Below are 72,089 nucleotides of genomic sequence, written 5' to 3'. Positions count from 1 at the left end.
TGCTCATGGTTTGATTTATGATGCTATCCCTGCATGCCATGGGTTACTGGTATTCTATTTCCTATTGGCAAAGAGCTCAGCACTGTACTCAAAGGGCACAAACAAGCCAAGTCTCCAAATCACATCCTTGCACATCCTCTGTATCCAGGGATCACTCTCCTTACCAATCCTATATCACTCAGAGTCCAAACAGAAGGAAATCCCACAGTAATTTGAACATAGAAAGTTTAATACAAATAATTGTTACTTGTTATAGCGGTGTAACTATAAAGGGGTAAAGAAAACTGAAAACTGCCCTAGGCTAAGCAAGAGTCTCACCTAAGGAAAGAGCAAACTTGGAAGAGGGGTGGTCCTCTCCAAGCCTGACATTCAGACCTTATTGGAGAAGGAATGGTTGCAGTTGATGGGTAAGGAAGAATTTCACTGGAATGCACAGGCCAGAGCTGGTTCAGGATCATTGGGCAAGCAGGAAATACTTGTCCAGGGTACAGATGGACCAAGACTGGTAGATGGATATGTGGATGGAGTTAAGGCATTGGCATCTTCCTTACCTGCAAGATGGTATGAGAGCTGTGCACACATTGTCTGTGTCACAAGGGCCATGAGAAACAACCTTCTAGGGTACGGGTTGGCTGAGACTGGGGAGCGTGCCCACAGAGGGAGCTGAGGCGTCAGGAGCCTGCTTATTGTCTGTGTGGCATGAAGTCTGGGGCACACAGTGTCCACCTTGGTAGAGTCTCAGCATGGAGATCACTAGACCAGGGCTAGTGTTTCAAATTCACCTCAGGTACAGAGTTGGGTAGAGCATGCTGGCTGTCCCCATCAAACATGCCACTGGAAGCTGTGCAGGAGAACGAAGAAGAGTCCTTGCCTCCTTCACTGTCTCTCTACTACCCTCTACTGACAAAGTTTATCATCATGCCCATTGCAAAGGAGGAATGCTTAAGGGGTAAAGCTCCATTATCACATAGCAGGTAACAAAGGCTGAATTTGAAGCTGAAAGGCAATAAATTAGTGAGTGGCCCAACTAGTTATATACGATTTGCTGAAAATAAGAATGATAATCATAATTGCTTAGTTCAAGAAAATACCTGAAACTTAACCCAGAGAAATTAAACCCAGAATCCCCCCAAATTTTCTAACAAGCTATTTGCAATATTCTAATTGTAAAAATTCAGCTGATGAAATAGGCAGATAAATTTCCTTTTTCTTTAAGAGAAAATTGTCTATGTTTCAAAATACTTGTAACAGCCTCCTAATTTTCATGTGGTGACATTGCGAAATCTGAATTTTTTTTTTATGACAGTATAAATCTGTTTATTTCACACAGAAAGCAAGATGGCCTGATTACAGACAATGAAGCCTTTGATTACAGGCTAATTATCAATGTGGTCTGGTCACTTGCCAACCCGTCACCCCAGGACACCTGCCTCTCAACTTCATGTTTATAGTGGTATACAATGTATTTCCCAAATGATGGGAAATGAAATTTCCATGACTAGCTGGTGAAGGAGATTTTTTCCTACTCTCTTAGCAAATCTCAATTACACAATACAGTGTTATCAACCATATTCACCATGTTGTACATTAGATACTCAGACCTTATTCATCTTATAACAGAAAATTTCTACCCTTTTAACAACCTCTCCCCATTTCTCTCACCCCCTAGCTCTGGCAACCACCATTCTAACTCTCTTTCTGAGTTCAAACTCTTTTTTTTTTAAGATTTCACATATACGTGGTATCATGCAGTATTTGTCTTTCTCTTTCTGGCTTAATTCATTTAGCATAATGCCTTACAGGTTCATCCATGTCATTGCAAATGGCAATCTTTCCTTCTTTTTTTTAAGGCTGAATTCCATTGTACATACACACCGCATTTTCTTTATCCATTATCCATTGACAAACACTTAGGTTGTTTCCATACCTGGTTATTGTGAATAAAGATGCAGTCAACATGGGAATACAGATATCTCTCTGAGATAATAATTTTGTTTCCTTCAGAGGTATACTCAGAAGTGGCATTGCTGGATCATATAGTAGTTCTATTTTTAATTTCTTGAGGAAACACCATACTTTTTCCCATAGTGGCTGTATCAGTTTACATTCCCAACAACAATATACAAGGCTTCCCTTTTCTCCATATTCTTGCCAACATTTATTATCTGTTGTATTTTTGATAATATACATCCTAACAGATGTGAGGTGGTATCTTCTTGTGGTTTTGAATCACATTTCCCTGGTAATTACTGATGTTGAACACATTTTTGGTTGGCTGTTTTTGTATCTTCTTTGGGAAAATGTCTATCCAGGTCCTTTGTCCATTTTCCAGTTGGGTTATATGGAGTTTTTTGCTTTTGAGTTGTACGAGCTCCTTATATATTTTTGATATTAACCCCTTATTGGGTATGTGGTTTGAAAACATTTTCACTCATTCTATAGATTGCCTTTTACTTTTGTTAATGGTTTTTTTTTTGCTGTACTTAAGCTTTTTAGTTTTATATAGCCCCACTTGTCTATTTTTGCTTTTGCTGCCTTTGCTTTTGGTGTCAAATCCAATAAATTTTTGCCAAGACCAATATCAAGGAGTTTACTCTTTATGTTTTCTTCTAGGACTTGTATGATTTCAGGCCTATGTTCAAAACTTTCATCCATTGTGAGTTGATTTTTGTGTATGGTGTAAGATAAGGATACAATTTCATTCTTTTGCATATGAATATCCAGTTTTCCTAGTGTCATTTATTGAAGAAACTATCCTTTCTCCATTGTGTATTCTTGATGTCTTTGTTAAAAATTGACCATATAGTGGCTGTACCAACTTACATTCCCACCAAACTTATAATAGCCAGGACATGGAAGCAACCTAAATGCCCATCAACATGAATGGATAAAGAAGATGTGGCACATATATACAATGGAATATTACTCAGCCATAAAAAGGAATGAAATGGAGCTATATGTAATGAGGTGGATAGACCTAGAGTCTGTCATATGCAGTGAAGTAAGCCAGAAAGAGAAAAACAAATACTGTATGCTAACTCATATATACAGAATCTAAAAAAAAAATGGTACTGATGAACCCAGTGACAGGGCAAGAATAAGGATGCAGATGCAGAGAATGGACTGGAGGACAAGGAGTTGGGGGTGGGGGTGGGGCGAAGGGGAAGCTGGGATGAAGTGAGAGAGTAGCATAGACATATTTACACTACCAATTGTAAAATAGATACCTAGTGGGAAGTTGCTGTATAACAAAGGGAGATCAACTTGCTGATGGGTGATGCCTTAGAGGGCCAGGACAGGGAGAGTGGGAGGGAGTCGTGGGAGGGAGGGGATATGGGGATATTTGTATAAATACAGCTGATTCATTTTGGTGTACCTCAAAAACTAGTACAAGAGTGTAAAGCAATTATATTCCAATAAAGGACTTAAAAAAATTGACCATATATGCATGGATTTATTACTGGGCTCTCTATTCTGTTTCTTTGATCTATGTGTCTGTTTTTATGCCAGTACCATACTGTTTTGCTTACCTTAGCTTTGTAATATAATTCGAGGGAAGGAAGTATGATGTCTACAGCATGGTTCTTTCTCAGGATTGCTTTGGCTATTTGGTTTTTTTGTGTGATTTTATACCAATTTTAGGATTACTTTTCCTATCTTTGAAATATTCCATTGGAATTTTGACAAGGATTGTATTCAATCTGTAGATTACTTTAGGTAGTATAGACATTTTAACAGTAGTAATTTTCTAATTTGTGAATGTGAATAGCATTCCATTTATTTATATCTTCTTCAATTTGTTTTACCAGTGTTTTATAGTTTCAGTGTACAGATCTTTCACCTCTGTAGTTAAATTTACTTCTAAGTATTTTATTATTTTTGATGCTATTGTAAATGGGATTGTTTTCTTAATTTCTCTTTCTGATAATTTGTCATTATTGTATAGATATGCAACTGATTTTTATATATTGATTTTGTATCCTGTACCTTTACTGAATTCATTTATCATTTCTAACAAATTTTGGTGGAGTCTTTAGGGTTTTCTATATATAATATCATGTCTTCAGCAAACAGAGATAGTTTGGCTTCTTCCTCTCTATTTCAAAATTCTTTTATTTCTTTTTCTTGTCTAATTGCTCTGGCTAGTACTTCTATCATTATACTGAATAAAAGTGATGTTTCAGATCATAAAGGAAAAGCTTTCAGCTTCTCATCATTGAATATGATGTTAGCTGTGGGCTTGTCATATGGCCTTTATTATATTACATTTCTTCTATACCCAATTTGTTGAGAGTTTGAATTATAAATGGATATTGGATTTTGTCAAATGCTTTTTGCATCTATTTAGATGATCCTATGAATTTTTTAGTCTTCATTTTGTTCATGTGATTCATCACATTTATTGATTTGCATATATTGAACCATTCTTGAATCTGAGGAATAAATCTCACTTAATCATAGTATATTTTCTTTTGAATCTATTGTTGAATTTGGTTTGCTAATACTTTGTTGAGAATTTTTGCATGTATCATCTATATTCATCAGGAATATTGGCCTGTAGTTTTCTTTTCTTCTAGTGTCCTTTGTCTGGCTTGTATCAGGGTAGTACTGACCTTGTAAAATGAGTTTGGAAGTGTTCTCTCTTTTGGAAGAGTGTGAGAAGACTGGTATTAATTCTTAATTAAATGTTTGGTTGAATTGGCCAGTGAACCCATCTGGTCCTGAACTTTTCTTTGTTTGGAGGTTTTAGATTACTAATATAATCTCCTCACTAATAATTGCTCTGTTCCTATTTTCTGTTTCTTCATGATTTAGTCTTTGTAGGTTGTATGATTCTAAGAATTTATCAGTTTCTTAAAGGTTATCTACTTTGTTATCATATAATTTTCATAGTAGTTTATTATGATCCTTAGTATTTCCATGGTATCAGTTGTAATGTTTCCTCTTTCATTTCCTCTTAGAACTGCTTCTGCTGCATTCTATAAGTTTTGGTGTTTTGTGTATCCATTTTTATTTGTCTCAAGATATTTTTTTTATTTCTCTTTGATTTCTTCCTTGACCTATTGATTGATCAGGAATATGTTGTTTAATCCTGACATTTGTGGATTTTCCAGTTTTCCTCTTGTAATTGATTTCTAGTTTTCTGGTGAGAAGAGATGCTTGATATGATTTCAGTCTTATTAAATTTTTAAGACTTGTTTTGTGGCTTAACATATGATCTATACCGAAAGATGTGTATTCTTAGAATGTGTGTAGTGCTGCTATTTTATAGAATTTAATATATATAATTGTATACAATAGCAGCACTATATATATGTGTGTGTATATGTATATATACATATATACACATATGTGTGTGTGTATATATATATATATATTCCTGTTAAGCCCATCTGGTACCTTTAGCCAGCAGCTTGTGAAGTATGCAGTCACATCCCTACCAGGGAAAGACTGGGAGATAAGTGCTTTTGCCTGCTCTCAATGCACTGAACCCTGGGACCATAGCTGTGGCAAGTGCTTATGTCACTTGGTATTGTGCTTATACAATCTTTAACAACTGCTTCTTGCTTTGTTATAGTCTTGTGGGACTTGCAGATGCAAGCCCCATTCACTCTCAGAGCTAGGTGATTTAGGTGCCTGTCGCTTGGGTGGTAGCCTTAAAAGTTGGTACACAAAAGAAATTATGGTCCAAATCCTGCACTCTTCAGGAAGAAGCTGGGAGTGGGGGGTTCCCTCCTTATTGTATGGCACTGTGCCAGTGGTGGGTTTTATGGTGAGAGTGTATCTCAGCATTTATTACCCTTTTTGATGTGGATATTTTCTATCACCTTTTGTGTAAGAGTCACTCAACTCATTTCTGGATTTCTCTCAGAGGGAATTGCTTCATATGGCTGTACTCAGTACATCCACAGAAAGAGGGAAATTCAGGAGCCTCCTATGTCACCATCTTGTCTGGATCCCCCAGGTTACCTCAAACACTTCAAAGGACTAGAAACCTAAGAAGCAATATGTGAGAAATTATTTCATCAGATGTAAAAATTAATATCAACATATTAGTTGTAAGGGCTATTACATATATTGTGTCCCTTAATCCTGATGACTCCCCAAAAACATAAGTATTATTACTCCCATTTTAGAGATAAGAAAACTGAGGTACAGGAAGGATAAGTGACTTGCCCAGGTTAGTAAGTGGCAGAACCCAGTTGAAAAGCCAGTTTACCTCCTTTGAGGCATAGACTTTTCCTACTTTGTTGCCTCTTAATAACAATTGAAACTTGTTAAAATACTTAACACCTAAATAAAATGTCTTCACAGCCTACATAGGGAAATTACATCAATTGACTATGTAACTGGAACAAATAAGACTTTGGTATGAGAGGAGTATATAATTATATGAGCAATTAACTTATTGCCTATTTTATTCAGTGTATTGTAACAGCCCTCCATTTCTTTCTTTTTCCTTTTCTCTCTTCCTTTTTATTTTACTGGCTCAGAAAGTCTAAGCACATAATGAACAAACTATAATTTCTCTCATAATATTTATGGCCTTCTTCCTTCCGTGTAGTTTGCTAATTATAACAGGGTCAGCTTCAATTTGCCATATGGAAACTTAATTGAAAATGAGTGGATAATCCAGACCACTAAAAGGTCAATCCTATAAGGAGAGAAAAATAGGTCAAGTTAATAATTTAGCATCATGTAAGATTTACTCCCTTTTTATTTTCTACACATTTATACTAGTCTTTCATAAGCACTAACTCTGGTTTTGAGAATTGCAAAGATCTTGCCTTTAAAGTGTTCTGTAAAGTAAACCTCTAAAGAACTCTGAGGCTATCTGCTTTTCTTCTAGAAAAGTGTTAATTAAATTTGATAGTATTATTAAAAATGATATTTGTTGAAACAGTGCATTGTCAAGCATAATTCCAACAATAAAAAGTATTAACTGAAATAGATATTTTCTTGAGTTTGCCCCCTTTTTCAACTGTAGAGCATTGGGCTAAGAAGAATCAAGTCCTGTGATTTACAATTTTTTAAAAAAATTTTTCCAACAGTAGACACCTTAAAAGCAGAAATTAGAGACCTGGAATAATGCCCTGCAGAAAAAATCCCTTACTCTCATCCCTTCTCACAGTCCCCAGAGAGCCCATACACACAAACCTCCACACAATCCTTGGGCCTCAAAAAACAGCTAGCCTAGCCCCTTTTCTTCTGATGAGGAAGTATGTCCAAAGATGTCAAAGCCTGAAATCACAGTTTTTTACAAGCAGAAGCAGGCACACAGTGTAGGTCTAATACCTAAACTGCCATTCTTTGGATTACATGCAGCGACCCCTTGAACCAGTTCCTCTTTAAATGCAGGAAAGGAAAATGTTTAGAGGCACATTTACTTCAGCATTTTCAAGTCACTCACTTTGAGGAGAAGTTGCAGAATCACCTTTCCTGCAGAATGAAACATGTTGATTAGATGCCCACCCGTTCAGGACCAAAACAGAGCTGTATAGTCTTCAAAATTTGCTCCCTCTCCTATAGCACTACTCTTCTCCATCCTACCTGCCACATACATAGGTATAATTTAGTAGAAGCTTCAAAGGAGTTGTTTTACTAAAGAGTCCTATTATTGTGAGTAGGAGATGTATCAACCAAATTTATAACTCATTTTAAAAGTTCAACTTTATTAAAAAATAATTTACTTATGAACTGCATCCATTTAAAGAATAACATTTGATGAGTTTTGACAATTACACTAGTGAAGCACCACCATTATCATGATACAAAACCTTTCTATCACCTCCAAAAGATTCCTCAGGCTCATTTATAAGTCATCTTTCCCTTAGCTCACAGCTCCAGGCAATACTTGGTTGACTCTTTGTCACTCTAGGTTAATTTGCATTTTCTAGATTTTCATATACTCTGAAGGCTTTTGTGTCTGACTTTACATCCATGTTGACAGGTTTTTCCTACTGAGTAGTATTCCATTGTATGAATATAATTATATATAATAATTATACAATTATAATTTGGGGCCATTATTACTAAAGCTTCGCTGAATCTCACATACAAGTATTTGTATAAACAAAAATTTCATTACTCTTCTGTAAATACCTAGGAGTGGAATGGCTGGGTTGTATGGTAGGTGTATACTTATTTTTTTTAAGAACTGTCAAAATTTTTTCCAAAGTGGTTTTCCATTTTAGACTCTATCAGTGGTATATGAGCATTTCAGCTGCTCCACATCTTCGCCAACACTTAGTAGTATCAGTCTTTTAAATTTTAATAAGTTTAATGAGTACATATTGGTATTGTATGGTCTTATTTCCTCAGTGGTTCATAATGCTGAGCATATTTTTATGTATTTGTTGGCCATTTGTACATCTTCTTTATTATGTGTCTGTTCAAATTATGAGTTCGTTGTCTTCTTATTAATGAGTTGTAAAAGTTCTTCATAAATTCAGGATACAACTTCTTTTTTTAGGTATCTGTTTTGTGAATATTTTCTCCTGTTGAGAGTTCTCACTGTCGACACCGTGGAACCACTAATGGTTCCTATAACCCATTTTTGAGGCATATTATAATGGCTGGCAAAGCAAAAGAAAAAATGTTAACAATGCATTATTCCATAATTTAATTTTAAAATATACATTATTCACTTATTAGCAGTGATTATCTTCTCCTCAGCCTAGGCTATAAACTGTGTACTTCACAGTTTGATTCTTCTTCTCTGAAAACAGTACATTATAGTTAATGCACAGGGATTTTCTTGACACTAATATCCTTGCTATTTTAATGTCTAGTTTAACACACAGAGACATGCACACACACATAAACACAAACACAAACACAGTGCAATTAAATGACCCCGAACCATAATTGTCTGTTAAGTATTTGTCTTCTTATGTAAATGGATCTTTTTCCAAAAGTGGAAATACCTGCTTAACAAGAGTCTTGCATTCATTCCCAGCCTGAGATGCTGAGCATCAAGGCTGAACTCAGAAGAGCTTTTACAATCAATTGATAAAGCTCTGAAAATGGAGTTTTCCACTGGTAATGCTGAGAGACCCTTGAGTACAGAACTAGGCTCTGTGGTGATAAACATCTGACATTTTCATTTGCAAGTATTCATGTTTCATTTTAGATAATGTTCCCCCTATTTACTTCTTCAGCAGTAATGCATCAAATATCCTACAGTGTAATCTTTCTCTCAGCACTTATCAATGAACTATGAAATAGTATTAAATAGAATTAATTAGAAGTTTTAATGAATCATGTCTGTCCTCATTTATTATACAATGTAATTTTCAAGGAGTGATTAATTACTAGTTACAGATGAGTGAATGGTTAATGTAGTTTGTTAACCTTACTAAGGAGTAACTGTACACAGCAAGCTGCTTCTCCTCTGTTTATTAGCATGTGGCTTGTACTACCATCAGTTTAAGTGAATGAAAAGGTTTTAGTGACTTTGCAATTAATATGCACTGTCAGCTAATAATTTACACCCTATTTTCTTTCCCATACATTATATGAACATTGTTGAGATTCAAAGGCAGAATTTAGCCACCCTTATTTTGAAGTGTTTCTGTGTAACTATTAATATGCCCACATCATGTCCATCTGAGCTGCATGATTCTTTTAAGTAGATCTTATTTAGTACAGGGTACCTTGTTTGAAATGACTGTTCCTGCATATTTCCTTGAAGAATATACCAATTTACCACATTATTATTGCCATTATCTAAAAAGTGGTAGCTGGCTGCCTTTCATTTTCAGTTTTCTTACATGCACATTTCGGAAGCTGAATAATGCCTAAGCTGACAAAAATATAGTAGCTAAATACAAAATACTTTCGTGGACAAGCAGTAATTGGGACTGGTATATGGGAATGCCATAAGGGTTTTTGCCTTCCCAACAGACACACTCATAAAAGACCATGTCATCCTTGGGGATGAGTCACCATCTTACAGCATTCTAGGCTCTTTTTTCTTTAAAGGACTCCTTGCTGTGGTCATATGGAGGTAGAAAACCCTGATGGCATGCCTCCCACAATACCTCCATTTGCTGGCTGAAGTGTAGGACTAATTTTTGCTGTGCAGAGCACACACTGGTATTTTCTGCTCTGAATCTAAGGAAGTTTGATAGCTCTTGGGAGGCCTAGCTAACCTCAGTACTTACTTACATCTTATATCTTGTGTGATATTTAACAACTTCCATTATTTTCTCATAGGCATTATCTTATTAAATCTAGGTAAAAATCTCATAAATGAGGAAACTGTGATTAAAAGATGTTAACTGACTTATCCAGCACCTGGATGAACATGAATGAACAAAACATTAATTAATTTAACAACCATTTACTGATCACTTGAGGTGCCTGCTACTCTTTTGTGACCTGGTTAAGACAAAGCTCTTTTCATCATGGACCTTATATACCAGTAGAGGAGACAAGAAATACATGAATTAAGATAGTGAAGTCCTGTGAAAAAAATTAAAAAAGAAAGAAGTTAGAGAGAAACAGGGCATGAGGAAGGTTATTTTAGAAAAGGCAGTCAGAGAAAGGCTCCTTGAAGAAATGTCATATCAGAACAAAACTGACTGATGAAAAAGTCAGTTATATGAAGAAAAATTTCAGGCAGAAAGAACAGCAAATCCAAAGGTCATGAGCCCTTTGGTATGTTTGAGGAAGATCAAGAGAGCAGTATGGCTGAAGACAAATGTAGCTAGGGAGAAATGAAGTTGGAGAGACAGACAGGTGAGAGATCTTCTAGTTAGTTCCTTTGAAGGTATTGGCAAAGATTTTGGATTTAAACTCAAGAGATAATGGGTGCTGAAAGGACTTTTCCAATTCAATTCTGCCCAGAACTTTTAGAACATGAGAAATGGAAGAGAGTGTTCTAGAACATCAGCTAGGATTTTAATCTCCATTTCTCATTATAAGGAAGAAAAGTAGAAAAATATAGTTTCCCGTAGAGCCTAGAATTTGGAGCTATTAATATAAAAGTATACTGGCAATGTCCTATCTTCCTTAGAGAACTCCACTTTCAGACAAGCAATGCTCTTTGAAGTCAGGGACTCTGTCTTACACACTTTTTTTTTTTTTTTTTTGCTATTATATAACTTTAATAAGATTTACATTTCCAAATTTTTAAAGGAGTAAGGGAATATTAATTCTTTGTGATTTTAATAGATGTTAGGGCAATAAGGACAGCCATGAAGAAACTGGGTTATAGACAAATAAGATTGGGCCAAGTTAAATGGAACAAAATAGTATACATATAATATACATATAATTTTATATATATATACTTTTTCAGATACTTTTCCATTATAGGTTATTACAAGATATTGAATATAGTTCCCTGTGCTATACAGTAGGTCCTTTTTGTTTACCTATTTTACACACAGTAATATGTATCTGTTAATCCCAAACTTCTAATTTATCCCTCCCCCCCTTTTTGGTAACCATAAGTTGCTTCCTATGTCTGTGTCTTACACACTTTATTCTGTTTGGCACACAAATCAATGTCTCATGTTTCCAATCAGTGCTCTCTGAAATGAACTGAATGGCCTGATACTTATTGCTTTGCCCAACCTATGTCTGAAAAATCCTGATAGAAGAGGCCATGGTATTTGAAATCGCTGTAACAGAACAGAAGGATCCAGAAAGCAGCCCCTCACTTAGCACTTGGCTTCACAGTATATGCTATTGATCCAGGCATCCAATTTGTCTGTAGTCAGGTATTGCTAATCCCTGAGGCAAGTGTATAATAATGCACTTATTTTGAAAACATTTTCTTTGCTTAAATCTACATTTTCTCACCTACCTCCCCAAGTAAAATTGTGATGATTCACAAATATTAATTCTCAAAGGAATGCTGTGGAAAAGCTATTCCCTCTACCACTCTCCACAGACTCTGCGAGGTGTTGAGTTCAGATGAAGGAGCGACACCATTTTATGTTACAGCAATAGGCTTTTACTCAGGAATCCCAATACTGTAAACTTTGAAGAGCCAAATTTTTTTATTGATCCACTTCAAAGTGCATGCCTTTATAATCACAAAAGCAAGTGTAGGAGAGGAAAAAACCTTTTTCCGCTACTCTCTTAGGTTCAGTGACTGGGGCCTGAAAGTTTTATTATCTGGATATGGTGATGGTTTTAAAGGTATATGTCTATTCCACTAATAGTAGCTTAGAAGGTAAATTTCAATGTAATAAGCACAATACATGAACACAGGCATATGAAACAAGGGTCTGGCTTTTGCAAAGTTCTATTATATAGTAACTGACATAACTAAAAGGGAAGAGGAGGATTTTTTAAATTATAAGATATTATGCAAGTGCTAAACCTAATCCTGCATTATGTAAACATATATTAAGTTCCTCAGAAGAAATATAAGTTAGAATGAAAGTTTGAGGAGAAAATTCACTGGTCAGTTCATAATTTAATTTTTGATAGACTATTTTTAGAGCAGCTTTGGTTCACAGAAGAATTGAGCAGTAAGTAGAGAGTTCTCATAGACCTCCTGTTCTCTCCTCACCTATACAACTGCCCCCACTATCAATATCTGGCACCAGAATGGGACATCTGTTACCAATCAGATGAACCTACATTGACAACTAATTATCACCCAAAGTTCATAATTTACATTAGGGTTCACTCTTGATGATGTACATTCTGTGGGTTTTGACAAATGTATAATGGCACGTCTCCATCATTATATTATCATATGGAATAGTTTCACTGCCCTAAATCTCCTTTGTGCTCTGCCTATACATCCCTCCTTGCCTTCAACCCCTGAAACCACTGATCTTTTTACCCTCTCCATGTGAATCTATTTTTTCAACTCTAAATTTTATGAGTTTACAGACCAGGTATTTCAATGAAAATTTAGCATTCAATTTGAGATGTGTTTTAAGTGTAAAATACAGATCGGATTTTAAAGACTTACTATGAAAAAAATGTAGAGCATCTCAATTTTTCATATTGATTACATGTTGAAATAGTAACAGTTTGGCTATATGGAGTGAAATAATACATGTCCTTAAAGTTAACTTTATCTATTTACTCTTACATTTTTAATGTGGCTATAAACATTTTAAAAAACATAATGTGGCCTACACTATGTTACTAGACAGTGTTCTTTAGATTTATGATAGCTGAACTCCAGAAATATCATTAACTGGGAGATCAAGCATTTCCCAGACATTATGAATAAACTGCCCTCCACTCTATTTCATTAAGTTAATATTAGATAAAAATGTAAGAAATTTACCTGAATAAATATGATCACCTATAGACTAAGATTAAATCATCATGGGTTGATGTGTGGATTTAGTGAAACAATGTAGTAGAGTTAAACATTTTAACCATAAACATATACCATAAGTCCATGTTTTTATATGGGTCTTATATATATATATGGATATTTATGGGGCTTATGACCACATGACCCCATTTTGCCTATAAACATCACCCCTGACATTCCCCTCAGCTCTTCAGTGAATATCTGTCCATGTGGGCCTCTGATCTAATAACAAAGGCCAGAATTTTCCCAAGAAAATGGAATAAGGCAGATAGAACTAGTTTATTTTCATCATGAGTTGACAGCCTTTTCTCTTCTTTGTACCTCATCGTTTAAATGTGAAATCAAAAGGAAGGAGGGAGAAGATGGAACTGCAAAGGGTTTTTGGAGAGAGAATAAGTGGAAGGTTGCACACCTGTACTCTCTCCTTTTCTTAGCTCTTAAATTCACTGATGCTTAAAGGGGGAAATAGCACTTAAAAGTGCTGTATTGGTACTCATGCTCGATCCACAAGTCTCCTCTCTCATCTGTTTCTAAAATGCTGGGCGGTGGAGGGAGAGGCAAGAACAGAGTCTTTAAAAGTGTCCTTTTCATGCTCACTCAACTCTCTCCCAGTTCTTGGATCCTGCATGTGACATGCAGGAGGACATGAGGATATGAAAATCTTCGACTGAATTCTGAATGGCACCTTTTGTTTCTACATAAGTGGGTGCCAGGGTTTGTCTGTCCATAAAAGGGGAGCTAGGACATGTACCTCACAGTTTTCAGAAGAGCTGAGTGGAATGTCTGACAGGTATCATTTAATATCTCTTACCTCCTTTCCTATCTGAGTGGAAGGATGGCATAGTATTCTTTATTTGCAAGTTCTATTTTAAATAAATTAAAGATTTAAAGAAATGTAAAGAGCACTTGAAGAATGAAGTAAATGCATCTCTGATTTTGAAGTTCTATCAAATTGAGAAGTCACTTCCTATTTATCTACATACCATGTTCATTCTCACTTTATAATGGTTCCTTCTGTCTGGAATCCTCTTCCTACTGCAGGTCTATGACTTGTTAGCCACCTCCTCTTCATCCTTCACATTTCAAATGAAATGCCATTATCTCATGAGGCTGGGTATAGTATAGTATAAAGTTAAAATTAAAATAATGATTGGAATTCTTATTTCTTAAAACCAGTGAAAGCAGTAAGATGCTGGGAGAAAGTGATAAAAGCTTAATCATCTATAAATTCCCTGACCTTCAGGGTAACTTGGAGGTACCCCTTTATTACACTTGCAAATTGCCCTACACTTCTTCATAGCACACAGCACAATTAATAATTATCTGTTCAATACCTGTCTCAGTGACTAGGCTACAGATAAAAGCAAAGAGGCTGTCAGCTCAGAATAAAAATAAGCTCCATGAGGGAAAATGTTGTTCTGGACTTTATTCCCGATACTCAACCTAGTTCCTGGCATATAGTAGGCACTGAATAAAGATTTACTGAGTGAATTAATAAATAAATGCAAGAATGAAGAGGTTATACTTCATGTTCATAAGTAATGCTTTACCAGAAAGGATATTTTGGGAAATAGACCACAAGCCCATACATATGGAATGATAGAAATCAATGAATAGAATATCTCACTCACTTTTCAATATAAAGCACTTCAGTATCAAAAGTCTGTACATGTTCTTTAACCAACGGCTGGGATGTGGTATTGTAAATGAGCTATATCAACATCTATATAGCAAGACGTAATAAACAAAACTGAAGTTAATAAATCAGTTGTGCGTGTGTGTGTGTGTATGTTTAGAATATACTATTAACATCCAAAGAAATAAGGAAGGAGAAGTGATTAAAAACAGTTGACTCTGGGGAGTGGATCTCAGGGTACTTCAAAGTGACTTCCTTTGTTTGGAAGTCCTTCTGTATAATTTTTAACAATATTTTGTATTTATTTTATGAAAAAAAACAAAAATCCTTATTCATTTTCTAATAATTCAGCCTCAATAATCAGTCACTCACTTCCCACTTAGTATCCTTTGCCTTATGATACTAAATTTCATATTTTCCACACTAAATTACAAGGTTCTTGACACCACATTCATGTCATACACATCTTTATACTCCTCATGATATATACTGCAACATGTTCTACATAGTATATATTAATATTTGTTGACTGGACTGACTAATGAATATTGAAGGTTATCATTTTTAATTCAAGTGAGTCATGTTTCTAATTTAATTTTCATTTATTTTCACACTCCCTAAAGGAGCTCATTTTTATAAGCAACCTCACAACTTTGGATTTGGTCATACCTATTTTCCCATTAAATGAATATTATAAGAACATATCATGAAGATAAAGGGGTTAATATATGACTTTCCATGTAGGAACACCTAAACATGTTGATGTTCCAGGCCAGCAACATGATATTTCCGGGTGAACATCTAATGACCCTACATGATAACCCAATGTCAATAACAACAACAACAGTGCTATAGAACTTCTGAGGTTATCTCAATGATCATCCATGAAATGGTTTACTATAGAATAGTATAAAGTCAAAAATTAAAATAATGACTAGGGTTCTAATCATTTTTTAAAACTAGTGAAAGCAGCAAAGACTGGGAGAAGGTGATAAAGTTTTAATCACCTATAAGTACAAAAAAATGTCTCTATGGTCATGCTATTTGTTGCATTTGAGAATCATAGTGTTATGCAATCATACAATCCCAGGGTCGAAGAGACCAGGAATGGTCATTTTTTCAATTTCCCATCCAGTGTGTCTTAACTTTTTACTAAAACATTCCAATAAATAGTCACCCTGCATGGCTAAACATTCTCTCCCAAAGAGACTAATGTTGATTCTAAAATGTTCTAATTTTTGGAAATTTTCCTTTATACTGAGGGAAAATAATCTATACATAACTTTAATGAGTTGGTATGACTCATTAAGGCCATCTAGAATGAATCCAACACTCATTTCCTGTTAGACACTTTCAGACATTTGAAGAATGGTTTTTGTGCTTCTGAGTCTTCTCTTTCCTTGACAACTAAATAGAGTATGACTCCCCGCCCAGTACTGAAGCCTCCCCTTAGAAACCACATCCACCCATCTGTAACCCCTAAATTATGGTTGCATTTCTGTCTTCAAGAATCTCTGTTACTTTGGGTTAAGTCTTAGAGAGAAACATGGAAAGACCTGGAAAACATTAAGATCCTGGTAACAAGGAAGTATATTAGAAAGAAATCTAAACATTTGTTCTTGGAAGGAATTCCCAATGTGAGACAAAGGCTTCCAAGGTCAAGAGTTTGGAACAAACCTAAGAAAACTTTTACCCTTCTTCCACCTACTAGTTTGTCTGGAGGTTGGAGTTAATTTTTAAGTCCTACATCATAGCAGCTCTGAATCGCTCTCTAGAACTATGGATACAGGACCTACAGCAGCAGGAGGCAGAATGAACAAGCTCTGTTTACACTTTTTTTTTTTTAGCCTTTGCAATTTTAATAGCTTGATTGTCGTTTCCCTTAGTAAAAGACTTAGCTCTAAGGTACCATGTAGTCCTGCTCATTTTTATTCTGCATGGATAAAATTACCTACCTTCAGTGTATGTTCCCCAGACTTTGAAAGCCACTGACCTTGTCAGAAACATCACCTTTGCCCCCGTTTAACTGACACCTTTGCAAATGCTCTGAGCCAGGGCTCTTATTAATAAATTTTCTTTCCATTGTTTCATTAATAGCTGAATTTCATTAAACCACTCTTTTCACTTCAAGGCAAAGGGATTTCTCATTGAAATAAGAACACTATTTTGAGTGCTCATAGAAAACTGAATTTAAGAGTTCCATGCAATTCCTCTTTTTTTTTCCCCTCAGCTCGTGTGATTATTCTTATTACCCTGAAGATAATCAATATGAAAACTGTCAAAATCTTTTCTAGCATCTAGCCTTTGAAAATTATGGTCTTCCATTCAGGAGATTTTAAAGCAAAGGATTCAAATTTAGGGCCTGTAGCTTTAGAGGATGCAAAGGATTATGTGGAAAATTCAATTGTTCCTTGGACTTCCATTTCTTATTTTGTTGGAAGCATCTCAGCTATGGCCTCAGAACTGAAAGTATACAGGTCATTAAAATGTTGCAGAAAAAAACAATCCCACGAGAAACCAAGCACAACACTCGGAGAGTTGGAGAACTCAGGTTTATTGAGCCGGCAGACCCAGACGAGCTAGTGCTCCAAAATTCTGGGGCCCTGTTTCAGGGGAGTCTTCTCCTTATATAGGGTAAAACATACAGCTATAATTGGTACAAACTGATTGGCTACAAATTACTATAGGTCATTGGCAGTTACAGAGCTCGGGAGTTGCCATGGGTTACACACATGGTAGGGGGTCCTAACAGGAACTTGTAGGAACCGGACATTCCATTCCTATCAGGACTAAGGTCACAATTTGCATTCTCATATTGGTTGCAGGTTGAAGTTAATGGTCACTTAAGTCTATGTGCAAAGGGTCTCAAACAAAGGCTTGGGGTGGGTGCCTGAGAGCAAGACAGTCTTCCCTTATCTGATCACTCTTAGTAATTCATTTTACTGTTTAACTGAGAGTGGCAAGCAAGCCTTTGCAAGATAGAGGAGAGTAAGCAATTACAAGTATGGAAGTTTCAATTTCCTCATCAAAAATAGGTAAGAAAGAAGATGTGAGTACTCATGGAAACCTTGGGGTAAACCAAAAGTGAGAGTCAAATTGAAAAGTGACATTGATGTTTTTCTTGCTATGACTAAATTAAGCTCTAAAATTTTATTATTCCCAAGTCATCTATGTTCGCATCCATTTTATTACAGCCACATTCTAGGTAATTGTCAAATTCCAATTTGGCTTAATTTTTAAGCTGTAGGGGTGTTATAGCAAATTTCAGCCCAAGAGCAGGTACTTGGGAATGGCAGAACTATCTTTGCTGGTGACAAGGAGAAAAGTGTGCAGGGTTTAGAAACACTTCTATACTACTGCCCTGCTTAGTATTGTGACAGCAAGCAGTGCTGATCATCAAGAAAGTCATCACAGATCTTAGGTCTGCTTCTCAGAATGTGCCTCCAAAAGTCTGCACTCATTCACTGGGGGAGCTTGTTTAAAAAATGCAAATACCTAGGTAGATTCAGATTAAAAACAAAAACCCCAAACTTTCAAATAGCTGACATCATGCAAAATTTCACCATGAAATCTCAGTCTTACAAGTCCCTTTATAGAATTGATCATTTACTAAATCTTTCCTTCTCTATATTTTATCTTCAATGTTTCAGAAAAAGATTTATCCCCACTCCCCTCACATACACGTTTCAAAGTCCCTACATAGATTGCTATGAAGAGAACAATGCAGATGTCAGCGGCTTCCCTTAAGAGATCTCAGAATCAGTCTATCAAAGGGCACATGCCCTGGGCTTTAAAGAGGGTGTTTCATTTCATGCTGATGAAATCATATACTGTAAATTCCTGACCTAAATTAGCATCACAAAGTCTGTGATGTATTCCTTCCTACTCTCATTTTCTGCATGTTCAAGTGTTTTCTACCTACTTTGCAATCTGCAATCCACTCCCTTTCCATTGCTTCTTATTGTTGTTTGCTTCTTCCTGTTTCTTGAAAATAAAAAGAACAATTGTTGATTGAAGTAATAAAACTCCCATAAGATAGAAACTTCTGACTGATCTTCACCATCAGAATTATAAAATTCTGACTTGTGATTCAACACTACTGCTTAAGAGTCACTTCTATCAGTTTCTAAGTTAGCACAATTCAGCATTTGCGTCCCCAGGAAGTCATAAAATACCCAGAAGAACTTAACATCTGTAGATCTCTATGGTGTCTGAAATTGTGCTTTTGCAGACTGATCAAAAAGAACTAAACCTCACCACTTCCTCAGGCCCCAGTCATCCTACCCTGCACCTTAGTCCGCCTTGCATATAAGCAATGAAGTCAGAATTTGCTCAAAAATATCTGCCCACAAGCCTGACACCCCTTTAGAGACATTCCTTGGAATTAAGACATTATCACAATTTATTCAGGTTCCTTTTACACTGCAAATAAAGAGAGGAAATGGCAGGAAGGTCACACGTTAGATTAGCATGTTATCAGATTAGCTTGTTGTCACCTTGAGCTAGAGGAAGTGATGCAGAGGATTGCTCAGTTTTAATAGGGTGCCAAAGCCAAAACATGGTTTGTGAACTCTTTGAAGAAGTGAACACTTATCTTTGAAATTCCTAACACATCTAACATAACATTGGTCTTTATATTTGTTGAAAAATATTTGGTGCAAAGAGCACCAAGAAGCAAACTGAAGTTATTTAATGTGTTTGCCAAAGGCTGGCTCTTCTTACCTTGGCTTCATCTGCCAAGTTACTTTTGACCTCAGCTTACTGCCTGTTGGTTATTGTCTTGACATTTCCTCCTTGTGTTCTATGTAGGTGAGTTTAGATTACCTGAAGTTTTGTTTCTGATCATCTTATCCTGGAGATAAGGAAAGAAGAGCAAATATTAGCCTCTGTATGTTTGTGACAGTGGTGGTATGGAGAAGAAAGTTCTGGAAACATTATAATCATCTTATCTTGAAAAAAAGAAGTAAAAATCATTCCCAATAAGCTTTGGTTTAGATATTAAGTGTTTTTGATTTAGTGTATAGAGGCAAAAATAATTTTGTTCCAATCAGTACACTGCAATGTGGCATTTTTTTTTAAATCTAATATTATTTAATCCTTACTACTTAATCTTTTAATAGTCAGTATGATTTAATGAAGTTAAAGCAGATGGTCCATTAATGAGGTGCTAACTCTTTACAGGGGCTTTAGGAGTAAATAAACCAATAAAACGGAAGCATCATTTTCATTGTACCAGTAGGCAAGTTGATTGTGTTTTGACTGGAGGAGTGAGATGTAAGTGCAGAAGGAGAGAGAAGAGAAGGACATTATTTAACATTAAGTAAGGACTACCCCTTATATCAGGGGATGGAAGGAACTGCTGCAGCCAGTAAGTCCCTTTCAAAGGATCTGCTGAGACCCCACTAACCCATTTGTCTTTGTACTTTTGTTTGGTTGCTTGTTTTGTTTTGGTTTGGTTTTTTGCAAGCATTATAATAGTTTATTTTTCTTTAATGCTAAGTTACTTTTTTTCCAGGTTTATTGAGATATAATTGACAAATAAAAATTGTATATATTTAAGGTGTGCAGTGTGATGGTTTGATAGACATATACATTGTGAAATGATTATAATCAAGTTAATACATCCATCACCTCACATAGTAGTTACCTTTTTTTCAGTGTGATGAGAGCAGTTATGATTTGCTGTCTCAGCCAATTTCAGTTATACAATACAGCTTATCAACTAGAGTCACCATGTGATACATTAGATCCTCAGACCCTATTCATTTTATAACTGAAAGTTTGTACCCTTTTAACAACCTCTCCCCATTTCCCCCACCTCCCCGGTTCCTGGCAACCACCGTTCTAGTGGCTGTTTCCATGAGTTGATTTTTTTTTTTTAGATTCCATATATAAGCAATGCAGTATTTGTTTTTATCTGTCTGGCTTAATTTACTTAGCATTATGTCCTACAGGTTTATCCATGGTGTCACAAATGGCAGCATTTCCTTCTTTTTTAAAGTTGAATAATTCCCTTCCTCTCCCTCTCTCACTCTCCCATCTCTATCTATCTAGCAATGACATTTTCTTTATCCATTCATCCATTGATTGAAACCTAGTTTGTTTCCATACCTTAGCTACTGTAAATAATGCTGTAATGAACATGGAAGTGCAGATACCTCTTTGAGGTAACGATTTGGGGCTTTTTTACATATATACCCAGAAGTGGCATTGCTAAATCATACAGTAGTTTTATTTTTAATTTCTTGAGGAAATGCCATGCTGTTTTCCTAGTGACTATGCCAGTTTACATTCCCACCAACATTGTGCAAGAGTTCCTTTTTCTCCATATCCTCACCAGCATTTGTTATCTCTTGTCTTTTTAATTATAGATATCCAAACACTGTGAGGTGATATGTCATTGTTTTGATTTGCATTTCTCGGATGATTAGTGATACTGGGCACCATTTCATGCACCTGTTGACTGTTTACATCTTCTTTAGAAAAATGTTTATTCAGGTCCTTTGCCCATTATTTTATTTTTATGCTATTGAGTTAGAGTTCCTTGTATATTCTGGATATTAACCCCTCATTGAATATGTGGTTTGCAGATATTCTCTCCCATTCGATAGGTTGCATTTTCATTTCATTGATGGTTTCCTTTGTTGTGAAGGAGCTTTTTAGTTTGATGCAGTCCCACTTGTCTATGTTTGCTTTTGTTGCCTATGCTTTGGGTGTCATATTCCAAAAATCATTGCCAAGACCAGTGTCAAAGATCCTTCCCCTGTGTTTTATCCTAGGAATTTTATAGTTTCAGGTATTACATTTGTCTTTAATCCATTTTGAGTTTATTTGTGTGTGTGGTATAATATAGGGGTCCAATTCCATTCTCTTGCATGTGGACACCCAGTTTTACCAGCACTATTTATTGAGGAGATTATCCTTTCCCCATGTGTGTTCTTGGCTCTCTTGTTGCAGATTAGTTGACCATATATTCTTGGGTTTATTTCTGGGCTCTCTATTCTGTTTAATTGTTGATGTGTCTGTTTGTATGCTAGTACCATACTGTTTTGATTTTGATAGCTTTGTAATACAGTTTGAAACGAGGAGATGTACTGTCTCTAGCTTTGTTCTTCTTTCTTAAGATTGCTTTGGCTATTCAGGGGTTTTTTTGTGGTTCCAAATTTTAGGATTGTTTTTCCTATTTCTGTGAAAAATGCCATTATAATTTTGATAGGGATGGCATTAAATCTGTAGATCACTTTGTAACCCACTTTTCTTTGAATGAACAAAGAAGTGGGACTGGATAAAGCTAGTAAAGAAATGGCTGGAGGGACATCTCCCAAAGTAGTTCCATTGCCATCCACATTTGTTCTAGGGAAGAAAAAAAAAGCCAGGATCCTGAGATTATCTCATGTGCTTAAAATTCTTCCTGGGTTAGAATGTGAGAGAAGAGAAATTTGGCCAGTTGTGCCACTTCCTTCTTTGTCCACAACAACAACAGCAACAGTAATAAACAAATGTTTTATTGAGTAGATACTTTGTGATAGGAACTGTGGTAACATTTACATGGATTATCTCTTTTACTCTCCCACATGTTGTAAAGGAGGTACTATTTTTACCCTATACAGTCAAAGAAACTGAGTCTTAAAGGGAGGTTAAGTATCTTACACATAGTAACATAGCTGCTAAAGGCTGAGGCTAAGATTTGAATTCATGTACTGCTGAATCCAGAGGTTGCATGCTTAATCCCTGCACAGCACCATTTTTCAATAGACCTTCCTCCTCCATTTTTTAAATTCCAGGTCTCATGTGCTTTATTTGGTTCATCTGCAGAAGTGGAACAGAGAAATCTAGAACGGGCTGTTCATTTCTGAAGTTACCGTAGCAGCCATGTGGAATCAATATGTCCTGCAGGAGGGTATATCTCAATCTATAGATCTTAGAGGGGAGGGGCTAGCCTATTAGCAGACTTGAACACAACAGACTTTGAGAGTGGGAGTTCAGCCCATCCCAGATCTCATCAATGCACCTCAGTTTCATTCCATGAGAGAGAAATCATTAACAGCCAGCCCATTTAACTAGATACAGGGGTAGGTAGAGATTGGAGATTGAAAAGGCATACTTGTTATATTATCCTTCTCAGCTTTCCCTGCATAGTTTTTGATGAGTTATAAAAAACAGTCAATGCGAGATTGAGTTTTTTTGTTGTTGTTGTTGCTGTTTAATCTTTATTGGAGTATAATTGCTTTACTGTATTGTGTTAGTTTCTACTGTACAACAAAGTGAATCAGCTATATGTATACACATATCCCCATATCCCCTCCCTCTTGAGCCTCCCTCCCAACCTCCCTATCCACCCCTTTAGATCGTCACAAAGCATCAAGCTGATCTCCCTGTGCTCTGTAGCAGCTTCCTACTAGCTATCTATTTTACATTTGGTAGTGTGTATATGTCAATGCTACTCACTACGTCCCAGCTTCCCCTCCCCCCACCCCTGGCTCTTTAATGAGATTTAAAAATCAGGGTGTTTTGTATTAACATTCAACCTATATGGTATTGAATCCTTGCCAAGAAATAGCAGGTAATGATTTCACTTTTGTTTTTGGTTTTCTTGCTCCAAGATCAGTGCCCTGCATATAAGATATTACTAGAGAGTCCTTTCTATAGGATTTTAGCTCTCATTTGCTTAAAAGCCTTCCATGCCTTCTGATTTTAGTTAAAATTCTTTGCGAAGGCTCACAAAGCCGCCTTCTCACCAGTCCTGTACACAATTCCACACTGCATATCATGTAAAGCTACTTGCAAATTCCAAATCATGCCTTAATCTCTCACTCTTGTGGGGCTGCCTTCCATACTGATCCTTGTGCTCCCAAAATGGTCCCTCAATTGTTTACCTGGTCAGTTCCATTTAACTCAACCTAAAATGTCAATTTGTATCTCCTCACTCTGGGTCAATTCCCCAAATCATCTTACTCAGACTCAATGAAAAGTATGGACTAGTGTTCTCACCAGTGACTACAACCCAGCAGGTGATCAAGAGCTCAATTTTGCAGTCACACAGCAGGGTTTAAACTATCCTTTAGCCACTTAATAGCTGAGTCCATGTACAGTATTTATTGACTTCCTGTACCTAAGTTTCCTCACCTATAAGATGGATGTTAATAGTACCACCCCCAAAGATTACTGTAAAGATTAAATGCAACAACATAAGTAAAACTTAGCACAGCATCCAAATCATTGCAAGTTCTCCATAGATGTTAACTAATAATCACCAACTAACATGCCAGTGTTTGGGGATGTTTACTGTCATATTTCTCACTAAACTGTGAGCAATTTGAGGTCTGGAATCAATCCTTTGTCTGCATTTTCCATTGTGCTTTGCACATAGTAGGTGCTTCATAAATGTCTGTTAAATGAGAGTGAAAATTAAAGACCATAAAGCTGATTGATGAATGAACAGGATGCTCATGCTTAAATATACTGATTATTTAATTATTGTGTTAAACATGTCTAGGGTTCTTTAAAATTCTCCAAAGGAGGGTTCACCAACTGTTGCAAGTTTGACTTGTTACCCTGAGCATAGGTCACATCCATAATACGGACGTATGAGAAAGTGGCCTCTTTATTAAGAGAGTATAAATTCATCTCAGGCTGAAGAGAACAGATTCAGGATTAGAGCTTCTAGGTAAAAAGAAATCATTGTAAACCTGGTCCTCAATTCTCTTTCCTCTTTTCTGCTCCATGTGAGATTGTTTCTGCTGCCACCAACCAGAATGTGTAGGCTCCAAAATAAAAATCCTACTCCTTTTTGTAAACCCTACCTCAGATATGGACTGAAATCTCCTTCTTTGCACACTCTCACAATAGCTGTCCAAAACCACAAGGAACATAATAGTTAACCAACTTTCTCAAGTACAGGTATATGATGGCAAGTCTAAGAAGTCCTAATGTCCTGGTACCCTTTCACCATCCCAAAGAAGCTATGGTCGATTGGTTTATTCATTCAATCTGCTCTAATTTCCATCTACACTGCAGAAGTTAGAAAAATACAAATGAAATTTCCCAAATGCTTTTGCAGCTGGGTTGCAAATGGGAAATAGGTTCTCCAGTCAGTAGCACTGAATTAAGCGGGGAAAGGGTGGAGAGAGAGGGAATGGTTTGGGCAGTGTCTATTTTGCTATCAAGGCTAAAGCTCTCTCAGACGTAAGTGGCCTTCCTCAGCCCTGGACCACAGCTGGAGCACTGTCCTAGAGCCAGCCCTGGGGCCAGTGGTGTTCTACATCCCCAACTGTCTTCTGGTAACAAAGGCAGCTACTACTTGGGTGTGTTATTTCTACAAATTTGTGTTGAAAATCATTACCGGGAGGCCCAGTCTGGAGCCTACTACCTCTAGCCCAACCACAATTTTGTAAAAACCTAAGTCCTGGTATTAAATTCTTTTCTGCTTAAAATAGCTAGAATAATACTGATACAACCCCCTTGGCAGCCTTTTCTTGCAGCTTTGTTGGCGCTGTGGTCATGTTATTCTCTAGCCAACATCTTCCCTTTTCCTGGCTCCCCATCCTTCTCCCTCCAACCCTACCCATCCTGTACTAGAAAATGATTTCATGATGTTGCTTTTCTCAAGACAGAAGTTAGAGTCCAGGGCCATACCTCTTGCTTCTCAATTGCTTCAAGGTTATAAACCACCCCACTCAGTTTGCTTTCCAGCCCAAAGTTTCCATTTCTCATTAGGAAGGACACTGTTCTTTATAAATGATTTACAGACACTCACTGAGCCCCAGTGAATAACTTACCACCGTGAGGTCTTCTGCCCTCACTTTTGGAAAAACGTCCCCTTTTTCTGCCGTGTCAAATAGTTCCACCCCCTGCAAATCCCTCATAGAATACCCCAAGAACACAAACCTGAAGAACCTCCCAAGAAAGCGAGCTTAGTAACAAATAGATAATGAGAATTAACACAAAAAAAACCCTGCAGGATGGACACAGAAATAGAGCCCCAGCTTTCACAGTTTATAATGTGTTTACTCATAAACACTAAAGACAAGGACCTTTTGCTTCCTCCTTACATTCCACTCCTCTCACTCCCCTCTTAAAAGACAAGGTTCACCCTCTTATGCTGAGATCACATTACACAACCAGGTTGTGAGCACTTTGAGATCAAGAACTGCCTTACCCATTTTTCCATCCTCAGCACCTAGCATTGAGCCTGGCCCAAGTTACCATAGGTATTATAGCAACAATTCTGTGACACCAATTGGATGTCTTACCACTCAATTATATTTTTTAATTGAAATATAGTGGATACAATTCAATTATATTCTGACACTAACTACCAGAATTAGCACAGACCCCACAGGTTAAGGGCCCAGTCCCATAAGACTGTCCCCACTCGAGAGGCCAGCCACAAGTCTCTGGTGTCCCCAAGCTACTTGCACTTCTTCCCAGCTGGCTACAAATTTGAGAGTTGTCACAACACCCTTTAGGTTTCGTTATTCACTAGAATGATTTACAGAACTCACTGAAAGCACTACACTTATAATTACCATTTTATTATAAAAGTTATAACTTAAGAACAGCCAAATGGAAGAGGTGAACCAAATGGAAGGTCTGGGAAAGAAAGGTGCAGAGCTTCCATCCCTGTGGACTCAAGGGTGTGCCACCCTCCCAGTACATTGATCGGTATGTTCATAAGCTTGGAAGCTCTCTGAGCCTCATTTGTCAGAGTTTTTATTGAGGTTTCACTAGGTGGACATGAGTGATTAAATCACTGATCACGTGTTTGAATTAAATCGTCAGTCCCTCTTCTCTCCATGGAGGTTGAGGTGAGGGGCAGTCCTGAAAGTTCCAACCCTCTAATAATGAGCTTGGTCTTTCTAGCATGGTCAGCCCCCCCCTGAAAACTATCTAGGGGCCCACCATGAACCAGCTTGTTAGCAGAAACTCAGGTACAGTGGAAAGGGGCTGGTAGTGAATTAAAACAAACACTCCTATCAGGAAAATTCCCAGAGTTTTTGAAGCTCTGTGCCAGGAACCAGGGACAAAGACTGGGTATATTCTTTATTGTATCACACCATCTGAGACACATTTGTCAAATTGAGTTCAGTTGGCTATCTCCAGCTTCCTGTTAGTCACTTTGTAAAAACTGAATGACAGGGTCTTCCATTCTAGGATTGGAATTCTCCCACTGGAAGTAATGATCTTTAAGCTCTTCCTGGACTATTCATTTAAAACACAGCTTAAATAATCCCCAGTTAAAAGCTTAAATAATCCCCAGTTAAAAGCCTGAATTTAAGTCTCTTTTTAATTACAGATGATAGGAAATGAATTCTACCACCCCAGATGGGCATTTGAGGCTTTAGTATATTAACTACTAACATTTTTATATCGCCTTTGATGTTGCTGTTGTGGGGATATCAGATATTTCTAAGGCTCAGAGTCTAGGTGAATATACTTCCCTGCTAGCCAGAGTAAATATCAAATATGTTGAGCTTTATCAAGGTGTGCACTCAATAGACTAAAACATTTCTTTGTGCATTGAACCAGTTTTGTTTTTAACTACAAAAATGGAATAAGAGGATAGAGATGTATAGTTACTATGCTTTAGGGCTTATATTACTTTGATTAGAAGAAATAAAAGCTGCAAGAAAGATCTGCTTAGCTATGGGAGGAAAATATTAGCTACATAGGTAAATAGATATGTAGGTAGGTAGATGCATGGATGGATGGATGGATAGACAGATAGGGATTTACTTTTATATGTACACATATATGGGCACATATATAAATGCATGTATTTGAATACACAGGGCATCAGTGAGCTTTTTTCTGCAAAGAGATAAATGGTAAATATTTTAGGCTTTAAAGGCCACATAGTCTCTGTCACAATTACTCAACTCTGCCATTATAGTAGGAAAGTATCTATAGATATTACAGAAAGGAATCATTGTGGCTGTGTTCTGCTAAAACTTTCTTTATGAACACTGAAATGAGTGTTATTTAATTTTTGTGTCACAAAATAATACTCTCCTTTTGATTTTTTTCAACTATTTAAAAATGTAAAAACCATTTTTGCTCTCAGACTATGCAAAAAGAAGCAGCAGCCATAGGCTGCTGGCCCTTGTTGTAGACAACAAAGGTTAATCTAGTGATGATATCTCTTTTCTCAGGTTGCATGATCTGAGTGAACCTGCATCTGCTTGGGACTCTGACAGGTGAGTTATTTGAATTCCACTGGATGTTAAAAGAAATCCTCACAAATAATATTATCCCTCAGTCTCTCTAGCCCGCTCTCACACCCTGTTCTGCTCTATCCCTCCTCTGTCTCTATCTCATTCTTAAAAGACAAGATGGGTTTAATGGCAAATGTGCCCCAGATATTTCCAACATTGACTGTTCATGCTATTAATATCAAGGTAACATAGCTGGTGACAGCTTCTTTCATTGATTCATAATTCATGCACCCGTTAAAGGGTATCTGATCCAATGAGTTATACATAGTTCACTCTGAATATGCTAATGTTGTCAGTTTATATCAAAAGAAAACCACAACTTACTTCTTTCTTTACTGAGGAATTAAGGGAGAAAATGCCTCTGCTGGGGGGGGGGGGGGTGGATGGGAAATCCCAAGTCCTGGAAAATACCTATGACTCTGAAAGATCAAATCCTGTTCAAGTCAAAATCAAACTGCCTCTTAGAGATTCTGCCCAAGTCAGTGGTGGCTGTCCTATGGCAACACGGCAGTATTTCTTACGTACTAGCATCACGGACTTTCAAGAGTTAGCTTTCCTTTACAAATATATTTCAGGAAGTGGTCGTATTTTTTAAAGCAATTTAAAAAACTCTTTGTTTAAGTGAATAGGTTCATCAATCAGAAAGCCCAAAGGAAGGTGGGGAAAAAAAGGGTAAAGGTTTTTTTCATTGTTATTAAAGCAGGAGAAATAATATCTGAGGCCTGAGGCTCCATTTGTGAAGAGTGTGATCCGCGGGACTCCTGTTCAAGGTAGGCGGCTGCTGAGCCACTTCAAAAGATCATCTTTATTGCAGAACGATTGCCTGACCCAGTTTCCTGGTCAGCAACACACTTTTGTAGAAACTTCAGGAACTGATGAAAAAGCTGAGCCAAGTTAGCATGGGTACTTTCATCTGGGGCTATCAGGAGGGGAAATATGAAAAGGTTTCCAGGTCCCTTGGATTTAGCACTGCCAGGTGCACCGACACAGAAGCAAAGAATAAAACAAAAGATATGAGCATATTTTAAAAGGTGGTGTCTGACTTCTTGGCAAATGTGCTTGCTATTAGGATTTGTAGAACACAGAGGTCTTTCTCTATTCATAGTCTTTTGCCTAGCAAAATATTTCGATATAATAAAATCCTACTGTAACGTACATTTTGACCATTGACTAAGGATTCACTGCTTCGATATAAAAAGATATTCTTCCACCCAGTCTTATGTCTCCTTGTGAAACAACAATTCTTGGTGCATAAGCAGCGAAACAATATTTAATTTGGAATTCTGACATGCATCATAAAACTAACATAAAGAGCAACAATGTATGTTTTAATGATTTCGAAAGGGAAAACACATTTCCACAAATGGCTCTAAGTTCTATTCATTGAATGCTGGAAAATATGACATCTTTAAGCAAAGAGCTCTTCAGCTTTTTATTTTAAGCATCTGTGTACTTATATTTATCAGTAAAAAGAATCTTTCAAATGAACTATTCAATTTTAGAATTTCCTCATCCAGTTTTTTCTTTCTTTAGGTTAATTTTGGAGAATTTCATCTTAGTTCAATTTTAGTCTTACTATTGTATTAGTTTCCTAGCGCTGCTATAACAAAGTACCAAAACCAAAATGACTTAAAACAACAGAAATCTATAGTCTCACAGTCCTAGAGGCTAGAAATCTGAAATCAAACAGTCCATAGGGCCAATCTCTCTCTGATGGTTCTAGGGGAGAATCCTTCCTTGTGTCTTCTAGCTTCTAGTATTTTCCACCAACCCTTGGTGTTTCTTGATTTATAGATAGATCACTATAGTCACATGGCTGTCTTTCTCCCTGTATTTTTTACATGGTCTTCCCTCTGTGCACATCTGTCTCCGTGTCCAAATTTCCCCTTTTTAAAGGGCACTGGTCATATCAGATTTGGGCCCATCTTAATGACCTCATTTTAACTTGATTACCTTGGTAAAGACCCTACTTCCAAGTAAGGTCACATTGTGAGGTACACATGCTTAGGACTTCAACATATCTTTGGGGTGTGGGGGACACAGTCAACCCATAATATATTTATTGTTATGTATTTAATATAGTAATAACAGTTTTGTTATTTATAGAGAGAGTATGGTTAAAAAATTCAGCAGCAACAAAGAAAGTGACACTAAGGGATCCCTAAGTCATTTCCAGTTGCTTTAGGCCTTCACAACTTGGGATGTCTGCCCACAAGTGTAACTTGGTCCAGCCCATCCCAGGCAAACTGCAGGAGAGAAGCAGGTCTGGATCTCTTCTTGGCAGGACTTTTCTTGAAGGTTCCTAATAAAATATCTGGGTACTTATTCTGACCCTCTGTTAAAATTCACTTCTAGGCCCTCCAGGTCCCGACAGCCATAGTAATTCTACAAAGGAGCCAGCACCAATGGAGCAGGGAAGTGCAAACTGCACTCACTCTACAAGTCCTCTGCTGATGCATCACTCCCGGCTGGCGCTGTGGCACTGGGAGACAATATGGCTGACAGACCCATTAAGCCCTCGGCATTTAAGTGTTTGGAAAATTTGTTTCAAACTGATAAATGTTAGAGCCTAAAGCAGTGGCTCAATTTGAATCACCTTCTGAGATCTAAAAAACCCTGGTCCCTGGTCCTCTCTCCCATGGTTATAACTGAGTCAGGTTTCTGTGCAGCCAGAGCACCAGCATTTTAAAAGCTTCCCAGACATTACTAGTGTGCAGCCAAAGGTGAGAACAGATGGTATAGCTCAGCACTCTTCAGACACTGATGTGTCTAGGAATCGTTAAAATGCAGATTCCGATTCCACGAGTCTGGGGTGGGGCTTGAGATTCTGCTTTCCGAACAGGCTCCCAAGGGACAGTAATGCTCTTGATCTACTGACCACACTTTGAGCAGCCAGGATCTAGAGAACGAATTCTCAAAGGGGCTGCACAATGGAGTAACCAGTAGAGCTATAAAAAAATACCAATGCCTGGGTTTTACCTCCAGTGCTCCTGATTGAAGTGGTCAGGAGTGCTGACAGCATCAGGGCTTGTAAAAGCTTCGCATGTGATTCTGAAGTGCATACCAGGTTGAGAACCACTGCTGTTGAGAAAAGGCAGGAAGGGTCTTGTTGCTTCCACAGATCTAACGATGTGGGCAAGTGGGCTGCACTGGGCATTGTCTGCACTGCTGGCTACTGAGTCTGACTTCGAGGTTTGCGCAGCATCAAGACAAAGGCTGCACAAGTGGCCAGGTGTATGTGCATCACAAATGTTTGACAGGTGATGGGGATCAGCAGGCAGAAGTGAGAAAGCAGACAAGGCTGGTTCTGGGGGATGGTGTTCAAAGAGGTTAATTAAATCTCTTTTCATGTTGGTCAGCCGAGGCCTTTCATAGTTCAACCTGAAAGCTGAAAACAAGCTTTTGCAACAGCAGTCAGAAGTGCTGGAGCAGACCCTGATCCATAGTGAGAAAGGCTGAATACCCCAGCCCTTCACCACCAGCACCAGCAGGTTGGCATGGCCATATATCCAGTGTTGGTTTCTGCAGGTTATCCCAGAATCTGATGTGGTTTGGCATTTTAGTACTCTCGATGTGTCTAGGTTTGAACAAGAAATGGCTACTCTAGTCAAATGCTAACATATGTGTTATAAGTTAAATTGTGTCCCCCCAAATTCATGTGTTGAAGCCTTCACCCCCAGTACCTCAAAATGTGACTGTATTGCAGATCGGGCCTTTACAAAGTTGATTTAGTTCAAACAAGGCTATTAGGATGGGCCTAATCCAATTTGACTGGTATTTTTGTAATAGGGGACATTTGGACACATTAAGAGATACAAGAAATGTAGGGGCACAGAAGAAAGATATATGAAAACACATTTTAAGCCTCTGCTTAGTCATGGCCACTAATATCCCATTGGTCAAAGCACTCTACAAGGTCAAGCTCAAAGTCAAGGGTGAGTATATATACTCCACCCACCACAAAGCCATGGTAGCAGCATGAATGTACAATTCTAGTTAAAGGGAAGTGAAGAATCAGATTAAGTTTTTGATTTACCACACTAGGTTCCATCAGTGTATTTTTAGCATTCGAGTGGCCATGGAATTGGTCTTAATGAACTTTAGGCTAGGGTCTTAGCATCAATCATATCTAGAATACTTGTCTCTGACAACTTTCTGTGAAGCAGTCACTTCTCATTGCTAAGCCTCAGTTTCTTTAAAAAAATAGAAGTCCATTAACTAGATTAGCAATTACAATACAGCGTCCACTTGTTTGTTTAATTAGCTGCACATATTTAAACGGATTTTATGTTAAAATCCAGTTTCTCCTAATAAATTGGAGACTCTGACAACAATGAATGGCAAAGCAACAATCATCAGAAGTGGAGCTGCATCTGCCCCTCTAGACGTCCGCCCTCTCCTGATACCACAGTCCCCACCAGGCACCTTCTCTCATTAAGAAAATGTGCTCGTCTCATACTGGTATTTGAGTTTGGACACCTCCCCCTACCCCCCTTGACTATCCAGCTATGACATTCTGAGATTTTAAATCTGATAAGGATAACTCCCAGTACAAACTCATTCCCAATATTGCTTGTCATACAGTCTCTGCGTTTGTCAGTGTTTAAGTCTGGGGGCAATTTCTAACGATAACTTTTGCCTTGCACATAGAATCTATGCTTCACACTCTATTCACAATCAGAAGGGAATGCTTTTTGAGTCACAGATGCTCCGGGTTTCCATGTAGGGATGTTCTCTTAAGGTTTGAAAGCAATGTGGTGCTTAAGGTACCTTGTTCTGGGACTGGCTAGGAACTCACCCTGAATAGAAACACAGGGAGAGATCTTTTCAGAGCTCTTCCCTTCCCACATGGCTTCCTCAGTCCATCCGCAGTCTTGTCAAAAGAATCGTATTCAACCAGCTGCCCTAGCATTGAAAGCAGCTTGTCTCTTGCATGAGCTACAGCAATGAGTGGGCTTTCATGCGTGCTCTGCTACCCTACCCTTCATCACAGGATGTCCCTCACAGAGGAGACCCTCAGAGAAGAGACATCAGAACTTGGAAATAAAATCAGACAGGAGCGCACACTCTGTGGCAAGAACTGAGATTTAGAGACAAGTGATTGTTATTATTGTTGTTTGTTGGTTTGGGCTGGGCAGCTGACCCAGGAAAGAGAGAAAAAAGAGGATCCCAGGAGAAATACATGAGAGAAGGCACAAGAACAAAAAAAAAAGTGAGAGACCCAGGAAAGTCAAAAGTACCATAGAAGGCAGGCTGAAGAAAGACTGTTTTTTTTCTTTTTCTTTCTTTCTTTGATCTGTTTGAACCCTGACTATGACCCTTATGTGAGGGTACCCTTCCAGGAGCTTGAAATAACATTTTAAAAATCTTTTTGTAGTTAAATATATTCATAGATTTGTATCTCAATCTTTTGTAATGTTTGATTTTGTTCATTTGTTACCCTTAGAAAATCATGTTTTTACTGGACTCAGACTCAGAGGTAGAAGCGGTCAGCAGGTATAGCCTCTGTCTCTTGGCGATCTGTTTCTGGCATTTTCCTTTGGCCTCCGTCATTCCCTTGGCCAAAAGTGTATCACATTCTGCAGGCTCATCCTTAGTTTGCTTAGTACTTGGTTTCTTCAGAGTGACACACTGATGTTTGTGTTGCAGGAAACATGGAGTAACAGGACACTGAATCTTGAGCACTTTGGTCCTAGGTTTCTTACCTTCTTTGTTCAGGGGCTTCCTTTTACAACACACTAGTGGGCATCATCTTCAGAGAGGTTGAACATTTGCAGGTCTGCTGGTTCTTTTGGGCCCCAGGTGACAAAGCACAATGGCATCAGTCCAGGAATATCTTTCTCCCTTTTTTAAAAAAAGTAATAACCAAATTGAGAACACTCAGACTGGCATCTACAGTGCAACACTGAATAGATTTGTTCTCCTTTCTCCAGTTCTCCTTGGTCTGTAACAGGAATACCCCTTACTCACTGGCAGGCAGACACAACTGTTTACTGTGTATCGCTATCCCATTTTATATATGAAACACAGAAGCACAAAGAGATTTTTCTGAAACTTGTTCATTTCATAAATATTAGGTGCAAGATTTGACACGATGACTCTGCTGCCCCAGACGACGCTTCTTCCCCAGCATGAAACAGCTTCTTTAGATAAATACGTAGGGTTGGAACTAAGGCCTAAAACTGTTAAAAACACTTCTGCAAATTCACATAGCTACTAAATAGCAAAGCTAAGATTTGAAGCCAGTCTTTCTGGCCCCAGGTCCTAAATTCTTAAGCACTTGGATGACTAGGATTTCTAAATCTTCTCATGTAGGTAGGTATCAATCTGGCACTTAAATATATCCTGGGAAGGGGATTACATAAATTTATAACTGTTGAGGAAAATAAAGGAAGAATTATTGATCTTCCCAATTAAAATGAATCCTGTTGGCAGACATGGCTCTCAGCATGCAGGTAGAGATTAGGGAAAGAACCAGCCGTCTCTGTGATCACTTCAGCCTTGTGTGTGGGCAGGGAGGACCTGATACTCTGATGGAGACAGGGATACTGAGATTAGGAGACACATCCAGGTCTGATACCTGGTGAATGGACACAGGCAGGTCATCCCAATGCAGTGCAATAGACGTAGAGGGTTCAGGGTCCAGTAAAATCAGAAACCAAGAATTAGAGTGAAAATAAAGCAAAAGTGATGACAATAACCAAAGTTGGAGAGAATTCTCTCTATATTGTTTTGTAAACATTGTGTCTCCTACTTTGTGGGTGAAGAACTTGAGGCTGAGAAGATTTGGACACCTCGCCCAGTGCCAGAGTCAGAATGTGGCTGAACCAAAATTCAAACTCCAAAATGCCTGGGTCTTCAAGTGGCAAGATGGGGGCAAGGAGCTTGCAGGAGCAGGAGGGTTCAGGTTCATCTGGGCTATTAGGAAATTTACCAAGGCTCAGAGAAGGCAGAGGGCCAGTTGCCCTCAGCATGGCCTTACAGAGGACGTACTCAAAATCCAGCATCCCACAGGCACATTGAGAGAGGAGAGAACACTTGTTTTTAAATAAAGCCATTTAAACTTCATAATGTGAAAACAGGAGAAAAAAGCAGTAGATTAAGAGCTTACTGTCTTGGAGGAAATTCTCAAACTATTCAGGCAAAGGAAAGAAGGAAGAAAGGAAGGGAGAGGGGAAAAGAGGGGAAAGAAGGAAAGGAGGGAGCGGAAGAGAAAGAAGTAAGGGAGGTGAAAGGGAGAATGAAAGGGGAAAAATGAAGGCAGAAAGGAAGAGATGGAGGGAGAGAGAAAAGAAAGGATGGAGGAATAAAGGAATTAAAGGAAAAGAAAATTTTAAAAGACATGGGGTCTACCACAGATTAGAGCCCTCAGCAGTGAATGTATAGACAGCTGTCACTGAAGGTTATTTTTAGATAATGAAATTAAATACACCCTTTTATCTCCCGTGCCCCTGTGGATCATGAGTTCTGAGGATCCTGGTCTACAGTACATATGCAACCTTGATAATTCTCCGAGGACTTGGAGCAATACTGTGCATACAGTGGGTGTTGAATAAATAAAAGGTTGACATTGATTGATAGTCTCTTCCCTAAAGGAAATTGATCTCCAATTCAAATCTCCAATATAACACTGAGCAAGGTTAATCTTCATATCCCCCCAGATGGAGACTGATGGGATAGGCCTAAGTAGGCAGAAGTGCATCAGGAAACCAAATTGGGAAATGATAGCTGTTGTCACCCAGGGAATTGCCTAAAGTGAATGTCACTCATGGCCCTCAGCTCCAGCGTCTGAACATTTTTTATTCCCCACGGATATCAATAGGCTGGTGAAAGAACACTTATACAAATGAAACATGCATATAAACAAAGTTTTAACAAATTCTTGAAAACTGACTTTAGCAAGTTGGTCATGAACAACTCAGTTATTTGCTTTTGAAAAACAGTCGCTGCTAATATGCTGAAGGTAGGTGAAGGACAGTTCCTCCTCTTCATTCTCAAACCAAATCTCAGTCAAAACACTGCCATATACACAGACAAGTATTTAAAAAACATACCTCAGCAGAGTGGCCCGGGACTTCATAAACAAACATCCATTAGCAAGCAGACACTAGTAGTGCATGCAACCTGCTCAGTGCATTTAGAGTTCTAACTTTCTGTCCTTTCAGGTGCTTCTCAGTGTCTTAGCCAGCCCAGTCCACATATCTTAAATACCACACACTTCACCAACAAGAGCCCATTTCTAATATCCATTATGCTGATTAGAAGTTTCCAGTTTCTCCAGTAAGAATCTATTTCAAGTATTCATTAAGCTTGTTAACAAAACCACCAGTGTGGATAAGCGATAAGGATAAAAAACATGCCTTTAATAGTTACCTCTGAAGTGTGGCCTTTGTTAATCTAATGTTGGATAACAACCCCTGAAGTGTAGATTCCTATGTATAACTACTGCCCCTTGGGTAGTAAAATCAGCACATACATTTATATTATACTAGAGCTGTGCTGAGTGTTATAAAGTGCATAACAAGCAAGATAACATAAATGATAAACCATATTTAAATATTTTTTTCTTTAAATATAATGATTTTAATAATTGGCAAATGAAGTACATTCCAACATATACCCTAAATATATTCAGTATTATCTTCTTGAATGTGAGAGAATATAAGACATAATTGCCTATTATTTATATAAACACAAGAAAACTCAGCCACTCCCAGATAATTTCATACCCTGCAATATGACCAATATCCTATTTTTAGCAGCAACTTCCATGCTTGCCTTTTCAGCTGAGAAAGCACACATCAGCTGGAGTCACTCTGCTTCCTAGTTTCTAGGTGTTTGGCTCAAACCCTGATTCCAAAGGCAAGTGTGTTGTCCCTCGTAAACACCAGGAGGCGTTCAGTCTTAGGTCCTCTCAGGCTCTGGCAGGTACGAGAAGCTCCATGCCCGGACTCAGTGTCGCTCAGCTCCCACGTGTCCCAAACATTTTTCTCAGCATCTTGACCGTAGTATGGAAGTTAACTTCTTTCAACTGATTTTTAGAATATGCACACCTGCACTCCCTCACTCACTCATTCACTCCTTCATTCAATGTGTTTACTAAAGGTTTGGCAAAGTTGAGGGCTTTATACCTCAAAATACAAAAATTTTAAATTCAACAGAAAACTACTTATTTTGGCCATTCTTTCTCAGAGACTGAGGTCCCATATCTTGTTGTTTACCCATCCTCTGCCACAGTGGAGTTATCGATTTCATGACATAGTAGCTACATTGGTAGAGCAGGGTTAGTTACTTTCCTTCGAAGTCTCTCTTCCCTCACCCCTAGTGCTTTCAAATTTTGCACCATTGGGTGATTTGATTTTTCCAGTAACACAAGACATTTCAGAATTGGGAGGAACAAAAAATGGCATTGTAGCCACCATAATAATGGCCATTTTAAAGCTGTATTGTGTGTAAGAAAGAAATATGAGGAGCACTCAGATCATAGGACAATTATCTAGAAATTTCTAATACAACTTTTCTAACTTTCAGTCTGTGAGTCATTTACATAAGAACTCTTGTCCAGCAAGAATCATTTCTCCAGTCTTCTCTTCTAATGGAACTGTATATTATTATGTTGCCCACATCTAGTTTTACGATATATAACCTTTCTTCAGTTTCCTAGAGAAGAAAATATTGTTTTATTTCCTACATGAACGAGATCTTATTCTCCCAGAGACAACTTTTCTCATTCTGTTTGACTCTCTGAAGATGAAAAACTGACCCTTTGAGATTATAACCATAATCCACAGATATGTTTATATTCCCCCTAAGATCTAAATTGTAAGGTGATAGAGAAAGAGGCTGACATATTTATTCTGGATAAATTCTCATGTTTGTTCCCTTTATTGTTATAAAAAAGATAAATCTGAGCTCTATTTGCCTATTCAAATGTAAATTAGGGAAATGTGGGCCCTAGTGTCTTCTGATGCCTGCGTACATGGAGATCAGAGAGCTTGAACTTAAGTAGCATGGGCAGGTATGTTTGCTTCCAGAGCAGTCCTGTCCAGGTGCCTGTGAGAAGTTTGAGGCGTATGGGCTGCCAAGAACTGCACTTTTGTCCATGTAGGAATATATGGTTTGTGAAGGATAAGCAGCAGTGAAATAGCAAATCTGTAGGAGCAGGACTTCTCAAACTATAATGTGGAAAGGAATTAACTGGGATCTTATTATGATACAGTTTCTGACTCAGCAGGTCTAGGGTGGGGCTGAGATTCTGTCTTTCTAACCAGCTCCCCAGCAATGTCAGTGCTACTGGTTCAAGTAGCAAGATGCTGGAGACAAGTGGAGTCCTCATATGAACTCTAGAGGACATTCTAAATACAAGATTTGAGTTTTATTTCAGTGGTACTAAGGACCTCATAAGTATATATGTATTGTTTAAATGTCTGAATAAAGTCATACTATTTTAAATTTCTTTTTGTAGAAGTATTGATAACTAGCATACATGATAAGTGAGTAGATTATGCTTCATGGATTTTTCACAAAGCCATTTAACCCCATCCAGACCAAGAAAGAGAATATTACCAGCATGCTAGAAGCCTCCCCACACCCATGTCTAAATCACTATTCTTCCCCTCCTCTTTCTCAAACCAACCTGACTCTTGCAAGCAGAGATTAGTTTTGTCTGCTGTAAACTTTATATAAACAAAACTATGCAGTAAGTACTCTTTTGTTTCTAACTTTATTCACCATTATTTTTGTGATATTCAGCTACCTTATTATATGCAGTTAGTTGTTTCTCGCTCCTCTCTACCAGAGTCGGCAAACTTTTCCTTTAAAGAGCCAGAGAGTAAATATTTTCAGCTTTGGCTGCCATATGGGCTCTGGTAAAACTACTGAAGTCTACTGCTGTAGCGTGAAAGCAGCCCCAAATGATACACGGACGAATAGACCTGGCTCCATTCCAAATAAACTTTATTTACAAAAGCAAGCACAGGTCAGATTTGACCTGTGGGTCATAGTTTACTGACACCTGCTCTATTGCAGTCCATTGTAAGGATTTATCACAATTTATCTCCATTTTCTTCTTAATGAGTATATGAGTTTTCTATTGCTGCTGTAATAAATTATCACAAATTTTGCAGCTTCTTTAAACAACACAAATTTAGTATCTCCCAGTTCTGTAGGCCAGAAGTCCAGGTGGGCGCAACTAGTTCCTTTGTTGCAGGTCCTGTAAGGCTGAAAGCAAAGCGTTGGCTGGCCTGGGATCTTATCCAGAGCCTCTGAGAAAGAAATTGCTTCCTACTCATTCTGGTGGTTGATAGAAGATGACTCCTTGTAGTTGTAGGACTCAGGTCCCTATTTCCTTGCTGGCTGTCAACTGGAAGCTGCCTTTAGCTCTCACAGGTCGCTCTTTGGTCCTTCCTCAATCTCAGAGCCAGCAACAACAAATCAAATCCTTCTCACACTTGGCATATCTCTTCTAGAAGCTGCATTGTTTCATGTTTCACATTTAAATGTACAATCTTCCTCAGCTGATTTAGGATATGGTATAAGGGAGTACTGAAGAATCATTCTTTTTTGCATGTGGCTATCCAATTGACCCAGCACTATTTAGTGATAATACTGCCCTTTCTCTACTGCTCTGCTGTGTCAAATTGTCATCAATCAGTAGCCATGTATATGTGAGTTTATGTTTGGACTACTTGCTCCATTGATCTGGTTCTCTATCCTTACACTACCAATGATGATAGCTTTATTTTTTTTTTTTTTAATTTTGGGGGGGTGGGTACACCAGGTTCAATCATCTGTTTTTATACACATATCCCCGTATTCCCTCCCTTCCTTGACTCCCCCCTCCTCGAGTCCCCCCCACGCTCCCTGCCCCCTCTAAGGCATCTTCCATCCTCGAGTTGGACTCCCTTTGTTATACAACAACTTCCCACTGACTATTTTACAGTTGGTAGTATATATATGTCTGCGCTACTCTCTTGCTATAGCTTTATTATAAGTTATATGATAGTGTAAGTCTTTGCATTTTGTTCTTCACGATCATGAGTCTGACAGAGTTTGACCTGAGACTGATTTTGATTAGCATGTGCTACCTGGCAGGGAGTTTGTAAGGGTGGCCTCCATCTGGCTCTAACCACTGAAACTACCAATGTTTACTGTAAAGAACTAAGATTCACTGAATGAATTACTTGGCTATGGTCAGTTTGTTATGCATTGCCAGGTAATTTCGTACTTTATCCTAAAGGCAAATAGAAGGCAGTAAAACAATTTAAGCGAGCAATTAGAGTTTTTACTGCTTTTTAGTAAAGAAGTTAGATGAGAACATGAGTTTCATGGTTAAACCTTGTTTTAAGCAAATATAATAACAAACATAAAGAAGATGGGTGGTGAATCTGGAGTTTATTGAAGTGATCAGAGCTAGAGATGACAGGGCCTTGAGACAGCCCTGTGACAGTAGTCATATAGAGTGGGAGATGTGAGAAAGATTTAATGGTTGCTACTTGGATATTAATTACATCTGGACTGTTGACTCTATTGATAGGGGACATAATACCTAGCAATGCTACTGACAAAGAATCCTGGAGAAATTATGTATAAGGGTAATGGGTTGAGTATTGAGCATGTTGAAATTAAGTTGCCTGCAACCTATCTAAATGGAAACATTTATCAGAGAGAAATAGGGGCTGGTGCTTGGCAGAGAAATCAAAGCTGGAAATAGATTTAGGGAAGTTTTCTGTATTTAGATGATAACTGGAGCCATGATTGAATCAGACCATCCAGAGAATGTGTACAAAACAAGAATAAAAGAATATTATGGATAGAATCTTGGCGAATTTCACCATCTATAGGGCATACTAAAAAAGAGAGAGAGAGGAGGAGGGGGCAGGGAGGGAAAGAAAGAATGGTTGTAAAAGTAGGAAGGGAATCAGGAACAAACAATATTGTCTCTTAGATCTACCTCATGTTACAACTAACTCTTCAATCACAGAATTATTGCCATCTCTAAATAGTAACTGCTCTGCTGAAAATATATGCTATTGCACAGAAAAATATTGATCTTACCTTTGTCCTTTTCTGTAAGAGTTCATCAAAATAGTGTTTTCTATAGTTGAAGCATTACCTATAATGTTAATCAAATTATATGAACACACCAGATTAAACTGAGCAGGGCATTCATAAATAGTAATTTTCATAATGCAGCGACGTAGCCTCATTTTAATTAAAAACAGGTAATGACAGAGAAGTGGAAGGGAAAAATTCTCAGCTGGAATCAAGTGCTTAGGGTCACAAAGAATAAAGGGAATTTTGCTTGGAGCATGGAGATGGGTAAGGTGAGGTGGTTAAAGTGAGAGGAATTTGGTGTATCCCTATCTTGAATCCAGGGTTCTATGTGCATGCACTGGTTAGACGCTGGATATGTCCAGCTTCTGATGATGAGGTTAGGATTTCCTAGTGATCTTCCTGAAGTTCCTAGCGAGCCCATACAGTGAGATACCTGAGATGTGGATAATAGTGAAAAGCAAGGCATGCTGGGACAGGAAGCCACTCTCCCAGGCCAGCTGCCCTCAACCTGTGAAGAGTCTGTTGCCCTTGGGGCTCTTGAACACAACAACCAAAGGCCATCGGTTTCACAGGTTCCATGTTCATTTCATCCAGTAAAAGAGTTGCTTCATCCACAGGGCAGCAAAACAATATAAAATTAGAGGAGGGAATCAAATCAATAGTCCAGCAGGAGACAGTGTGTGTTCTCCTTTGAGCTGTTAGCAGGTGCACTGGGTGAATACAGATAAGTTGATAAATGGCTGATTCGATAGACTGGTAGCAAACACATGCTTTGCCAGAGATGACTTTTTAAGTCACCATACATCAAACAGACAGTGTCGGCCTTTGAGGATAAACCTGTGAAGCCTTGTTGTGCTCTTTGAACTACCTCTGAGACCAGAGACTGAAAAGGGGCCTGAGTATTCCTCTGAATCCACTGGGAGGATTGAAAGCTTCAAAGAGGAGAGCCATCATATCCAGGGAAATACATTGATTGAAGGAACCAGTGTGAAATAGTCTTTAATAATTACCAGAAAGCTGGAATCGACTGGTGTTTTGCTGAGCTATATTTTATCTTTATTGGATTAACTGTGACACAGTAGGTTATGTCAGAGGGAATCTGCATGAATATTAAAAGTAAATGTGGTGTGAATAATAGATAACTTACATTAGATGCACCAGCATGCAGTAATTTTTATTCACCTACATAATTAGATTAAAAAAATTTGCAGAATAAAATACATTGTCTTACTGTAATCCGGTTTGAAAACACCCAAAAGTTATGGCCATAAGGATGTTTGCTGGTATTTTACATATAAATACATAATTCACCCTAAGAAATGTTTTCCAAAAGGTTTCTGGTAGTTACAAGAGTAGGTGATTGTGAACATTAATATTCTTACTGGTCTAGTAAGAAATACCCTTTAGGTCAAATTAAGACTCCTACAATGTTGATACCAGAATAAAACCACTAATATGTAACTTTTAGGTTCACCTATGAGAAATCAGCTGTATTTCTCTTTGGGCTGAGAAAACTGGCTTTAAGGCTTTTCTGGTAGATCTCAATCCTCCCGGTCTTCAAACTGGTATCTTCTTATCTCCCACCCTCATCTGCCCAGATGCTGTTTGCCATTGCTGAAGAAATCCAGCTAGAATCTGTTGTAAGAGGAGGTGGGTTACAACACTGCCTAATTCCACTGAACTATGGATGCTGGGGTCTCCCTCATCCACCACTCTCTGCTCCTGGAGGCTTCTGAATATCCTAGGCTACTGAAAAAGAGAGTGTCCATGTAGGGACGTTTGAATGTGGCTTAGTGAAGTCTATGGGAGGCATGGGCATCACTTCTTCTGGATGGTGCCCAGGCAATATACTGGCAGATACAGGCAGAATCCACACACCACCACCCCACCCCACCCCCGCCCCAAGAGGGCCATGTGGCTCATCAGGCAGGTGACAAATGGGGTTTACCTCATGCTGATGAATGGGCTGCTGGCTCTAGCTGGTCCCTTACAGCTGTGTGGTACTGGCAAGAGATGATGATGGGCTCTTTCTGCTGATCCTGCTTTTCTCCATGTGATGCTCAGGTGCCACTTCCCTCTTTCATCCAGCTCCTCTTTCACTTTCTCAGCCCAACACACCTCGGCTAAGGTGGCCACGTTCCCTGATTTGCCTGGGCCATGTCCTGATTTGCTCAGTTGGTCCCAGCATAATGAATAATCCCCTTTTCATTCTCAGCAGTGACCCATTTGGACATTGTTATGTGGTCACCCTAATTTTCTCCAGTCTTGCTGGGGAGATCACTGTCTGAGTCCCTAAGGTTTCTCTTGCAAACTGTTGTTACAGCACAAACTTGATTCCCTGCCTCCTTCAGGGCATTATGCACAGGTTCTTAGGAGCCTTTTTTATCTCTCTCCACAAAATCAGCTCTTGTAAATGAACAGTTTGGCTGTCCAAGTAGGTTTCTGAGGCTGGTATCACAAGCTTATCTTGGAGGTCCAAGATGGAGCATTAACTGCTTTGATTTCTCTTTGTATTCCTGCCACTGTAATTCTGATGACTGAAGGGGTCATATACAGAAAAGTCCAGAAAAGAAACTCCAAGGGTTTATATGAAAAGTTATTTTCTCACCATGCTCCCACTTCCAAGTCCCCAGTTGCAACTTGCAATCTCAAGATATTTTTGTCACACCTTCTGTGCCTGGTGTAAGTTTTGTGGAAAAAATAATCATTGCTATTAATTATTGAGTACATAGCAGCATCCAGCACACAGGATACCTCATGCACTTGCACCAGTGCCCCGAGGAGGTTATTATTATCACTATCCCATTTCATACAGACGTTAACTCACCTGTACAAGGCTGTACGGTGGTGGAGCCAGAGTTCAGCCTGAGCACTCTTAACTCCAGAACTCCCGCACTTCAAACAAAAAGCACTCCTAATGACACAAAGCTTGCAGACCTATACTTGACAGATTAATTAAAATACAGTATAAACTTCTATTCCTGAGAGAGAGGAGGGTATGGTAAATGCTGTCAGAAACCTCTTTTCAATCATGTAGTTTCCCCCAAATGACCCCCAAATCCTCCCAAGAACAGCTTCCAAAGAGACCTTTGCCGATATTCTTCTGACAGAATGGGCCAACAGCCTTCCCCCAAGAATCGCTCTTCTCATAAATATTCACATCTGCATACCTTTCAGTTCAGAGACAAGTTCCCTGCTCCAAAAGGGTCAGTGGAAGCAGCTGTTTGGTTAAAAGCAGCAGCAGCAAGTCCCTCCCTCCCAAGGCAGGGTGTCACGGTATAATGTGGGACCTGAGCTCCACCTACTGTGCTTCGTGAGGTTGCTTTACACCCCAGAGCCCAGGTGGCCCAGAACCCGGACCCACTCTGCTCCCAGGTGTCTGCAGTCAGCTCTGAGGACCCTACTCTCTGAACAGTCATCACATAGGCTGCATTCTCCCACAGCTTCTCACAGAAGTGTGAGAGGAAGGGAATCATGACAGAGGCAGAATCTGCAAATGTAACTAGATGCATGTATTTAGAAGGATGACTAAAAACAAATGAATATGTTCTAGAAATCTAATTCACCGTGTATATGTGTCAGAGCAGAAATTATTTAAGCTAGTCTCTTATGAGAGTTGATATAGTACATAAGTAGAATAACTAGCCATTATAAATGTAGAGTGCTTTGGGATTGTCAAAGTAATTACACTGAAATTACCCCAGCGATATCTAATCTCCATCATATAGTCAATATGCATGTGAACCTATATTGATAAGATGGAATTAATCTCTCAAAGGCAAGGCTGTTTTTTCCCCTGACTGGGTTAGATGTTTTTCAGTGATGGATGAGGTCAAACCGTGACCAGCAGAATTTGTCAGAATTAACACAGATGTTCCTACATGGTGTTTGGGTTGCACTTCTCATTTGTGGCTTTCATTGTTCCCTTCTCAACATTTCACCACAGTGGCAGATGTTTCCTGAGTGTGCACCCCTTGTATTGCTTTACATCCCTTTGCAGAATGATACTGGGTCAGGGCCTCTCATGAGGTTACAGCTAGTGAATCTTGTATAAATTTTTTTCCCTTGATCAATGTAATGTATGCATGTAGTAGAAAATCAAATAGAAGAGACTAGCTTATAAAATACAGCAAGAGTCCATCACCTCACAGCTTCCCACTGCACTCTCCAAGGGCAGTCACGTTTATTTCTGTTTCTAGGTTTTTTGAGAGTTAGACATGGATCTGAATAATTTGTTTTTAGGGCTAATTTTGATGTACAAACTTTATTATCAGTTTAACTTCCTCATATGATTGAAAAGGATACTGTTTAATATGATCTTCCACACCCTCCTTCCCTTCTCTCAATTTTTAATGGTTCTGTCACTATTTTTAGTGCTGCTAACAATTACTTTTGAAACTGCAAATGAAATTTGTAGCCCCTGATTTCATATTCCAAACATTTTTGAAAATGTAGATTGAATCCCCAAAATTGTAAAATAAGAATTTTTCGTGCATGTATCCTTCCCTCTCCCTCCCACCCTATCCTTCCACCTCCCAATCTATTTTAAACATTTAACTGCAGCTCTTGTTTTGACAAGTTGATTACAAAAGTTTACAACCACTAAATATCCTAGCATGATTGTAACTAAATATTGCTCATTGTGAAGTCAAAGAGCATGCTAGAGTTAAACTGCAGTCTGCACTTCCTATAACGTCACACCTCCCTCCATCATGAGAATCACAATGATCCTAGTATCAAAGTCACTGGTGAAATGTCTCCTTTTTTCCCCTCTAACAATAAATCAAAATCATGCCATATTTTGGGTTGGTTTATATTTGGGCCATGAGTTGTACCTTTTTCCTGACATTTCTTAACTTGCCTTTTTTTTATAGTTGAAAGAAATATATCCCTTCATCATATGCCAAATGTTTTGCAAGTTCTCATTCTTTTACTTGATATACATCCCTATCTTTTGAAAATAGTTTACTTGGCTCCCACTAACCCCATGTTCTAATTTGGACTTGCTGCTTTTTATGCCAACTACTTTAAATACTGTTTTAGTATTTCTCTTTATTGGATTCATGATTTCAACAAGTTCCCTCCTTTGGGTGCTGGAGTATATCCTCAAGTAATTTTCTCAGATATGGTGAATACAAAGTAAACGTCCTGAGTTTTTGCATGTTTGGAATGACTTGGTTTTGCTCAGAATGTGACTCAATGTGGGTTGGGTTTTTTTTTTATTCATTTGTGTTTTGGGGTTTTTTGATTCATGCTGCTTATATACTGGCCTCTTTTATTGTAAAGATTCCTTGTTCTCCATAGCTTTGGGATTTTTGTCCTCTTATTTAATACTTTCCTCTATATTCTCTCTGCTTTCTCTTTCTCTCTGGGTATCCTATTAGAGGTTTGAACTCCTGGACTGATCCTCCATATATTTTGTTATTCCCATAGTATTTTCTTTCTGGTCTTTTTACTCTACATTCTGGAATCTTCCAGATTTTCTGTTAAATGTGTTATTATGGCAACCATGTTTCAATTTCCAAGAAATTGTCTTCTCTTATTGTTCATTTCTTAGCAACCTGTTCTTGCTTTATAGGTGACATCCCATTTTTGACTCTGAGAATCCCAATCACACTTTTTTCAAGAAGTTTTTTTAATTGAAATGTTTACTGAGATAATTGGGATTCATGTGCAGTTATAAAACATAATACACAGAAAATCCAATTTCTGCTCCCCTCCCAAATTTTCAAAACTGTAGCATAATGTCACAATCAGGATATTGACAATACACTGATCTTATTCGGATTTCCCCAGTTTTGATTGAACTCATTTGTATGTATGTGTGTGTATTTAGTTCTGTCATTTGTGAAGGTTTGTGTATTCTTTACCACAGTCAAGGTACTATATAGTTCTGTTTCCACAAGGATCCTTCATGCTGCCGTTTTATAACCTCCCACCTCTCTCACAACTCCCTTCATCTCTACTTGAGAACAATTAATCTGTTCTCTGTTTCAATAATTTTGTCATTTTAAAATGCTATATAAACTAAATCATATATAACTTTTGGGGATTTGCTTTTTTCACTCAGCATGAATTACCTGGAAATTCATCCAAGTTGTTACGTGTATTGATATTTTGTTCTTTTTTATTTTTGAGTAGCATTCCATGATGTGTATGTAACACAGTTTAACCACTTACCAGCTGAAGGACATCTGGGATGTTTCCAGTTCGGGGCTGTTATGAGTATAACTGCTATGAATCTGTTCATGTACAGGTTTTGTGTGAACATGTATAAATACCCAACAGTGCAATTTCTGAGTCATATGGTAGGTGTGAAATTAGTTTCACAAGAAACTGTTGTCACTATTGCAAAGTAGCTGTGCCATTGAACATTACCACCAGTAATGTACTAGTGATCTGGTTTCTCCACATCTTCACCAGCATTCTAGGTTATCACTATTTTCTTATTTTAGCCACTCTGATAGGTATGTAGTGATATCTCATTGTATTTTTAATTTGCATTTCCTTCATGGCTAATGATGAATATGTTTTCATGTTGAAGAGGAAAAATAGAAACTTGCACTCAGCTAAATATAACTCCATGCTTGTTCTGCTTTTGTAAAATATGCTTGCTGTGCCAAGAAAGAACCCCCCCCCCCCACACAGGATGACCTAGCAATCCAGTGTAACCATAAGATGTTTTGCTAAAAATGGAATGTTCTGCACCTGCTCTTGTAAGTTTCTGTTTGGAAACTTCTGTGCTCTGTAAACCAAGTAACCAATCTACTCATGCTAACTATAAACATGTGCACTGATCCCTGTAAAAGTAAAGCTCACCCTGAGCTCGGGGCCTAGAACTCTGGAGCATTAGCTCATCTGGGTTCACCGGCTCAATAAACCTGAGTTCTCCAACCCTCTGAGTGTGGTGCTTGGTTTCTTGAAGGACTGATTTCTGCAACATTGTGCTTATTTAGTATCTGTATATTCTTGTCAGTGAAGTGTCTTTACATATCTTTTGCCCATTTTCTCATTGGGTTCTGTTGGGATTTTGGGGGGGAGGTAGTTCTTTATATATTCTAGATATTAGTTCTTTTATGAATTTATTTTATTTTATTTTTGGCTATATCAGGTCTTGGTTGCTGCACCCAGGCTTTCTCTAGGTGTGGTGAGTGTGGGCTACTCTTCGTTGCAGTGTGCAGGCTTCTCACTGTGGTGGCTTCTCTTGTTGCTGAGCATGGGCTCTAGGTATGCTGGCTTCAGTAGTTGTGGCAAGTGGGCTCAGTAGTTGTGGCACAGGGGCTTAGTTGCTCCGCAGCATGTGGGATCTTCCCTGACCAGGGCTTGAACCCATGTTCCCTGGATTGGCAGGCAGATTCTTAACCACTGCACCATCAGGGAAGCCCTAGATGTTAGTTCTTTATTGGATATGTGGTTTGCAAAAATTTCCCCCAGTGTATAACTTGCCTTTTCATCCTCTTTACGTGGGCTTTTGCAGGACAAAAGTTCTAAATTTTGATGAAGTCTAATTTATCAAGTTTTCCTTTTCCTTCCCTTTTTTCATGCTTTTGGTGTCAGGTGTAAGAAATTTCTGCCCATCCCTAGATCCCAAAGATTATTACCTATATTTTCACTTTCTATTAGTTTTATAGAATTACTTTACATTTAAGTCTATGGTTCCTTTTGAGTTAATTTTTATAAAAGATATGAGGTTTTAGTCAAGGTTTAATTTTTTGTCTATGAATGTCCAATTGTTCCAGTACCATTGTTGAAAAGGCTGTTCTTCCTTAAGTGAATTGCTTTTGGTTCTTTGTGTGGGTCTACTTCTGGGTACTCGTTTCTGTTCCATTGATCAATGTGTCTATCCCTTTGTCAATACCATGCTGTCTTGGTCATGTAACTATATAGTAAGCCTTAATATGTGATAGAGTGACTCCTACTTTTTCCTTCTTTGTCAAGGTTGTTTTAGCTATTCTGGAGCTTGTGCCTTTCCATATAAATTTTAGAAGAAACTTATCTATGTATATAGAAACCCTAGCTGGGATTTTTATATAAATTGCATTAAACTGACAGATCAATTTGAGAAGAATTGACATCTTTACTATGTCAGGTCTTCCAATTCATGAACACTGCATGTCTCTCCATTTATTTAGGTCTTCCTTGATTCCTTTTACCAGCATTTTGTAATTTTCAGCATACAGATCCTATATATGTTTTGTTAAGTGTATATCTAAATATTTTAATTTCTTTGAAGTGATTGTAAATCGTATTGCCCTTTTTATTTAGGTTTCTACATGGTCATTGTAGTATATAGAAATAGGATTGATCTTGGTGTGTGTACATCTTGTATACTGTGACCTTGCTGAACTTATTAGTTCTAGGTGTTCTTTTATAGGTTCTTTGAAATTTTACATGTAGACTATCATGTCATCTGCAAAAAGAGACAATTTTATCTCTTCCTTTCCAATCTATATGCCGTTTACTTTATTTTCTTGCTTCATTTCAGTAGCTAGAACTTCCAGTACTATGTTGAATAAGTGGTGGGAAAGGACATCCTTGCCTTATTTTTTATCTTAGAAGGCAAGCATTCTCTCATCATGATATTAATTGTAGAGTTTTTGGTGGATGCTCTTTAGCAAGCTGAATTAATTTCCCTCTATTCCTAACTTGCTGAAATTTTTAAATCATTATAAAAGTTTTGAATTTTATTAAATGTTTTTTTTCTGCCTTAACTGAGATGACCATATGCATTTTTCTTATTTAGCTTGTTGATATGGTAGATTACATTGATTAATTTTTGAATGTTGAACCAGACTTGCATACCTGGAATATATCCAACTTGGTCATGGTGTATAATTCTTTTTATATATTGTTAGATTGCTAATAAGTTGTTGAGGATATTTGCATCTCAGTTCAGAAGAGATATCGGTCTATAGTTTTCCTTTTTTGTACTCTCTGTCTGGTGTTGGTATCAGGTTATGGGAGTCTATACCATCTTTCCAGACTGGAAGTCTTCAATAATATTTTTTTTTAATTCTAGTCTGTTACCTATAAATTTTCTGTTTTATAACTAATTTATTTTCGTCTTTCCTCTTCCATGCTTCAGGATTTCTTAAATGTCTAGTGATTCTTAATTTTCCATTCATTAAATTACGGGTAACAGGAAGCCAGTAAGAAGTTCCATGTAGGTAGGTGGCACTTGTCTCCTTCACTCTACAATGTATAGGCAGAGAGCAAGTCATCAGTACATGAAATATTATTAAAAACTTCCTCAAGGACAGAAGGCTATTGAAAAACTCAAAAATATAAAACAGAGCAGAGATGCTCACCCTAGAGTACACACAAGGAGATCTGCTTGCTGATTAGAAGGAAGATGATAGCAGCAGCAAAAACCCTGAGAGGTATAAGCTACAGCAAGTGACATGGAAAGTGGTAATGAACACACAGGATTATTTCAAGTTCTATATTTGGAATTGTCCAGTTTTTCTACCTCTTTCCTTGTTGTCTTCTGTTTTTTGTTTTGTTTTATCAACAGATAAGATTTCTTCTAAGTAAGTTGAAAATATGATCGGCTAAGTTAGGGCAACTATCTTAGTGCCAGGGCTCAAGAAAAAAAATCCTGCTTCGTTCCAGATTTTGTATATATCCAGATATTAAATGATTGTCTCCTAGATTACACACTCATGTTTTCAGGTTGTTATTTTAAATCAAAATCTAGTAGAATATGTTATAAAATATATTTTAGGAAATATTAACCTATCCCAATGCTTGAAGAGAATGGTAGAATTTTCATCCAGTTTTTCTCTTTATAGAAAGAGCAAGAAACATCCCTCTGATTTTGAAAGCACTAATCAATTGGTAAACTCTTCCACTTTCCTTATCTATAAAGAACATGATACTTAAAACTTTTGCTTTAATCTCGATCATAAAGTACCCCCTTCCATTCTCACCTTTGTGAATCTAGTTCCATAAGGCTGGGTACTATCTGGGATAGACAGCTAGAGCAATCCAAGTTCAGTATAACGGGAACTCAGGTGAGGAATGTAATGAAACTTGAAAAAAGCCAGCAACAAGGTTATCAAGCACCAAAAACCTTATCCGTCAGGTAGGTTCACAGGACAGGCAGGAGACAAAGATGCAACGCCTTTTTTTTTAGATGAAAAGGTTTTTTGCCCTGTAATGGCTTTGGGTATGTTTCAAAGAGCAATGCTCTTGGAGATTAGAAGGGAGTCCTCAGATGTCATCCCTATCATTGCTGATTGAATACTTCCAATGGCAGGGAAGTGTGTACGGTAGGAGATTGCTCATACTACTAGAAAATATGTCTCCCATAAATGGTTCAACACATATAACTCCCTAAAATAAGAGTGGCTGTGTGACTTGGTTTACCCAGAGCAATTCTAGGTTATAGCTACCAGCCTGATACAACTATTAAGTGTGTACCCTTTCGTTTTCAAAAGTCTCCTGGTCATCTACCTACAATTGCTACATTTTAGTTCTAGTTTTGTCCCTGAAACTATTAGAGGTTCTCCATATGTGAGGATAATCAGTACCCAAAAAAGAAGATCCCTTAGAGGAAATACACTTAAAGTGAGAACCAAAATCTCATGGTGAAAAGTGAAAAAAATGTTGTGATTGGGCCAGCACTTTGAAAATGAAACTTAAAAGTATAAGAAAAAGTATATTTATCTTATACCTCTAATAAAATTTAGGTGAGAATTGTATCTATAAGCTAGAATTAGTTTTTCTCAAGAGGCAAAAAAATGTTTAAAGATACAAAATATGGATAGAATGTTTATAACATTGCATCTTACTTTTACAATATTACTATAATTTTTATAAACATACTCATTTTCCAAGGGTTTCTCTTAATCCTTTATTTTTTTAAGCTCTTTATTGGAATATAATTACTTTACACCGTTGTGTCAGTTTTTGCTGTACAACAAAGTGAATCAGCTGTATTTATACATATATCCCGATATCCCCTCCCTCCTGCAACTCCCCACCCTCCGTATCCCAGCCCTCTAAGTCATCACCCATCATTGAGTTGATCTCCCTGTGTTATGCAGCAGCTTCCCACTAGCTATCTATTTTGCAGTTGGTAGTGTATATATGTCAGTGCTACTCTCTCACTTCGTCCCAGCCTCCCCTCCGCCCCCCACCCTGTGTCCTCAAGTCTGTTCTCTACATCTGCATCTTTATTCTTGCCCTGCGGATTGAATCTAGTAGTTCTCCAAAATCACTTTCATCAATTCTATGAAATCCTGCATGGTTTGCAAGATAATTTGCAATTTCCCCATGAAGGAAATTTACATTGATTTCCATTGCATTGTTAACATTTATCAACATCATACAGTATGGGAGAATAAAAGACAAAAAATATTTTGATGTGATAGGTATGGTTATACATCCCTATGGAGCAGTAAAGGTGTTTTACGTCTGTGCTTTTAAAACTGTAGGAACTTGATTAATTAAAATTCAGTTGTGTGTTCTGTCTCTACTTTTAACAATAGTATTAAGTACCATTTTTGAACATTATAAATTAGGGTCTGTGTTACGCAGTGTGGACACAGAACTGAACATATATTCCTTGACATCAACATACAACTTAAAAAGCAAAAAAATGAGTTACAAGACAAAGATCTAGATAAGCAAAATGTAATGGGATCTACAGGTTAGTCAGAAATGTCATAATGAGTGGGATATTTCTCCAGTGAGTAGAGTTGGACATGCAAAAATGTGTGTGGGGAAGGAAGCACTAGGCAGGAGGAGCAAGTGACGTGTGAGAAGTTTTTCAAAGATGAAAGTAGCGGGGCACTTTCTGAAAACCATATTGAAATTTTTTTCATAAATGAATGTTCTAGTTCCACAGGCTGTGGGACTGTATATTTCTTGCTTCTGGTGTCTGCCTCTGGTAGGTGAGGGTGGTCTAGAAGCTTGTGCAGGCTTTCTGGTGTGAGGGGCCTGTGCCTGCTCACTGGGGGTGGAGTTGGGTCTTGGCCCTCTGTTGAGCAGGGGCATGTCTAGAGGCAGCTGTGGGCTCAGGAAGTCTTTAGGCAGCCTGTGTGTTGGTGAGTGGGACTTGTTCCCATCCTGTTGGTTGTTTGGCCTGAGGCATCCCAGCACTGGAGCCTACAGGCTGTTGGGTGTGTCCAGGTTTTGATGCCAATGTCCCAAGCAAGATGTCAGCCTTCAGATGAGGATTCCCAGATAAGTTTGCCACCAACTTTTATGTTCCAAGAGAGCGACAGCAACCTCCCCAGGGGACTCTCCAAAACCAGCAGTTAGATCTGGCCCAGGATCCTATGAAGTCACTGCTCTTGCCCTGGGTCATGGTGTGCAGGAGACCTTGAGTGCATCTTCCAAGAACGGAGTTTCTGTTTACCCAAGTCCTGTGGAGCTCCTGTGATTGAGACCCACTGGCCTTCAAAGCCACATGCTCTGGGGGCTCTTCCTCCTGATGCCAGACCCCCAGGCTTGGGACCCTGACATGGGGTTTAGAACTCTCAGTCCCATGGGAGAACTTCTGTGATATAATTATTCTCCAGTTTGTGGGTCACCCACCTAAGAGGTGTGGTATTTTATTATATCGTGAGTGTACCCCTCCTACCATCTCGTTGTGGTTTCTTCTTTGTCTTTGGATGTAGAATATCGTTTTTGGTAGTTTCCAGTCTTTTTTACTGATGATTGTTCAGCAGTAGTTGTGATTTTGGTGTTCTCATAGGAGGAGGTGAGGTCAAGGTCTGCTATTCTGCCATCTTGTCTTCTCCCTTTGACTATTTCCAATTCTTATCTCCAGTCATGAAGGGCTCAAACCCACCTTTCAAATGTAAAATTATTCTGGCAAGTTATTTTGGCTAAAGTTTTCATATAGCAGGGCTACAGTTAGCCAAGAACATAAGACTTTTCAAATATGACCTTGAATATGACTGATTATAAAATGTTATATGAAAGAAACTTGTAAATCACAACTTTGACTTGTCCTGTCTTTTGAGAAAATGAGAAAAAGCCTTTTTTCATTGTAAAATTATGTAAATCTCTGAAAAATAACCTACCTTGTGTAATTAAGTGTCTTAGGTCAAATTCCCTTGAAGCATTCTCTGTGACAGGGATTTAAATATGCATGATAAATTGAGGGAGTGCTCTTGAGGAAATGTCCTGTAAGGGAGGGAGTGAAGCAGATTAGAGAAGGAGTAAGAGCTGAGCAAGGATGTGAAGTATAAATTATACCACAGAACCGTATTCCCTAGAGGTAAGGGCTTATCACTCAGACATCAGCTATGACCCTTCCTTGGGATGGAGGCTGATACTTAAGAACCCATCTAATAAACACAGTTTCTACACTGTCGAAGGTCATCAGTGAGTTGTTACAGTCAACATTCACAGCAGCCTGATAAAAGGGTCTGGGTAGGGCACCAAAGCAATGTCTAACATAATCCACCCCTTGGACTGTCCAAATACAGTTGTTTCTCACCTTTCATTCAGTCTATCTAGAACCCAAGCACAGCTGCTCCAGGATTCTATGGTCATAATTCCTAGGGAAATTTACAAGAGGGAATTTGTGGGTCAAACTATAGTACTTGGCATTGCAGTTAAACCCTGATCATAATTGGTATTACTATTTCCACCCTTCACCATCACTTGTAGACTTCTCTCACTCTTAGCTCTTATTTCTGGTACTCTATGTGGTTTACCTGATGAGATGACCCAGATGCTCACCACTAAGGGATCTCAGGCCCTTATAAGGCCATGATTGCTGTACTCACCCATTTACAGTTCAGCGGAGCATAGGTATACCAAGAGATGCCTAAGTTACCTTAATACCAAACATATTCCTCCCTACCCCCTTACGTAGCAGCATTCCTACCACTTATAATGATCAGAGACAATTACCCCTGCCAGTGTGGTAACTCCTTTCTGTGCCTACTGGTCTACTTGCTCAGGGAGCTCAGAGTGATCACGCAACAGCCTTGTATCCTCTGGTGGAAGCATCTCCCCATCTGGGAACTGGGACCATTAGACTGACAGTATAAAGTTGTGAGGATGGGGAGCACAGATTCCCCCATAAGGTCTCTGGGAGTAATGAAGAGCAGACCCCTTTTACCTTTACCCTTTGGTTCCCAGGCTCATGTATTCTACCACTTGGCACTCAGTCCTACATAATCATTACCCCTCCACTTAAGCCTCAACATTCTGAGAGCCAATGGAATTTAGACATAGTGCTGAGAAAATTGGGAGGGTGAGTATATTAGACTGGTCCCTCTGAAACAGAGCCTGAGTAAAGGATCTGAAAGTAAGAGGCTTATTTGGGTGATGATTATAGGAAGCCCCCATAAAGGAGTGGGGAAATAAAATAGGGAAGAAAAGGAAAACAATACACATGCATTAATGAATAAGTTACTGCCCTTGGCAACTCTGAATCAATTCCAATAGCAACCTTTGGAGAGCCTGAAATACACCTCAGAGTTTTCCACCCGAGGGGCTAGGAAGCTGCAGTATTTATCTGCAGTTCTCATCCATAATTGGCTGAGGGCTACTCTTCATTTTGTCCTCCAAGTGGGTTAGAGAGAGCCCTCAGATGGAGAGTTATGGAAGTTAGCAGTAAGATACAGCTGGCGAGTATGGGAATGGTGAATGCCAAGGGCATACGGTAAAGGCACCAACAGATTTTATTGCAGGGAGGTTTCCACCATGCATTGAGTCAGAGGCTTATAAGAGATGGTTAGCCTGAGTTAGTTACTTAAGGGGAAGGAAAGTTACATTTATTATATACTGGATTTTGTGGATGAACATTTACATACCTTACAATTGCATTCATAGTTCACTTTGATATAAGAAAACCAGTTCAGAAGGTTGCTATGTACACGACCAGAGCCATGAGGAGAACGACTGGACTACAGCTGATAATTTGCAATATGGCTCCTGGTGGGCCTCGTTTTCCCCCTTGGTAAAAAGGCAAGCACCTAATTCCAAAGAGTTTTGTTTCTGTAAAAAGCATTAAGTTCTAGGGTAAGAGGAACTATAAAATGATACCATAAAAGTTGACAGATCTCAATTTACTGGTAAAGAAGTACAAATGGCACATATCAGAACTGCATTAGCCAAGACCCTATAATTACAGATATTTAATAAAATTAATTTAATAGCCAGTAATCTGAAATTTTAAAAGCACATGTGAGAATAAAGTAAAATAGAATAAGAGTGGAGTGCATTTTAGACTTTTAAGGAAATTATGGACTAATGATTACTGTAGCAACCTTATGACAAAACTACCCCAGACCTCATAAACACTCTGAACTGAGTTTGAAACTCTACATCAAACCAGATACAGAATCTTCCATGTTTAAGGATACAACAATAATTTTAATCTACTTATTTGAGAGGAATAAACACAAAGAGCTTCAACAAAGACAGTAGTATGGTACAGCAGAATGAATAAAAGGCTTTAGCAGGCTTTCAGAGATCTGAGTTTTGGTCTTATCTTTAGCACTTACATGACTAGGAAAACATGACCAAGTTTCTAAGCTTCACTGAGCCTATTTCCTGAAAGTGATAGCATGATACCTTTCTATACATAGTATTGCAGGGTTCTATTAACTGAGATAACATATATAAAAGTACTTTGTGAGCCACGTATGTTCAACATGATTAAGGTCTTAGTTTATATTACAGTGATAAAAGTGCAGAGCAGAGACAATTAACCAGATTCAACAAATAAAAATCCCATTCCATGCAATTAGAAAGCAAAGATGGATGCTAAGTAGTAAAGGTAATTTTGTGTAGACTACTGACAAAAGGAAATTTTGTTGAATCACTGTGGTAGTGACTTCTGTTCCTTATAATTTATCCAGTCCTGTCTTCTCCTGGACATGTGAGGATATACTTTTCTCTGCCCCTTTGGAACTGGACAGAGCTGCATGACTAGTTCTAAGATAATAGTCTATTACCAGAAGTGATGGCTGACTCTACTGAGCTAAAGCTTTTACTGCCAATGCAAAACCCTCCAGGACTCTCCTCCCTACCAAGGTGACTGGGGAGGTCTCAGTTGAGACAGCGGAACCAAAAGATCCAAGCCACCTGGCAAATGAATTGCTAAATGGAGGACCATTGCCCTAGAGGTTCACCTGGACCCAGAATAGGCTTTGCATGATCAGGAAATAAACCTCTGTGACACTTTGAGATTGTTTTGTTTACTGATTTTTGTTACTGCAGCATAATTCAGCCTATCCTGATTAGAATAATCACTGAGATCACTGTCACGGTCTTCTGTGTTTTTACATATGACACAACCACAGAGCTATGAAGATGTTGGACTTTAGGCATCTGAATCTCATATATGCTATTAATCAAGAAAACTTGTTTATATAAATATTATTCAGACCCTTCAATTCACTAACGATTTAGGCTGCATCTTCACAATGCTAGAAAAATTGGTTTAGTAAATTCAGAAGAAAAAAAAAGTTCCTTTCCCTTACTCATGAGTGTGCTTCCACAGACATGTTTATAGTCACTACTGAATTTTTCCACTACCCCAAATTTATTTTATATTATTTATTAAATATGTAGTGTAATGCACGTGGCTAATTGCAATGTGGTTTCCAAGACAAGAGGATGGAAATGATTTTGTTATTATTTATTCATGATCCCACATTCTTCTAAAAGGATTTGGGATACAAATGATGAACGATTCTCCAATTTCCTTAACTGGTCTTATTCCATAGCAAATCGCATTGCAATGAACCAACCACAAAAGACCTAGAATTCAATATAATGGCATTGGATATATCCATTTATACATATTATAAAATATGGATTGTAAATCAGTAAAATGAGCACCCAGAAAGATGTCTCTACCATTACCACAAAATCTCCATGACTTTGGGCAAATTATTTGTGTTCTATTACCATTTCTATATCTATAAAATTGGGAACATGTTGGTCATTTCAAACATACCATATTGGGGAAGACAGGTAATACTGGGGAAGGGGAAATTATTCAGAGAATAAGAAAACATTCCAAAGGGCATTCAGCTCATTAGAAAAGAGACTTGCAAAGCAAATCAAAAAGAACATTTCATTTAAAATTTCAGCATTTCATCAAGTATATATTTGGTTTTTAATTTCTCTTTTATTTTTAAAGAACTGACCGGAAAAGAATAACTGCCATTTAGAGAGGAGAGGGGTCATGGGGTGCCTTTCTGAAAGGGACACTTTGTTTCCTACATGGCTTTGGATCTGCTCTTTTAAATACAAATCAGTGTCCCTAACCTTTGAGATTATGTGGTTTGATGGTTTGGAGTTTTGTTTCTGATTCCTATTTAAGGACTAATGTAGTGGTTGTCAAAGTATGGTACCTGGACCAGCAGTGGCAGCAGCATCTGGGGACTTTTTAGAAACGTAAACTCAGCCCCACCTACTGAATCCAAAACTTGGGGTGGGGCAAGGCAATCTGCTATAACCAGTCCTGCCTGTGCTTCTGATGCACACTCAAGTTTGAGAAACACTGCACAAAAGGGCCTTTCCTTCAAAATCTGCAGAAAACACCCTGGTCCATTAACCGTATACTCGCATTCAGAGATCAGATAAAAACTGAGCATTTGTAAAACCTTTTCTAACATTGAGAATTTATATTTTCGGATTCTCTTAGATTAAGATCTGACACCCTAAATTTCAAAATGGAGCCAGTCTTTAAGTAATAAACCCTTGAAAATATGCAATTTATATTGGAAGTGCTGACACAATCTTAATGATAGCATTGCAAATGGCGATGCTATAATTAAGCTTCGATCTCCTTTGGAAAAAAAAAGGGAGAGAGAACGTGAAGAAGGAGGTTACTGTTCAATGAACTGCTCTGTCATTTGCTGCAGTGATTCTTAATTGTGTCTCATTACGGCAAGATGATCATTACTCTACTTGTCTGTCTGATTTAGAGACCACTAAAAGTGTCTTGTAACTTGCAGCCGTCTCCCTTGCAATAGTCCTTTGCCTCTCACCCTCATTACTCAGAATCTGTCCAATTATTTGTCATTAAAGTAATAAAAAGGACTGCAGCAGAAAATGTGGGAGGTAACTGTTGGAGGTCTGCCCAGGGAGGAAGAAAAAATGCAAACTGTTTTCAAGGCACTGGGAAGGTGACATCGTTAATTAAGTGTTAGGGAATATGCAAATCAGTCCCACTCTCAAGAGACCGTAATAAAACCGAGAAAACAGTATTATCACTGCAAGTAAGAGAAGGCCGTGTTACCCCATCTGGAAGACTGTCATTATCTGGTGGAGACTCAAGCAAGGAGGGGAGGGGCCTGGGAAGGAGTGAAGAAGGTGGGGTTGTTCAGGACCATTGAGTGTGCTCAGGCTGTTAAGAGTTCAGAATTAAGGTGTCAACACAGAGGGCCAGTGGATTACAACTTTTAATGAGGGATGTTTGCCTAATCACAGGATTTGCACACCCAATTTCCTCTGCAAAATGACTTACAACTCATCAACAGGCAGTGTTTTTGTAGGTTAAAGGAAGGGGAGAGGATTTGAGGTGGAGGCTTACAGCTGGCATAGTAGGCGTCTTGGGTGATATCTAAAGGTGGTAATGAAGCAAAGCACTGGAAGGTATGTGGACACCTGCTTACTTACTAAAAATACACTGAGCACCAACAGAAGCCTCTGGGCCTTTGCTCAAGCTAAAGCCTCTGCCTGGAATGCCTTTCCTCCACTCCTCCTACATCTTGTTAACTCTGGCTAACTCATTTTTTATATTTTGAAATTCATAGTGTCAGTTGTTGTGAAATCTATCCCATTTCCACCCTGGATAAGTATACCAAAGCAAGAACAGTGTGCTTGCTCTGCAAACACAGCTTGTTTGCAGATTCTCTTGCTTTCTTATTCTATCCAGGTATTTATTATTAGTATTTATTAAATATTGCAGATATTTATATAAAACCTTCTAATATGGAGATATGAGAGTGATAGTTTCCCAGGCAGACTTTCATTTGATCACAAGGAAATGAAAGTCTTTCTCAACAACCTCTAGGAAAAATCATTCATCTTGCATACTGCGTTAGTTAGCAACTGCTGCTTAACAAACCATCCCAAACCTTAGATGCTTAATTATTACTCAGCAGTCTATGTCAGGTGGGCTTACTCATGAGCTTTCACCACCTGGACACTGAGTTAGTGAGTCTGCGATTGGGTAGGCTGACTCCCTCACACATTTGGGCATCTGTTGGCTCTAAGTTGGCATAGAAAGGCCTTAGTTTGGACAATTAGGATCTTCTTCATGGGGTCTCTAATCCTCCAGTAGGTTAGTGTATGCTTGTTAACAGGCTGATGACAGGGTTCTGAGAGAGAGTGGAAGCATGCAAGAGGTTCAGGCATAGGCTTGCAATTGGTGCACGCTCACTTTAGTCAGTTTTGTTAACCAAAGGATTATTGTAGAATCAAAGGGTAGGGAATTCACTTCACCTCTTCATGGGAGGAGCTGCAATGTCACACTTCAAAGGGCTTGGCAACAGGCAGGATTGAAGAATTGAGGTACTCGATTCTCATTTGTGGCCATGGCCAGAGCTGACTATCCTGTATGGATCGGGGGGAACTTATTTATGCCAAGAATATTTCCTCTTAATCAGAGAATGAACTTCCTTGCTGTATTAATTTCCTGAGGCTGTTGTAACAAATTATCAGTAATCCAGTGGATTTATTCCCTCACAGTTCTGGAGGCTAGAAGTTCAAAATCTAGCAGGGTCATGCTCCCTCCGGGTATCTTGGAAAGAATCCTTTCCTTGCCTCTTCTAGCTTCTGGTGGCACCAGGCATTTATTAACTTGTGACCACATCACTCCAATCTCTGTGTCTGTGGTCACAGTGCCTCCTCCCTTTCTGTCTCCTAAAAGGACACTTGCCACTGGATCTAGAGCCCAACCATGTAATCTATGAGGATTACCTCCTTTTAAGATCCTTAAATTAATTTGCAAAGGTCCTTTTTTCCAAATGAGGTGACATTTACAAGTTCTGATGATTAGGACATGGACATATCTTTTTCAGGGCCACCATTCGGTCCCTGCACTTGCCATCATCTTATTACTGTAGCTGACTCAGTTGTGAGACTAGATATAGCTCTCATCCTCCCTTTATGTAGATAGGAAAGCAAAGCCTTGGCGAGACTCTGCAAATGATAGTGACTTGGTTGCCCATTCCATGTCCTCTCCCATTCCTGCCCTATTTCAGTCAGTGGTTTCAACTGGGAAATTATATGAGGGAACATGCTTTTAGAGAACTGTATAGCACTGTTTTGAGAGCTCAAAAAAGCGTGGCCAGTGAGTAAGTCTGGAATTATTAAATCTGGTCACACATGCCTTCATCCTCACTAACCCATGTGAATTCCTTTTTAGTTATCTACTATTGTATAACTCATCAATCCAAAACTTACCACCTTAAATAATGTTCTCTCTCATTATTCTGAGACTTGACTACACAGGTCTTGTATTTCATTTGGTATCAGCTGGGGCACTAGGATACTGGAAAATCCAAATGGCCTAACTCATATGGCAGGCACTTGGTACTGGCTGCTGGCTGGAGCTCACTTAGGGCTGTGGCTAGGAGCCACAGTTCACCATTGTGTAGGCCTCTCCTTGTAGCTCTTTGGGCTTCATTATAGCATGCTGACTCGATTCGAAGGAGGATCATCTCAAGAAGAAGGAGGAAGAATCTGACAGTTATTTTAAGGTGTGGGCTTAGAATTCTGTCAAACTGATAGTCTAATATTTCTATTTGTCAAAGTAGTCAGAAGACCAACACATATTTAAAGGAAAGAGAAATAAGCTCCAATTCTTGATGGAAGTACATCACAAACACACAGAAACTGGAGTATTGGCAACTATCTTTGGAAGCTGGTTACCACAGCCTTCCTTCCTCTACCCCACCAGCAGGGCTACCACTAGGGTTTCATGAGCATGTCTGGCCGAGTGGGTCAGTGAGGGTTGAAATCCAACTCATGCTCCACTTGTCAAACCACTTCCCTTGGCTAGAGCAGGGCTGAATCCACTCATGGGAAGGGATGCCTTTTCCACGTTTGCCCTTTGGAATAATTGTATAGCTTTGTCTACCAGCAGACCCATAAGTTGGCACTGTAACTTCCACTGTCATCACTGAACAAAACCAAGATTGCCAGCACAGGGATTTTGTAAGAGCCAAAAGGATGTTGATCCTTTGTTTGAGACTGGCATCTGCTACTTACAAGCTAAGTTGACCTAGAAAAGTCACTTAACTCTCTGCAGTGGAGTTTCTTCATCTGCAGAACAGAATAATTTCTATAATTCTGCCCTTTATTACTCTCACAGTGTGGTAGGGGTCAAGTGATATACATGTAAGACTACTATGGAAAATATAGGCTTCTATGTATATGTGAGTATCTAAAAAGTACACTCACTCCCACCTACTTTTGCTGATGCCAGTCCCCAATCTTTGTTTGGAAACTGTAGCACTAAGGGCTGTGAAACATTGGCCCAAAGAAATCTGCCTAAAGGAAATGAGCAAGAATAAGGTATCTTTTGTGATGACAAGAAGTTCATACTGGAACAAAGATCATCAGATATTATCACTTTGTACCTCATTTACCAAGTTCTCTCAACTATGAAACGTAAGGAGCTAAGAAACAGTCCTAGTTTCTACATCATTCTGTATTTATTTTCCAAAGCCCTCCAGGAGGAAGAATGTTACCTGCCCACTTTAAATTAGTGCAATGCATGTTGAAAACACAAGTCACTAGGTAGAAGAGAATTACCAAGCACATATTGTCATTATGTAAAACACTCTGGCATTTTTCTGTGCTGTGATCCATTGAACTATATTGCTATGATGACCAAATAATGAATTACAGTCCATTTACGAAAGCACTGTGTATTTAATGCTAAGCTTCTCCTATGTCTTCTCAGTACCTTGACCATGACAACAGTTGTGCACACAAGGGGGGTCTGAATATACTAGACTTCTCATTTTTATAGTTAATGAAAATTTGGACTGATGTTTTATATCCATATTTTCCATGGAAAAAATAAATCATCTGCAGAGTGGCCTTGTTATACATTTGCAAGGTAGAATGAATACAGGTGCCAAGAGATAGCTACAGTTACCCTTGGGAAAAAAGGGGTAGAATTCATCCCTTACCCAGCATCATATAATGTAGCAGGATAGGGCCTGACATAACATAGTGTTATACTTATTAACCTTTATTATTTATAAGTGCCACTTAGTATATGCCAAAATCTGTGATAAGCATACTATATATATATATTTACTTATTTAACTCTCACCCTAAACCTTGAAAGGTAGGTATTCATATCTAGTTTTATAGATGAAGAATTTGAGGCTAGAGAGGTCACCTAGCCTGTCCAGTGTCACTCAGATAAGTGCTGAAACTGAGTTTCAAATCCAGGTCTACCTACCTCCAAACCCCATTATTTTATATAGCCCATATATGGTACTGGCTTCTAGAAAATAATGTCATTTTTCTGGTAAGCATCTTATGGATTTGCAAACTTCATAGCTTCTGGACCAAAGGAAGTAATGAATCCCCTTCAGTCCTATCACTCCACACTCCATTTCTATAGGAGCTCTGGATTTTTACTTCTTATCTGAATTTCAGAAAATTAGGCTAGTTTGTGACTTAGACTTTTCAAACTCAAAGTGAAGGAAATTCTTCAGAGAAGTGGAGGATGTCTCACATGTGTCAGCCCATTTGAGTAGCCTTTGTTTAGTCTACTCAATCCCACTTTGGGACCAGACTCAATCATGCATAATATCCCAGAACAAATAAATCCAACTCCAAAAGCTTTGGCAAACTGATGCTAATTTTACTAAATTTTTTATGGTAATGGAGAATTAACATCACACACCAGATTGGTCATAACCTAAAAAGAACAACTTTATTAGATATCTTTGCTTCCCCAGAGTTCCCTCCCCTTTATCATCCAGTTTATGACTACCTTCTCCCTTTTTCGCTACAACCTCCTCAAATGCCCTTTTTCAACTTAGTGCTTCCCTCAGTTTGAGTACCTAATTTAGTAATATAAGAGTTCAAATAGTAGGAGACTTTAACACCCCCCTCACATCAATGTACGGATCTTCCAGATAGAGAATCAATACAGCAACAAGGATCCTAAATGATACAATAGAACACTTACACTTAATTGGTATTTTCAGGACATTACATCCAAAAAGAAACAGAGTGCACATTCTTTTTGTGTGCACATGGAACATTTTCTAGGAATGACTGCATACTAGGGCACAAAACAAGCTTCAACAAATTTAAGAGTAAGGAAATTATCTCAAGCATCTTTTCTGACCACAATGGCATGAAACTAGAAATTAACCTCAGAAAAAGAAGTGAGAAAAAAAAAAAAAACAATTACATGGAGACCAAATAGCATACTACTAAAAAACCAATGGGTCAATGATGAAATCAAAGAGGAGATTTAAAAATACCTTAAGACAAATGACAATGAAAACATAACCATACAAAATCTATGGGATACAGCTAAAGTAGTTCTTAGAGGGAAGTTCATAGCAATATAGGCCTTCCTCAAAAAAAAAAAAAAAGAAAAATTTCAAATAAACAACCTAACCTACCACTTAAAAGAATTTGAAAAAGAAGAACAAACAAAACCTAAAGTCAGCAGGAGGAAGGAAATAATAAAAGATCAGAGAGGAAATAAAATAGAGATCTAAAAAAAAAGTAGAAAAAATCAACAAAACCAAGAGCTGATTCTTTGAAAGGATAAACAAGATTGACAAACCTCTGGCCTGGCTCACCAAGAGGAAAAGAGAGAGACTCCAAATCAACAAAATAAGAAATGAAAAAGGAGACATAACACTGATACTGCAGAAATACAAAAAACCATATGGGAATACTACGAACAATTATATGCCAACAAATTGAACAACCTAGAAGAAATGGACAAGTTTCTGGAAACATACAGCCCACCAAAACTGAATCCAGAAGAAATAGATCATTTGAACAGACTGATCACTAGAGGTGAAATAGAATCTGTAATTTAAAAACTCCCTACAAACAAGAGTCCAGAGCCAGATGCCTTCACAGGAAAATTCTACCATACCAAGAGGAATTTATACTGATCCCTCTCAAACACTTTCAAAAAGCTGAAGAGGAGGGAACACTCCCAAAGACGTTCTATGAAGCCACCATTACCCTGATACCAAAACCAGACAAGGACACCACCAAACAAGAAAATTATAGGCCAATATCTTTGACAAATATAGATGCAAAAATTCTCAGCAAAATATTAGCAAACCGAATTGAACAACACATAAAAAAGATCACACAGACATACATCAAAGCAAGATCCTTTTTGACCCACCTCCTAGAATAATGGGAATAAAATCAAGAATAAACACATGGGACCTAATGAAACTTAAAAGCTTTTGCACAGCAAAAGAAACCATAAACAAGAAGACAACCCTCAGAATGGGAGAAAATACTCATCAACAAAGCAACTGACAAAGGATTAATCTCCAAAATATACAAGCAGCTCATGCAGCTTAATACCAAAAAAGCAAATAACCCAATCCACAAATGGGCGGAAGACCTAAATAGACATTTCTCCAAAGAAGACATGCAGATGGCTAACAAACACATGAAAAGATGCTCAACATCACTAATCATTAAAGAAATGCAAGTGAAAGCCACAATGAGGTATCACCTCACACCAGTCAGAATGGCCATCATCACAAAATCTAGAAATAATAAATGCTGGAGAGGCTGTGGAGAAAAGGGAACCTTCCTGCACTGTTGGTGGGAATGTAAATCGGTACAGCCACTATGGAAAACAGTATGGAGGTTCCTTAAAAAACTACAAATAGAACTACCATATGATCCAGTAATCCCACTATTGGGCATATACCCAGAGAACACCATAATCCAAAAAGAAACATGTACCATAATGTTCACTGCAGCACTATTTACAATAGCCAGGACATGGAAGCAACCTAAATGCCCATCAACAGATGAATGGATAAAGAAGATGTGGCACATATATACAATGGAATATTACTCAGCCATAAAAAGGAATGAAATGGAGCTATATGTAATGAGGTGGATAGACCTAGAGTCTGTCATATGCAGTGAAGTAAGCCAAAAAGAGAAAAATACTGTATGCTAACTCATATATACAGAATCTAAAAAAAAAAAAAAAAAGGTACTGATGAACCCAATGACCGGACAAAAATAAGGATGAGGATGCAGATGCAGAGAATGGACTGGAGGACGTGGGGTTGGGGGGGTAGGGGGTGAAGGGGAAGCTGGGACGAAGTGAGAGAGTAGCATAGACATATATACACTACTAACTGTAAAATAGATAGCTAGTGGGAAGTTGCTGTATAACAAAGGGAGATCAACTCGATGATGGGTGATGCCTTAGAGGGCCAGGTCAGGGAGAGCGGGAGGGCGTCACAGGAGGGAGGGGATATGAAGATATATGTATAAATACAGCTGATTCACTTTGGTGTACCTCAAAAGCTGGTACAAGAGTGTAAAGCAATTATTTTCCAATAAAGAGCTTGAAAAAAAAAATCATACACCATGACCAAGTGGGATTCATACCCAGCTCACAAGGATGGGTCAACGTATGCAAATCAATCAATGTGACACACCAGATAAACAAAAGACGAAAATCACATGATCATCTCAACAGATACAGAAAAAGTATTTGAAAGAATTCAATATCCATTCATGATAAAACTCTTACCAAAGTGGGTATAGAAGGAACATAACTCAATAATAAAAGCTATTTATTTGTTTATTATTTATTTTAGCTGCTCTGGGTCTTCGTTGCAGCATGTGGGCTCTAGAGTGAGTGGGCTCAGTAGTTGCAGCACATGTGCTTAGTTGCAGCTTGTGGGAGCTTAGTTCCCTGACCAAGGATTGAACCTGGGTCCCCTGCATTGGGAGCACAGAGTCTTAACCACTGGACCACCAGGCTAGTCCTCTATTTATGGCAAACGCACAGCCAACATAATACTCAATGGTGAAAAGCTGGAAGCCTTCCCACTAAAATCTGGAACAAGAAAAGGATACCCACTCTCGCCTCTTATATTCAACATAGTATTGGAAGTCCTAGCCACGGCCATCAGACAAGAAGTAAAAGGTATCCAAATTGGAAGGGAAGACATAAAATTGTCATTATATGTGGATGATATGATACTATGTATAGAAAACCCAAAGACTCAGCATAAAAGCTACTAGAACTAATAACCAAATTCAGCAAGGTAGTAGGATACAAGATTAAAACACAGAAGTCGGTCACATTTCTTTACACCAACAATGAAATATCAGAAAAGGAATCTAAAAAAGAAATGCCTTCTAAAATCACAACCCCAAAAATAAAATACTTAGGAATAAACATCACCAAGGAGGTGAAAGACTTTTATGCTGAGAACTATAAAACATTAATAAAGGAAACTAAAGGTGATTCAAAGAAATGGAAAGATATCCCATGCTCTTGAATTGGAAGAATTAAAATGGCCACACTACCCAAAGCAGTCTGCATATTTAATGCAATCCCTAACAAATCGTCCCAAGACATTTTTCACAAAACTAGAACAAATAACCTAAAATTCACATGGAACCGTATAAGACCCAGAATTGCCAAAGCAATCCTGAAGAAAAAGAACAAAGCAGGAGGTATAACCCTCCCAGACTTCAGACAATACTACAAAGCTACAGTAATCAAACCAGTGTGGTACTGGCACAAAAAGAGACATATATGGATCAGTGGAACAGGATAGAGAACCCAGAAATAAACTCACACACCTATGGTCAATTAATCCTCCACAGAGGAGGCAAGAATATACAATGGAAAAAAGTCTCTTCAGCAAGTGGTGTTATGAAAGTTAGACAGCCTCATGTAAATCAATGAGGTTAGAACACAGCCTCTCACCATACACAAAAATAAACTCCAAATGGCTTAAAGACTTAAACATAAGACATGACACCATGAAACTCCTAGAAGAGAACATAGGCAAAACATATTTGACATAAATCATACCAATGTTTTCTTAGGTCAGTCTCCCAAGGCAATAGAAATAAAAACAAAAATAAACAAATGGGGCCTAATCAAACTTACAAGCTTTTGCACAGCAAAGGAAACCATAAACAAAATGAGAAAACAACCTACAGAGTGGGAGAAAATATTTGCAAACTATTCAACCAACAAGGGCTTAATTTCCAAAATATACAAACAGTTCATACAACTCAACAACAAAAAACAAACAACCCAATCCAAAATCCAAGAAGACATACAGATAGCCAGCAGGCAGGTGAAAAGATGCTCAACATCTCTAATTATTAGAGAAATGCAAATCAAAACTACAATGAGGTACCCCCTCATACCAGTCTGAATGACCATTATTAAAAATTCTACAAATAACAAATGCTGGAAAGGGTATGGAGAAAAGGGAACCCTCCTACACTGCTGTGGAAATGTAAGTTGGTGTAGCCACTGTGGAAAACAGTATGGAGGGTCCTCAGGAAACTAAAAATAGAATTACCATAGGATCCAGCAATCCCACTCCTGGGAATATATCCAGGCAAAACTATTGGGTTGGCCAACAAAATTCATTTGGGTTTTTCTGTAACACCTTACAGAAAAATTCAAACAAACTTTTTTGGCCAACCCTATATAATTTGAAAATATACATGCACCCCAATGTTTATAGCAGCACTATTTACAATAGCCAAGACATGGAAACAACCTAAATGTCCACTGACAGAGGAATGGATAAAGAAGATGTGGTACATATATACAATGGATTATTACTCAGCCATAAAAAGGAATGAAATAATGCCATTTGCAGCAACATGGATGCAACTAGATTATCATATGGAAGTGAAGCAAGTCAGAAAGAGACAAATACAATATGATTACCACTTATATGTGGCATCTAAAATATGACACAAATGAACCTATCTATGAAACAGAAACAGAATCATGGACATAGAGAATAGATTGGTGGTTGCCAAGGGGAAAGGGGCTGGGGGAGGGAAGAAGTGGGAGGTTGGGGTTACCAGATGTAGCAGATGTAAGCTTTTCTATATAGAATGGATGAACAACAAGGTCCTGCTGTATAGCACAGAGAACTATATTTAATATCCTATGATAAACCATAATGGAAAAGAATATTTTAAAAAAAAGGATGTGTATATGTATGTGTGTGTGTGTATATATATAACTGAATCACTTTGCTGTAAAGCAGTAATTAACACATTGTAAATCAACTATACTTCAATTAAAAAATAAGAATAAAAAAGACTTCATTAGAAAGAGTTGGCTAATAAGTAACAATTTTGATTTTTTTCTCTCTCATGTAAATTAGTGACAATGTCAAGGCTTTCCAAAAGCGACATTCACATTTTTTGAGTGCATGCTATATATCTAGACACTTTCATGTAAGTGAAGAACTAAAAATTAAAACCCAAGATTAATATTACTATTCTCATTTTTACATAAGATAGAATTGTGTCTCTGAGAAGTTAATAGATTTGTCCATGTTCATACAGTTAATAAGGCGAAGAACCAAGTAAGGGTTCCATCCACATAAATTTTGCTTATTCCTCACAGAATGGCTTGGCACAAAGTCCCCTGTAGGTACTCAAAATATTAATTGACTAAATTTATACTCAGTACTAGTGAATTTATACCTGCACCAGGGTATTGCAATTAAGACCTTTGCTTCTGTAACTAGGTGAGTACTTAAGGGTAATAAGAAAAACTGCAATCACTTAGTAGTGATTGCAAGTCATTTGGTAAATGCAAACTCCTTTGAAAGAAACTGGAAGCCATAATTTCAAGGGAAAGAAGTAGAACAAGTTATACATTCCCAAAATAAAGAGGAAAATGTAGTGCTAAATTCTAACACTTCTGACATTGCTGACAAAGGGACAAATTCTGTTTCTCTTCTTAGGATATTGAAATAAGGGTTTTGAAACTTGCTAAGATAGTGCAGCAGAGAATGTTATGTGTTCCTGAATGCTACTTCCTTTTCCTCATGAGAGGACAGCTGGGCAGTAGTTCTCATCTTCCCATGTGACTGAATTCTAGCTAACAGAAAGTGGACAGCAGTGATATCTGCCCCTTCCAGGTCTGACCCATGGACACCTCCTTTACAGTCCTCCACATTCTTGCACTTTCTTTTGGAAGATTCCGAGGATGGAAGAGCCATAGATGGAGACAACCTATATCCCCCAGTATCGGCGTTTGTGTTCCCCTGAAAGCACAGCCCCAGAAAGGGACTTAGGTACAAATAGTTTATTGGGACAGTGACCCCAGAAAAAAGGATAAGAAAGAAGAGATAGTGAGACAGTGGGTGAAGGAAGCTATTAAAGGGGTAAGGTATTCAGTTCACTGGGATGGGGAAAGGGAACATAGTTCCTGAAATCTCCTGGCCTGCAAAATGCCACCTGGGATTTTCTGTCCAAAGGTTGGGAGGTGGGAGCATCTGTGCAGCAGCTCCCACCTGCCTTCCTCCCATAGACCAAGAGCTGCCCTCGGGGGTATTCATGCCACTGCTCTTCTAAGCTGCACAAGTGCTAGTGGTGATTGAGCTCCTCTAACACCACCCCCCGGGGACCATGAAGTTCAAGGATCTCCATAGAAAGAATGAGGATGTGCAGCATGATGCATGCTGAAGGGGAGATGCTGATGGCAAGAATTGTCCATACCTGTCCTAGTGGGCAATCAGAGATGAGGACCAGAGGATGTGGGTTGAGGCCTGCAATGTGTCTGCTGAAAGACAGTGTGGAGCGCAGCAATCCCTCCCCCAGCAACCCAGCCCACATTGAGCCATGACAAGAATGAAAAAGCAGCTTTTATTGCGTCAAGTCTGAAGTTTAGGGCTTTGGTTTGGTTTGGTTGAAGTTTCTAGGTTACCCTGACACATACGGATGGGAGAGTTCTGGTTTTGTCTTAAACCATGATGGATGTGTAATCATCACATTAGTTAGATGTTAGATATTCAGATACCTTAGAGGTAAGCAGTGATAAAGTGAAAATTATTTTCCTAAGACTCACTGGCAAATTGAAAATGCAATATAAGTTTTAATTAAACTGAAATTTTCATTTTTTAAATAACAAAGATTTTTAAAGAACAATAATATTCACAATATTAAAGAAGGGTGGCAAAGTAGTTATATACAGTAAATATTATGGGAAATATAAACTGATAAACTTTTCCATTAATTAATTTGTATTATTAATATGTATTAATAGTACATATCAAGAATTTTCTAAAAATTCCTCAGTTTGTATTTTTAGCTTCTAAAGCTATCTAATTAGTCTATTTATTTGTCTTGCCTTTCCCAAGAAAGTATTCAAAATTACTCCTTTGAGCTGTCCAGGGAGCATTTCCTAAGGAAATAGTCATAAATTCAGACAAAGATTTAAGGCATAAGGAAAAAAGTCCCATTATTTATAATAGAATACAACTGGAAATTAACTGAATGTCTAACAATAGGGGATTCATTAAATTGTGGCACATCCACATAACGGACTGTTATGTGCTCATCATGCTTCATGACTGCAAAAATATTTAATGTCCTTGGGCACTGTCCATAAAGTTATGTGAAAAAAGATATATAATATGCAATTCTGAATACACAACACAGTATATAACACAAAATATACATACATAAATTAACAAGTAGAGGGAAATGTATCAAAACATTAACACTATATCAGCACTGTAACAACATACCTGCTAGCAATAGGATTACAGCTAATTTTAATTTTATTGCTTTGCTTTATTTCCTAAATTTGCTATTATGAGTATATATTTCCTCTACTACTATAAAATTATTAAAATGTTTTAAATTGCTTTTCCCTAATATATTTTATATACATAATGATGTGTCT

The 72,089-nt window shown here is 38.2% G+C and overlaps 1 pseudogene; it reads right to left on the bottom strand.

Moving 5' to 3' along the window:
* Positions 1 to 33,589: 33,589 nt before the first annotated feature.
* LOC130844318 (40S ribosomal protein S6-like) lies at positions 33,590 to 35,154 on the bottom strand (annotated as a pseudogene).
* Between the last annotated feature and the right edge of the window lie 36,935 nt (positions 35,155 to 72,089).

The sequence above is a fragment of the Hippopotamus amphibius genome, chromosome 2 (assembly GCF_030028045.1).
Source record: "Hippopotamus amphibius kiboko isolate mHipAmp2 chromosome 2, mHipAmp2.hap2, whole genome shotgun sequence".
Lineage (NCBI taxonomy): Eukaryota > Metazoa > Chordata > Mammalia > Artiodactyla > Hippopotamidae > Hippopotamus > Hippopotamus amphibius.
Note: the sequence above shows the minus strand (reverse complement) of the source record. Positions and strands in the feature narration are given on the sequence as shown.